The 72,089-nt window shown below is 38.7% G+C and overlaps 1 protein-coding gene across 1 annotated transcript; it reads right to left on the bottom strand.

Moving 5' to 3' along the window:
• Nucleotides 1-18,275: 18,275 nt before the first annotated feature.
• Nucleotides 18,276-53,189, bottom strand: LOC126251834 (uncharacterized). The gene is made up of 7 exons (XM_049952499.1): nt 52,670-53,189; nt 52,423-52,567; nt 51,910-52,008; nt 50,672-50,830; nt 41,248-41,528; nt 25,113-25,198; nt 18,276-19,874 (listed from the first exon to the last, which is right to left on the bottom strand). The coding sequence occupies exons 1-7, from the start codon at nt 52,984-52,986 to the stop codon at nt 18,373-18,375; spliced, it is 2,589 nt and encodes an 862-aa protein (XP_049808456.1). The 5' UTR covers nt 52,987-53,189; the 3' UTR covers nt 18,276-18,372.
• Nucleotides 53,190-72,089: the final 18,900 nt, after the last annotated feature.

The following is a 72,089-nucleotide window of genomic DNA, read 5'->3' as shown; positions in this document are numbered from 1 at the left end:
CAATTCCTGGGGTAGACTCTCTGCGTCAGAGGGAGGAGGTAGGCACTGCGTTTATCCCATATACAGGCGCACTCTCGGGAAAGATCGCCCGCATTTTGAAGAAACACCGGGTCGGAACGGTGTTTTGTCCTCCGAATAAAACTCGTGCACTCGTGGGGAGCGCCAAAGATGACCTCGGTTTGAGGAAGGCCGGCGTGTACCAGATTCCGTGTCAATGTGGCAAGTCGTATATTGGTCAGACGATGCGTACCGTCGAGGATCGATGCCGTGAACACCAGAGGCACACTCGACTGATGTATCCGAGCAAGTCGGCGGTCGCTGAACATTGTTTGTCGGAAAATCACGCTATGGAGTATGAACGCACGAGGATTCTGGTACAGACGTCGAGATACTGGGACAGCGTTGTTAGAGAGGCCATCGAAATTCGCACCAATGACGACCTCATAAATCGTGACTGTGGCTATAATCTTAGCAAGGCTTGGGAACCAGCGATTGGGTTAATCAAGAGTAAATCGAGCAAATGTATAGTTGTGACGACCACGGCGGACGGAGCCATCACACCGACGTCAGCTCAGACGCCGTCGCAATCTGTTCCACCGCGCGACCGTGGCGCGGGGCGCGGACGGCGGAGTGAGCGCGCCGCGGGCGGAGGGTATTTAAATCCGCCGCCGCCGCGACCGAACCCAGTTCCACCTGAGCAGCCATAGTGTACGGATCTCCGTGCCGGCACGTTCACAGGAGCTCAGTCCGTCAGTTCACCTGATGATGGCGACATGTATGATCGCCGAAATATTGTGCCCGTTGGACACTGTAGACCGGCAGTACACCCGTGGATATTTTGATTATCAAATACGCCGGGAGAAACTCAAGAATCACGTATTTTAATCTGTCTTGTGACTCCAAGGAAATGGGTAATTTTGTCACCAAATGTGTTTCTGTTTCATTGAAATAAAATAACATCAGTGGTCTTAATAAAACACATGCACCATTTGGCTTGCTTTCTCCATCTAAAAACAATTCATTACAAAAGATGTTGATGTTAGTACTTAAGATTTTTGCTCACATCATAAAACACCATCTGCTTGCAAGGATTTTTTTTGTTTAGATATGTCCTTGTTTGTACTATTGTTTCTTGTACCATAGCTTCAAAGACAGATTGTCAAATGGCTCTGAGCATGGGACTCAACTTCTGAGGTCATCAGTCCCCTAGAACTTAGAACCACTTAAACCTAACTAACCTAAGGACATCACACACATCCATGCCCGAAGCAGGGTTCGAACCTGCGACCGTAGCGGTCTCGTGGTTCCAGACTGTAGCTCCTAGAACCACACGGCCACTCCGGCCGGCGACAGATTGTCGACTTACATCTTAACTTACCCTTCAGATTTAAAAATTTGTCTGGGAAAATGCTAAAAGTTGTCTGGAAATCAGGGAAATATCAGGGAATTTCACTTGAGGAAACTTGTGGCAACCCTGATGATGTACTTGTTTTATTCTGTAAATCTTTAGATACTATATGTTAATTGGAAATGTGACGTGCTGTAACTGGAAGAAATTATTTTGTATTCTATTTATCATAGATTAAAGCCATTAGAGAAAGTTAGGAAATGCAATATCGTACGCAGAGCGTAAAGGCTTATGTAGGAGTGCTGTTTTTGGATATGTGTGTGACATCAGAGCATAGCACGCATGAGACTTACTTGGTTGTGAGACATAAGAGGGAACACATGCAAGTGGTGTGCACTGTGGGCCTACGTGAGGTGCAACTGTTATTTGTGAGATGCAACTGTTATTAGTGAGGCACCAAGAACACGACAGGTGTGATCAGATGTAAGAGACTCCAATAACATCAAGATCCTGCCCCAAAATTGGTCCTTGCGAATCAAGGTGTGTCCACAGCATTATATGGAGCAATTAGAGCACTGAAGATGACAATGGAGATGATGGCTTAACATCTATGACAAATTGTTTTGTAGTTTTATTTTCGTTTACATTAAAAATTTTGTGAGGCATTACTCAGTGACACTCTCATTGAATTTTATTTCAGTAATAAGTATTGTATGTAAAATCTGTAGGTACCTGATCCTGTCATTATCCTGTTATTGTCAGCTACTTAAGGCTACATTCCTTCCCAGTTATTTAATACCCAAGTGTTGTCATTTAAATAGTTAAAAAATATTATAAAAAACTATCATTGCCAGTTTTGTTTGTTTGATAAAAGAATAACTGAAAATAATTAACAATAAAGCTTCAATTACTTAACAGTGCTGTTCAATAATATTCATTGGCAAAGTCATTGTTGCTAATTGAGAGAAGATAAAGTAAAGTAACTCAGAATTAATGTCATTTGGAAATTTCAGTTCTATGACAAGAATGAATTAAGTTCATATATCAAACAATGGAAACTCCAGGCAGGAATACCAGCAATGTAGGAAGAGACAGATTGCTACTTACCGTAAAGAAGACACGTCAAGCTGCAGACAGGCACGATTAAAAGATACTCACACATAGCTTCCAGCAACAGCGTTTGTCAGTAAAGGGAGACATAGAAACATTGTTAAGTTCATATATCATTCTGTGTCTGTCTGTTGTAATATGTAATGGTATTATGTACTGGCTTGGTTCATGTTTCACCGATTTTAACCTGCTGAAAGCCAACAGTTGCTTATTCAAGCCAGTAAATTTTCATACTAGTTACAATCCATTCACAATATGTAATTTGCAATAACTAGGAATCTAGTGAATGTAAGTAAATTTTAATCTGGGGTTCCCTTATGCTCTCCCTGAAACTCCGCACAACTTCTGATTTAGTCAGTTTATCCAGGTCCCATATCCTTAAATTCCCACCTTTTTGCAGTTTCTTCAGTCTTAATCTACAGTTCATAACCAATAGATTGTGGTCAGAGTCCACCTCTGCCCCTGGAAATGTCTTACAGTTTGAAACCTGGTTCCTAAATCTCTGTCTTACCATTATATAATGTATCTGAAACCTGTCAGTATCTCCAGGTTTCTTCCATGTATACAACCTTCTTTTATGATTCTTGAACCAAGTGTTAGCTATGATTAAGTTATGCTCTGTGCAAAATTCTACCAGACGGCTTCCTCTTTCATTTCTTAGCCCCAATCCATATTCACCTACTACATTTCCTTCTCTCCCTTTTCCTACTACCGAATTCCAGTCACCCATGACTATTAAATTTTCATCTCCCTTCACTATCTGAATAATTTCTTTTATTTCATCATACATTTCTTCAATTTCTTCGTCATCTGCAGAGCTACTTGGCATATAAACGTGTACTACTGCAGTAGGCGTGGTCTTCGTGTCTATCTTGGCCACAATAAGGCATTCACTATGCTGTTTGTAGTAGCTTACCCGCACTCCTGTTTTTTTTATTCATTATTAAACCAACTCCTGCATTACCCTTATTTGATTTTGTATTTATAATTCTGTATTCGCCTGACCAAAAGTCTTGTTCCTTCTGCCACCGAACTTCGCTCATTCCTACTATATCTAACTTTAACCTGTTCATTTCCCTTTTTAAATTTTCTAACCTGTCTGCTTGATTAAGGGATCTGACATTCCATGCTCCAATCTGTAGAACGCCAGTTTTCTTTCTCCTGATAACGACGTCCTCCTGAGTAGTCCCCGCCCGGAGATCCAAATGGGGGACTATTTTACCTCCGGAATATTTTACATAAGAGGATGCCATCATCATTTAACCATACAGTAAAGCTGCATGCCCTCGGGAAAAATCATGGCTGGAGTTTCCCTTTGCTTTCAGCCGTTTGCAGTACCAGCACAGCAAGGCCGTTTTGGTTAGTGTTACAAGGCCAGATCAGTCAATCATCCAGACTGTTGCCCCTGCAACTACTGAAAAGGCTGCTGCCCCTCTTCAGGAACCACACGTGTGTCTGGCCTCTCAACAGACACCCCTCCATTATGGTTGCACCTACGGTACGGCTATCTGTATCGCTGAGGCAGGCAAGCCTCCCCACCAACGGCAAGGTCCATGGTTCTTGGGGGGGAGGCAGTGATCCTTCTCATACCTAAATATCTGTTAAAATTCACAGAGCCATGCTCCAAGACAATTCAGTTCCCCCAAGACATGTTTAATAGTCCGCTGTCGGATTTCACGTACCATTTCTCGAATTTTCTAAACATTTTTAGTGTTGATGGATATCCAGAACCCCGTTTTTGACCAATCAATATGACACCATTTTTGGAATGAGAAAAAAAGCCAAGTACTTGGGTTTTTAAGAAGTTTTAAACATCACAACAGTTCGTGGCATTTTTCCTGAGCAGCAAGCTAAACTTTACAGCTGCAAATTGTTCACTTACAGAGTGAACCACATGCATCAAAAAAATTTGCTACTGACAGACAAAGAATTTCCAGGTGACGTCTGAGGCAGTACCAAACTCACAAGGAGGTGCACAACAACCCCTAGCAAAAAAATGGGTGTTTCATAACCACTTCTACGGGCAGTGCTATACTTTTGAGTAACCACATACATGAAATGCTTGACAGTTAAAAGTTAAATACGGTCAATCAAATCTGTGTTGTCAGTAATTATGACTGTGTTTCAATATCTTGACATGAGTAATATAATTTAGATAACATAATATAACAACTGAGTTACCTGCATCGCCTTTATTTATAAGTATATTGACCATTAACCACAAACTGCTGCTTGATATTTTACTTTAAATAATCAGTATTAATACAATCTGACAAGTGGATCTGACAATTTGCTAATATTATAAAATAGTTATGCTAATAATACATAAACATGTATTACTACAAAATTACTGTACTTAATTCACTGAACTATTTGCTGCAGTCTACCTTGGCTATACTGAAAATCCATTTTTATTGATATTTTTTAACAAACATGGTCACAGCTGCGGGTGAATATTGAAACGTAGCTTCCAGCTAACAGGATGCTTTCATTGCTCTTTGTAAATTTCTTGCCTATAGGCTGTCAAGTATGGGGCATGTTAGGAAAGTAAGTGACCATACAAGGCTGTGGTGTTTTGAGGGACGGCAATTCTGAGTGGTTGAGGGGGATCCCCTTATCAGAGTGAGGTACACGGTGGTACATGTAATGTCCAGTTGTTTGAAGGGTGCTGTTGAGAAATCCCGCGAAGTGTGAACGACATGTTGTGATCTGCTTCCTACTTGCAGAAAGAATAACACCTACTGAAATTTTTTGGTGAATGAAAATGGTTTACCGTGAAGAACAAGTGTGTTTGAGTGGTGCATGGAGTTTAGTGGAAGCAGAACAAATGTTCATTTCGAACAGAGGAATTGAAAGCCTATTCTAACTGACGAGATAGTACAAAAAAATCGAGTAAACTGCCTGTGAAAACTGCCAATTGACAGTGGATGAAATTTCTGCAATATTTCCCCCACTCTTCAGAACTCTCTTACATGGGGCACTCATGGAAATGCTGTGTTACTGGAAACTGTGCAAGATGGATCCCAAAACAAATGACAGTGCAGCACAAGAAAAATTGGCTCAGTAGCACCCACGAGTTTCTTGAGTGACTTGAATTGGAAGGTGAGTATTTTCTGAGCTAAATTGTGACTGGAGATGAAATGTGGGTGGCTCATTACATGCCTGAGACCAAAAGCCAGTTGTCACAGTGGCGTTACATCAGTTTCCCATATGCCAAAAAAATTTCAAACCACAATTTTGAGCAAAAAATAAATTAATTAAATAAAAAAACATCATGGCCTCACTATTTTGGGACCAAAAAAGCATCATTTTGGTAGAATTTCTGCCTCACGGGGAGACCCTAAGAAAAGCTCACAAGGAGCATTCGAAACAGGAGGCAGGAAACGCTTGTGAGAGGAGAGTGCTTGTTGCACAACAATGCCCACCTTCAGATGATCATCTTTTCACGTCCCTGGAGCTACACATGAGTGGAATTAAATTTTCAACCAAGGAGTAGATACAGAAAGAGGTTCTGAAGTGGGGGAAGGAGCCAGCACAAGAGTTCTTCGACAAGGGCATAAAAAAGAGCTTGTGCCACAGCTCACCACATATGCTGAACGAGATGGTGATTATGTGGAGAAATAGTCAACAGCCTTATCAACAATGTGCTGTAATTCTTTTCAAATACACATTTTCTAAAAATATATATATATATATATGTATATATATATATATATATATATATATATATATATATATATATATATATATATAAAAAAAAGATCTAGTACACTTTCTTTCCGAACATGCCTCAGTTATCTGAAATTGCAGTCACAATAATCAGAAAAGAATGAACCAAAATATCGGTTAAAAATCTTGGAGTATGCATACAAAATTATTTAAAGTGCAATGACAATGTAAAAATATTTGCAGGGCGGGTCAAAAGCTGCAATGGTAGGATCCTCAGGAAGCATAGTCCTCCCATGAAAGACAGCTTACAAAACCTTTGTTCAACTACCACTTTATTAGTTTTCCCAGTCTGCAATCCTTGGCAGGTAGAGTTAATGAAGAACTTCGAGAAGGACTAAAGAGCAGCATGTTTTGTCACGAGTTCATTTAGTGAGTGCAAAAGTCAATGGAATTCACCCATTGCTATTAAACTGCTGAGAGCATATGTTTCCAGTCAAACAACAAAGTCCTCCTTCCTACATATCTCTCACAAAGAGATTATGAAAGCAAAATTGAAGAGATTGTAACTCACGCAGGCTTACCTACAGTTGTCGTTCCCAAGCAGTATAGCAAGTCGAACAGGAGAGGAAGAAGGGACATTCTACATAAAGTACCTACTGCTACGCACTGTAAGGTGACTTGTGGAAGACAGTGTAGATGTAAACTTCACAGCCCAAAAATTGGCTGCCCCTCAGAATTCTTTGGCCATCTCCATGGTTTGGCATCATTGCAGTGCCTGGAGGAAGTTTCGTCTTCTGCTTGAGCTGTTACAGAGTTATATCTGCTCAATGTTGAGTGGTAAACATCGGGAAATGTGCACACAAATTCACGAGTCCACTAAAACTGGTTTTAACATTTTCACTAAAATTATCAATAGCTCATATACGGAGGTTGAATGAAAAGTAATGCCTCCACCTTTGTTAATTGGATGGGAATATTTTAATAAATCAAATGCAGAAATAATCCTTAGAGTGCGATCTTTAATTACCAGTATTCACTTTTCCACATAATCACCAGCCAATTGGATACATTTTTGCCAACGACGAACAAGTTTTCTGAAGCCATCATGGAAGAAGTTGACATACTGTTTCTGCAACCACAGTCTCTCAGTGTCTGCATCAGAAGGATAATGATGTCCCCACAGATCGTCTTTCATTATCGGGACGGTGTTAAATGTGGACTGTATGGAGGATGCCGTACGGCAGTGAGATTCAGTCTCTGAAGTTCTGTTGTGGTGGTACGTGAAGTGTGTGGTGGCAGTCATGCTGCACGAAAACTGACATTTTGTCTCCGGGTCGTAATGGTGTACCCATGTTTCGTCTACTGTCACAATTGAATGGAGAAAGGCATCACCTTCATTCTTGTAACAAGAGAGTTCCTGGCAAATTTCAAGTCTGTACACTTTCATTTCAGGAGTCAGCATTCGGGGGACCCATCGTGCACAGGTCTTCCGATTGTCAAGCAAAGCAGTAATGTGACCCGCACGTTCTTGTGAAATGCTGATTCTGCTTGCAATTGATATGACAATCATCCTGAATCAATCTGTCAGCATTTTGCTTGTGAATGGTTTCTGTCACAGGACGTACAATTCTTTTTTTGTCACGCAGGTCAGATGTTCCCACCTCAACATCTTTAAACTTACTCGCCCAATGATGCACAGTACTCACAGCAACAAAATCACCACAAACTACTTTCATTCTCTGATGAATCTCCTTAGGGGTGACACTCTCTGCTGTCAAGAATTCAATGACTGCACGTTGCTTAAATCGCATTGACCGACTGTCTGCACAGAGTTCCAGACTTTACACTGTAACAACACAACCGTTCAATGCTAAGGCTTCCCACTAACTGCAGCTGTAGAGAAGAGGTTATGGAACAAGCCAGTACCTGCCACATACCAATGCTGCCAACTGTTGAAGAGTTATGAAGGTGGAGGCATTATTTTTCAGTCAACCCTTGTATATTTGATCATAATCACTGCTGCAATTTTATTTCATTTGTAATAAATATACTTATTCATGTTTATGACATGGGGAATGCCCACAAGGAATTATGAACTAATAATCATAGACACATATTTGCCCTGATGTCACTTTAATTGAGTTTGTATCATGCTGTCATTCATATACAGGGTGATTCAAAAAGAATACCACAACTTTAGGAATTTAAAACTCTGCAACGACAAAAGGCAGAGCTAAGCACTATCTGTCGGCGAATTAAGGGAGCTATAAAGTTTCATTTAGTTGTACATTTGTTCGCTTGAGGCGCTGTTGACTAGGCTCAAATGGAAACAGATGAATTTTCATTTCAAAGATTGTGTTTAGTGATGAAGCAACTTTCCACACTAACGGGAAAGTCAACCGTCACAATGTCTGTATATGGGGCACTGAGAATCCGTGGGAAACAACTCAGTATGAACGTGACTCGCCTAAGGTGAACGTTTTCTGTGCCATTTCAGCCAATAAAGTTTTTGGTCCCTTTTTCTTCGAAGGTGCTACTGTAACTGGACTACAGTATCTGGAGATGTTAGAGAATTGGCTGTTCCCTCAGCTCGAACAAGAAGCACAACTATTCATATTTCAGCAGGATGGAGCGCCACCACGTTGGCACTTATCTGTCCGTAACTACCTGAACGTCAACTACCCGAGGCAATGAATCGGCCGCCAGGCAGCCCGTGACAGAGCACTTCATCACTGGCCTCCAAGAAGCCCTGATCTTACCCCCTGCGATTTTTTCTTATGGGGGTATGTTAAGGATATGGTGTTTCGGCCACCTCTCCCAGCCACCATTGATGATTTGAAACGAGAAATAACAGCAGCTATCCAAACTGTTATGCCTGATATGCTACAGAGAGTGTGGAACGAGTTGGAGTATCGGGTTGATATTGCTCGAGTGTCTGGAGGGGGCCATATTGAACATCTCTGAACTTGTTTTTGAGTGAAAAAAAAACCTTTTTAAATACTCTTTGTAATGATGTATAACAGAAGGTTATATTATGTTTCTTTCATTAAATACACATTTTTAAAGTTGTGGTATTCTTTTTGAATCACCCTGTACTATAGATATGGAACCTAAGGATTACTATGGCACAATCATCTGCATATCCTTGGCAAAAGTAGTCTCCAGTATTTAACTCTTCAATGAGTTCATTGACCACTATGTGCCACAGTAGTGTGGACAAAACTCCTCCTTGCAGACATACTCTGGTGGTGTTGTCACCATTTTCTCATTCATTCATTACGATGGCTTCTATCTTTCTTTTACTTAGCATGGTCTTCATCCACCAACATATGGAGATGTCACTGCCGCACTTTTCTGTAGTTGTAACCATGGATTCAGAGATTGCATTGCTAAAAGCCCCCTCGATATCCAGGACTTTGTGAAGAACAATTTCTTCAGACTGCAGAATTTTTTTTCACCTTTCCAACATGTCGAAGTGCTGTTTCACAGGACTTGTCTGGTTGATACATGTGTTGCTTTACAAGCAGGCCAACATCAGTTATCTTCTCCCTAACATGCACATTAACCTATTTTTCTAACATCTTGAGAGGAAAGGACAGACTGATCAGTCTCATGTCCATAACATTGGTATGATCAGTTCTCCCTGGCTTTGGAATGAAAACAACTCTCACTATACTGCAGGCATTAGGAATGATCCTGCTGCGAGGCTGACCCTAAACAGCCTACATAGGAAGCTAATTAAATCCTCTCCCTCTTATTGCAGTAGAACAGTAAAGATTCCATCTAGGCCACTAGCCACTGGAATTTTTTTAATCAACATATTTGCTGGCAGATTCCCAGTTTTCCTTCTGATTACCTATAAATAAGTGCCTCTCACGGACTGACTCTTGGTATGTGCTATCTGCCAGCGTGCATTAAGGGAAGTGAGTCTTGAGGAGGACATCCAGTGTCTCTCTCACAGTACTTCAACACCCACCATGCTCTTTCCTTAGAGTACCTCATGAATTAGTTGGTATTCTAGATTCTAGTGAGGGTTTTATGAAGTCTAGTGCAAGTACCTGTACCTTCCACCTCCTCACAGAATACCTTCCAGGATGATAGTTTCTCTTGCTTGATCTTAAAGTTGTATTTGACAAGGGCCTCCTAATACTTTACCTACTGCCCTTTCTTCCTTGCAAGGTTGAACATTCTTCTTACCAGCTTTCTTTGCAATTACTGATAGTTAGTCAACCAAAGCATATTTCTGTTTGTGAACTACTTGGTGACTGGCTGTTAAATTTGAGGTTGCCATTGTCGCTGTGCCTGCCATTTCCTGAATACCAAGGGGGTTCCTTATAAAAGTTCTGACATGAGATGAGAATGCATTTGGTCTTTCCTACAGGGGCTCTATTATGTTTTTGTAGGATTTCTGTAGGCCAAATTTGTTTAACACCCACTTCAGCCTTAATATACATGTGGTCACGTAAGGATGGTTCCAACACTGCATGCCACTGTTTGACAAAACTGCCCATTAGAGTGGACCCAAAAGTTTTGGCAGTTACCTGTTCCTTTAATTCCTGAAGGTATGTTCCCTACCCCACTTCAAGATTTCCAAATTGCTATTGACTTGGTATTCAACTAGGTGCTCACCTTTGCTGATGGTATTGCTGTTCCCCACTAGGCTGTGGGCTTAGCATCACAACCGGCTATTCATTCTGCTGTTAGTAGGTGTCTACCACTCTCCTGATTTCCCAGGGAGGATGAATACTTCCACATAAGGAAGGTAAGCTGATACCTATACAATTTGCCTTGTGTCTCCTTCCTCATGTTGTTTCATCCCCTGGAACTAAGTCTGCCACTGGCATGAATAAAGTTCCATTCTTAGTGTAAATGCATGTTCTGGAGCCCTTTAGATATCTAGAGCAAATCAAATTACCTCAAGTTGCCCTGAGGCCTGAATCACCCCTTTTATATAGTTAGGGCTCCTGGATCAGGGCCACGTCCACCTCCTCCTTTCACAGAATACAACACAGGGTGGCAGTTTCCCCTTTTCTGTGTTCAATATTATCTGCAGCACTTGAAGCCTCCAACTTTCCACCATTGCCAGTTCCAATGGCTTTGATTATCCTGACAGTAACCTGCGAGAACCTTAAGTACAATTTCAGATCCTGTTCTCAGATTACTTTCAGGGATTTTCAAAGACTTTCATCACAACTGGTAAAACATTTTGGTTATTATCCTCCATTCCTCTGTTGGGGCTTTCAGGTTCTGCAACAGTATTTCCTCAAATAGTCTTTGGAGTAATATCCTTAAGAAGTTTGTTACCTGAAGAGATCAGCTGTTGTCTTGACCAGCAGCTTCACCTGCTCTCATTTAGATACTCTGGGCACCAGCTCTTTAACTCAATCCACTGTTCCCATACCCATGCAGACAAAGAGCACCCTTCACTCATCTTTCGATGGAAATGAGGAGAATGTATCAAATGAATGTAGCAGGATAACTCTGTGTCCTCTAGGAAGTAACTCCACGATCACCCAGTTGTGAAACATATTCTGTATTGTTGCTTTAGAGACTACAGCATAGTTACTAATAATATTCAGAAACACCAACTGTGAACTAAGCACCATAAATTAGTATGTGTTAGAAAATCAACAAGAAAGGTTTCTTAAGTGTACTGAAGAAACTCCATCACCAGATGTAATTCACATTTTTGGAGCACCTCGAATGGTTATACCGTAAACATTATGAATAGGCAACGTATCTTTGATCATTATGGCTGTAGAAAATGTTTTTCTTAAGGATGCTGTCTCCAAAACACAGGATCACAAATGAAAACCCAACACAGCATTGATTACAAAACGTGAACATCTACAGAGAGGCTTCATAATATACAAATAACACCAAGTTCCGTGTCCAGTAAGGTCTACTGTCCAGAAAACCACAGATCTACACAGTGAAAGAAAAAGTCATGTCCAAAAGCTACGAAGAAAATGAAATAACCAAAAGAGTAATATACGTCAATTCCAGATTCTGTCTACATGAAAGGAGTAGTAGTTATCAGGCTGTGCAAGAATGAATACAAAACACCGACAGTAATGTTCTTAAGCAAAACTGTTGTTCCGTCTATAAACACTGTAGGAAAGAAAGTATCACTGACCCAGAGTCTCCAACACAACCTCTGCTGATGCTTTGTCAATGAAAACAAAACATGCTTATGTTGAAGAGCTTCTCAACTAGCAGTAAACTTAAGGCAGAGAGAACCTAGCACAGACTGTTCGGCTCTTAGTGCACAAATGAGCTGTTTCACAGAACATTTTGCTATAACTGGTGGGTTAGAAAGTGAAGCAAATTATCTTTGAGGTTCCATCAGACTGACAACTTCAGCAGCCTCACACTTTTTTATCCTACAGTGTTGCCAGATCATGTGTACAACTGGACTTAGAATTCTGTGGGCAATTTTTGTCGCATGAAGAGTACCTTCATCGTTGCCTGTAAAATCTATGTTCCACTGCTGTTTTCTGTTAGGATACTTGCAGGTTATATGAGAATGGTTGAACCACCCCAACGTCTTTTTTTTTTTTTTGACAGTTCTCTTTTTAGTGTGGTAAACCATATGCTACTCAGTGTAATTAATCTATTTTTTTAAATGTTGTCAGTTATGATACTTGTTTTGTAATGATTCTCACAAGATGATCATTCATCATTACAAAGTTCAAAATTAAGCTACTAACAGATAAATAGAAAAGTTATCTATATTTGTTTGCGAGAATTTTTAAATACTGGAAATGAGGTTATTTGATTTCTGATATTCAATTCTGGATGCACAACTGTGGATCACCATGTGACTGTATTAGGAAAGTTTTGAAGCAAATGAAAAATGCAACTATGATATTCATCATCATATAATTTTATGGTAACATTTTAAAATTCAACATTCATAACAATTTTATTTCAAATTCCAAGCACAGATATTACTATAAAAATATTTACCGTGCACCAAAAATAGTCCTAAAATTTTTCTAACATGATTTGTCACAATTAATGATCATATGAAAGACTAACATTGTTAGGGAAACCATCCACATGAAACAATGGACTATGACTGCACACAATTTTTAAGTTAAAATAAAAGACGTAATTGCAATAATTTATAAATTCTCAATTGTGCTTCTGCACTGTAATAAACCACATTACTTGATGGAATTTAAAATTGCACATGTTGTGGCAGTAATACTTTAAGTGGCTTACATTTTATCATGTATTACAGTAACTTGCTACACTAAAAAGAAAAGTAATGTATGGTCACACTTATGACTTGTTACATAGGAGCTGAAAAAGCACATGATATATGTTAAAGGCAACTGTTGCATTTAATTTGTTTTCTCTTATTTCCAAGTAGCAGTATTACACAAAAAAGAGAAATAATATTCCGCTTTCACACTCACTTAAAAACCCTTTTCAGAAGCAAACCTATTTAATACCCACATTCTCCAACATACTATCTAAATCAATACATAAGCTAGTAAGTTCTGACAATAGTAAACCCTTAAGAAATACTTTACAATCTGAGCATTAGTGCCATCAAAAATTACAACCAAGATTTATTATGCATTATACCCCACATAGTATATACTTATTCATAAATAAAACTTCTTTCTCATCTAAAATATACAATTTATTGCACAAATGGAATATATCATATGCAAACTGGATTCTATTTTACACCTGTCTTAGAAAGTTATATAAAGGCTTTAACACTTATTAATATATATGTACCATTAAAATTTACATTTAATTTCTTTTTGTTAGACTAGTATTATCAAGCACAAGTATTAGGAATATTACTACTGCAGCAATAACAATAATTATAACAGCAATAATCACAAGATCAGTCTAAACTACTGCATCCATTGCAGTTTGTTTTTGGATAATTTTAGTCTGAGCAGGAGTAGCAATACTGTAAATGTTGTTACATTTTGGTAAATATTCAGTTTCAGTCTATAACAAAATCACCAACAAAAATAATTTTAAAATACTTTCTTGCTCTTTGTTAATATGTTACTTATTAGATACAAGCATGCGAAACAAGTAAAACCTTAAAAGTGAGGTTAAGTGTTTCTCAGTTATGAATGCACATAAAGATAGCCTGGATGATAATTTCAAATAGACTGGCTAACACAGATAGTAAATTACTTTTGTCTTAACTAAAAGCATATTCTGTATTAAAGATGCATACAAAACTTTTAAAATCTTTGCATGGACATATTTCATAAAATCTTAAAAGAATCTTTAGTGGCAAATATTCAGACAATGAAATAAAGCAACCAAATTTACTTGAAGAGCCTTGGTATATGGCATTTAAGTAATACTGTAACAAGAATTTCTGCAATGCTGATAATATGTATTTTCTCCAAAACTAACACTTGTCATTCAAGTTAAATTTTAATTAATCTAAAAACTTTTAGTTAAAGTTAATATCAGTGTTATTGTATTTTATTACATCAGTTCAAAATGACCAGAGGAAAACAATTGGAATGGAATGAAGTAAAACCACAACAAAACATAGTCAGTCACTCTACAATACATTTGTTTATTCATTGCACTCTGCACTCTTACGATGAATAATTTTAAAATATTTGGCAGTCCCTGTTTCTCTGAAACAGCTATGCACTCTACAGATTCACAAAATGGACAATTTCTAGACCAATGTCAGGTTTAAGAGTGCCATTCATGTAAGGAAACAAAAGCAATCTACGTTTACAACTGTGAACAGCTCATAAATACTGTGATTTGAATACTTCAATATGTAAAAATTATATACATCCAAAATAATTTGCTAGTAAATCAAGGACTCTAAGGTGCTTGCTCTTGAGGATTACGGTACATATAAAAAAATTTATAAATTTAGTCATTAAATGTGTCCTGGTTTTTCTTTAATATAAAGGCATAACCATAAAATACACTGCTTCATGGTCCCAGCATATATTTCATTAATATCAGACATTACATTTGGTCTTGTCACAAGCCTGCTTATGAGAGAAGCTAAGTATGCACAACTTTTACCATGATAGGATGGCCAGATAATGATGCCACACAGCTAAAAGACCATGCATGTGGACTGGCAAATTCTGATGTGAATAAAATACTGCATTTGGATGTGCCAGAGCAACACCATCACTGTACAACGATTCAAGAAATTTAAGAACTATAATCACCACAAAGCAGAAGTTGAAAAAATGTTATATCTTAAAGACACTGGATTTAAAAAAGTTATGTGCCTAGCAACACACAGATCTCTAGTGATGACTGAATGTACAAAACTACACGACTACTGCAGTGAAAACATTATGATAGTATGTAAATTAAAAATGTAGTTATGTAATGAGCAGCAGCAAGTAATATTTACGAATCTCTGAGGTCATATACCTTCCATCGTGTTTGATAATGAGGAACAAAATTAAACTGGACCAGACAGATTGAAATAATACTAGATTAGGTTGTTTGTCTAAAAACATACCACAGTGCAAATATGAAATTAATTAATTTTATTTCTCTGGAGGAGTCTAAAATTTAAATGGAAGAGAGGTTCTGAAAATGCTATTAAAGCAGTCAGCATGAACTTAAAACTGTACATCTCCTAAGACAAAGACAGGAATAGAAAAAACAGAACAGAGTATTTCGATAAATACTGTTCAGTGTTCTACAAATAATTGCAGAACTGGCTTCAGAGTGTGGTGAGAATTTAGATTCAATATGAAACAAAAAGTAATATAAATATGCAGCTTCACTTTCAAACACAGTAACCACATGCTTGCCATGTTTAACAGTGCAGCCTATATGTAAATGTTAGTCAATCACTAGAGACACAATTAAATGCTGAGAAAATTTGCACAGCTTTGATATAGAGCCACTTACTCCTTTGCTTCTATCTCCGTTTGTCTAACGACACAAAAAATAGATTTAAATGTATGTATGTATGTATGTATGAGTGTGTGTTTTGTTTGGCGGCAGCGGAGGGTGGGGCACCTGGTACTACAGTGATTACATGATGTAATGATCCTGATGTTGAAACTGCCTTAAAGGCATTTTGCAGAAAAAATATCCAAAACTTACAATATTTTCCTACTTTGTAACTTGCTACAACATTATAGAAGTCTTGAGACTAAACCAGTACTGATGCTGCAATAGCTAATGAATGTGCACAATATGCTATAAATAGGACTCAATATGCTCTTATGAGCATTTCAAAATATACTATTCTAAGCTGTTAACCCATATTAACAAAGCAGTTCAATTCATTATAAATGAACTTTGTAGCACATAAGTTTTACAAATTTTGGTATAAACTGAAACAAGTCTTCAACTACCTCATGAAAACTACTGACATTTCTCAAGCAACTGTTCTTGTTACTCTGGATGTGCCACTGGCTACAGAAAAATGTATTGCAAGAAAAATTATACCACTCTCTAAGTACCCAGAAAATATCTGCCTTACTCCACCTCACAGGCCAAAACATGATGAAAATTTCCTGAATTGGATTAATATTACCATTAAACAATATTCAACAATAAAATAATCTCTGTGGCGTCACTCCCAAAGTATGCCATTTTGTGCAGAACGTAACGAAAAAGGTAGAAAATATCTAGTGCATCTTTTATAACTACAGGAAGATTTAACTGAAGCCACTGCAATAGATTGTTGAACGAATATTTAGCAGACATAACTCTTCAGTGCATTACCACTATATATAAATGACAGAATGAGAACAAAAACTGAAAACATTTCAAGCTGACAATATCAAATCTCATCCCAAAATAACTGACTAGAAGACAAAGGTAGAATAGTAAATAACAACTGAAACAGAATTCAACAAAGCGAAGCAGGAACCGCATTCAGTGCACACAAAACAAAATCACTGAATGGAGGGAAAGATGCATGTATTGCAAAACAGGTAAGGCCATTTCCTCAAAGAGAGGCAGCTATAGGTGGTTAATGTCTATTCAATAATTTGCACATTTCTTGGATCAATAATCTGTAATAATCCACACCAAACTACTTGTTTTATGCAGTGGTATAATATAATATTAAGATATCACTATTTACCAAGTGTAAAAGCCACAGAGCAGTGGACAGGGACATTATTTTAAGCTATTTGTCATGTAAGTCTGGTAAGTAGTGATTTATTCTCATTACATATTATATTACTTATTTTGTGTGTGTGTGTGTGTGTGTGTGTGTGTGTGTGTGCGCGCGCGCGCGCGCGCCCAATTTTCCAAATGTTATTCAATTCTCTGAGAATAACAGCCGATTCTGGCTTATATCACCAAGTTTTCTTGTAAGCATAAGCTTCCATAACATGAAGTTTCAGTACATGCACGAACAGCATAAATATTATCCTATTAACAACAAACTACAAAAATAATTACTATACTGTGAGTAATTTATGAGCATATTTTCATTCTTGGGTGCAAAGTGCACCACCCGTCCACTGCAGTATCTACAGCATATCAAGATCATGCCAAGGAATTAAAAACACTTCCAGTGACAGGGGAAAACAGTAATTAATTTACAGAAGTGCACAAAAATGACACACTGCAATATTACCTGGGTTCCAATATTACTTCATGTCTTGGAGACAGATGAAGCCAGAACTGTTGTATCACAAACTACTTCAACAAAAATTTTCACTAAATAAAAAATTAAACTCTTCAGTAATTTGAAGCTGTTATTTCAAACACATCTGACAAACTGCGTTAATACTCCAATTAAGTGTGTGCAGACTGTCAATACTAATGTCCAACATTCCATTTAAATGCTGTTTTACTGTGTTGCACAATATGAACGCTTTACCTCCTCATCATATTCCTAACTGTAAACACAAAATAAAATTTTATCTAAAATATAGTGATAAAAGTACAGAGTTTATTGGAAAATATTCCAGTAAACGAAGACATTAACTGTTTTCCCTTAACTGATGCATAAATATGCATTTTACATAAAATTTCACATTGGGTATGACAATGAGTACCAGAACAGAGAGAAATTTCAATTTTATCTCTTGACTTAACAGAAGACTGAAATAGTTTGAAGAAACATATATTAATAAAATTTATCTGCAGCGAAAGAAGTTCAATTTTTCATTTTACATTAGATAATATTAATTCTCTAATACACATACATCTCAGTATAAATTTTAAGTCAATAGATTTTTCATAAATTTAAAAATGTATTGCACTTACAAATAATGTAGAACATTAGGTAATGTTTATATTTTAGTAACCAGTGAGTTACTACTGACGGGCACAAGCTGCAGAACAGAGCCAACTTTAACAGCTGTGTACAGCTCTCCAGGAACCACATGTGGGAGCACAATTTTCTCCTCACCAGCTAGGCCAGAAGTACAATCAGCAGTCTGCAAGGAACTTTTATCTCCTTGTCTATTGTAACAGTGATCATCTGAGACAACAGACATATACTGTGAAAACTGTTTTTGATTTGCATTATAATTTCCTTGTTCCCCTGAATACATTAGCGTTGTATAGTGCTTATTGTCTACACTAGATTGGCCTACTACAGTGCCAGTCTCTTTTTGAACAAAGTCACATTTTACGTCAATGTTTGGACTTAAATGTAACCTGCTATGTCCATTTATGTCATTTCCAGTTACCACACTGTAAGAACATTTGTTTTGAGTAACGAAAGAACTACGTTTGTTCACTTCACTGAAAAAATCCTTTGTCACTATGTGAGAGTCATTCTTAACATACGGTAATTTCCATTTTGGCTGGTATGGAATATAATCTGTATTTTTAGCAGCAACTGGTGGCGATTGCAGGAAAACTCTTTGCTCATTATTAATACCTTTCGGCAACAATTGCCGTTTGCTACTAAATGAATCACTCTTTCCAGGTATATTGATTAATCTTCTGCCATTCCTTAGCATTTCTTCTGTCAATATAATACGGGGCTGGTTTACTGTCGGCATCACAATGGTCGATATGACAGGGGAAGAGGTAATTTTATTCTGATCATTGGTTACAAAGGAATCATTAGATGGGCGTACAGCATCTGATGTTTTTATACAAGGATTGTCAACAATGTACAATCCATCTGTACAGCTGTTTGTTGGAGCTGCATATGGCACTAAGACTGAATGATTTAAGTTTGTAGCAGGCTGCACACAAGAGGCTTGTTGTGCCATTAATTCTGATTTCTGCGGTGCTTTAGTGAATGATTTGTGGATGCTTGCAGCATGTTCAGGAGAGTTGTGCTCCATACTGCTACTTTTATGCATACTCAGTGGTGCTACTTTAACCAATCTCCTTTTCACACATATCGATGTCTTACCAACACATGATTCTGAATGATGCCTGATCAGTTTATTTCCATGAGGCTCGGCTCCAATTTGACAACGATTTGTTACTTGAGAAATAGGATCAGTACATTGCACAATGGCCTCTTTCTCACAAGTCACTGCACCACCAACATGTGTGGCACCCACAATTGACTTAGACACACCACCTGCACCAGTAGCCATGTAAGGAGTGAATACTCTACTTGTGTTGTTCTGGTCCTCTGTCTGAACAGACTCGGCAGATGAAAATCGAGTGGCTTTATTGTCAACTAAATGCAATGTAAGGACCGCCTCACCAAAGCATTCACCATCTGCACTGTTATCAACACCCGACTCCTGAAATTCCTGACATTCACTGAATGGCAACAACACAGAATCACTGTAGGTGCGTTTCAATTTGCGTTTTCCTCCACCTGTGAAACAATATGAAGAATAAAAATTAAATTAATGAATGGGACACACCGTGTGACAATGAAAAATTAATACAAAGAAATAAAATTATACAGCTGTCTCAATATGTTACTGCAATGGTGTCAATGAATGAAAACGAGACATATCCCAAAATGACAGTCAACATCCTGGAATGTTATAGTCAGATAGCACAATAGTGGACATGTTCTGAAAGATACCTCTGCCTGTATCTCGGCACTAATGTGCAATAAAGCTTTCCAGTGTCTAGTGCAATCTAAAAACTGTTACTTGGTGCAAACTAAATGCAACTACTGTTTACAGTTCTGTGAAGTGGCAAGGAGGTGGGGGAGGAATGAGCGGGTCGCAATAAGGGATTGCACCCGTGGAAAAGACTAAACACAGATAATGCAACTGTAATTACAGTCCAATAATACACGTTTTCTCCTCAAATCACCAACATTGCTTCATTACCTGCAGGGCATCAATTTGCAGGCAATTTACGAATAAACTAACAAGTACAAAGGTCACAGCAACTGTGTGATCTCTACCTCATATTATGAATCACCTCGAAGGGAACGATCTATTGATACGTAATCAGCATGGTTTCAGAAAACATCGTTCTTGTGCAACGCAGCTAGCTCTTTATTCGCACGAAGTAATGGCGACAGGGGATCTCAGGTTGATTCCGTATTTCTGGATTTCCAGAAAGCTTTTGACACCGTTCCTCACAAGCGACTTCTAATCAAGCTGCGGGCCTAAGGGGTATCGTCTCAGTTGTGCGACTGGATTCGTGATTTCCTGTCAGGAAGTTCGTAGTAATAGACGGCAAATCATTGAGTAAAACTGAAGTGATATCAGGTGTTCCCCAGGGAAGCGTCCTGGGACCTCTGCTGTTCCTGATCTATATAAATGACCTGGGTGACAATCTGAGCAGTTCCCTTAGGTTGTTCGCAGATGATGCAGTAATTTACTGTCTAGTAAGGTCATCAGAAGACCAGTATCAGTTGCAAAGCAATTTAGAAAAGATTGCTGTATGGTGTGGCAGGTGGCAGTTGACGCTAAATAATGAAAAGTGTGAGGTGATCCACATGAGTTCCAAAAGAAATCCGCTGGAATTCGATTACTCTATAAATAGTACAATTCTCAAGGCTGTCAATTCAACTAAGTACCTGGGTGTAAAAATTACGAACAGCTTCAGTTGGAAAGACCACATAGATAATATTGTGGGGAAGGCGAGCCAAAGGTTGCGTTTCATTGGCAGGACACTTAGAAGATGCAACAAGTCCACTAAAGAGACAGCTTACACTACACTCGTTCGTCCTCTGTTAGAATATTGCTGCGCGGTGTGGGATCCTTACCAGGTGGGATTGACGAGTTGGGATGGAAGTCATTAAAGCAAAGACGTTTTTCTTCACGGCGAGATCTATTTACGAAATTTCAGTCACCAACTTTCTCTTCTGAATGCGAAAATATTTTGTTGAGCCCAACCTGCATAGGTAGGAATGATCATCAAAATAAAATAAGAGAAATCAGAACTCGAACAGAAAGGTTTAGGTGTTCGTTTTTCCCGCGCACTGTTCGGGAGTGGAATGGTAGAGAGATAGTATGTTTGTGGTTCGATGAACCCTCTGCCAAGCACTTAAATGTGAATTGCAGAGTAGTCATGTAGATGTAGATAACAAGTACATTGACAGAGCCCTTTAGGGAGACATCGTCACACGCAGGAAGGAAAACATCACAGTGTCTCCAGCATATGGCATGACAAAATGCCATGATCTCATTCCTATGGCTTCGAGCCTTCAAGAATCCACTTGAGGTGACACTGAAGTCTGTGTTTGTAGCAACTTCAATTAATCACTACCTTACTATGATATTTTTACACACAATGTTTTTGTTCCCATTGTGCGCATTAAAACCATATCATGAAAACTACAGTTCAGGCTGCATTGACACTCATGGAATGTGAACAAGAGGTGATGACTGTTTCTGCCTGTATCTGCTTGCAGAGTAATGTGGAAAGCTATAATGAATATAATACAGAGAGACCTGCTGACCCAGGTATTTATTCCTGGGCTGGTGAAACATGTCACTTGACAGCCTGTGTGTAGTTGGCTATACTGCGATTGTGAGGTTGCAATAGCTGCCATTGCACACACCCACATCTCCAAAGTATACTTTTAAAATGTCAGCAAGAATCATCATGTACAAAAGCAGTCACTTAATATATACGTAAGTACAACACAGTACATTTTTCTAACAATGGAGAGAGTGACTGAGAAAAAGTGTTTGGTGGTATATGAAACCAAGAAATAAAAACACCTGAAGTTAATGACAATGTCTATGCAAAGTCATTATGAATTGTTACCGTAATAGCTGCATATAATATGTCTTACAATAATGTAAACCTAAGCACACATCATAAAACACGCTATCCACAGTCCTAAAACGAAATAAAGCAAAAGATGCCTAGCCCACTCAGTTGCAGAGAGAAAGAATTAATTCTGCAAATACTTACACTCACCAATTTACGACATCAGTGTCACAATTCCACCCAGATCTCCTTCACTATCATTGGAATTAGCACCTAAACCACCACCATCATCAAGAGAAATCATTAATTGTTCTTTCACACTCTTATTTCCGTGTATAATCTGTGCTTCTCTTATGAGTTTACCAACATGGTCTACTTTTTTCCTCCATGAGGTGGTGTCTACACTAGCAAAACCACATAGCAGCCTGTCCACTTCTGTCATTGTAAAAGTCTTGTTATTCCTAATGTATGCCTTGACATCATTCCAGATCAGTTCAATTGGGTTTAAATGGCAGTGGAAAGGCAGTAGCCTAATTACCATATGAATGGTAAGATGCATTGTCCAACACAAACACTGTCAGAACACTGAACTGGAGTAACAAAATTTTAAACCATGGCAGAAATCTTGGGTGGTCCATATCCTCATGATTGTCGTAGGTTTTTCTAAGTCGAAAAACCGAAAGTTCTTCATCCACATAACAGTTTGCAGAACCTGCATGGGCCACAATTAATTGGGATCCTCCTCCTGTTGGCCGATGACCGCTGCTATTCTGAGTATCGAGTCCACCAGCACTTATCAACTGATTCTCCAATGTTGATACCAGTTTCATCTAACCATATAATTGTGTGTATATCCTTTACTACAATATTGCGTAAAAAAAAAAAAAAATGCTATGAGCTGCAAAGACATGAGCTTTTCTGATTAACAGTTTTCGTCCGTCTTACATTTTAAAGCAAATGACAATACTTTCTAACATCGTTTGAAGTGGTGTTTTCTCCCCTGAGAAAAGCTCACATTTTTTTTAAAGAAATTAGCAACTTCGCTATTGTGGAGTGTTCTTCCCTGCTATAACATCTGTAAATGTGCTGACGAACTGCATTGGTGTGGAAAGAATCAAGATCAATTACTGGATGAGGCTGCTTTTTTTCCTTTTCCGGAATACTTAAAACCACACTGTTTTCTCCATAGGGACTTAGTTAAACACTCTTTACTTCAGTATCACAAATTTTGAAATAGCAACCCTTTCCTTATAACTGTTCTTTGACCAAGTCATAGAGTTTTTTGAGAAACGCTGTAAAATTTATCAGCAGGAATTGACATGTTGATGAACAGATAGAAATTCTTTTTCTTGCTCATAAAATTCTTGCACCCAAAGTCTGATTAACAGCACTCCACAGTGCAACGGATTTTCACTTTGTGAATAACCATTTTGGTGACAGTGCCTTGTGTTCCTTACTTGTTTGTCAGTTATATCGCCAACTTTACGGTGCTTGGGTAGTGACATGTTTCAGTGGCCTGAGTATATTTACCAGACCAAGCAATTCTTACACCGAGATCAAAGGACACAGACCTGATTTCCTCATAATACCATGCTCTTGGTTATACATTCTAGTTATTTCAATTGTTCACACTGGTTGCATTTGTGATTTCTCCATGCCAGTCTCTATACGATGTTCCTACACTCTGCTGCTCATAGACTGGCCGCACAATGAGTCTTCCCTCTTCTGGCATTCAGCTTCCCCGGTTTCCTGCCCCAGAACCATTCATTGGTCGGAATATGTTCATTTGTGCTGACATGACAGTTTAGTGGCACTGCCATGCCTGTGCAGATACAAAAACAATAATAATAAGTTTTGGAAGACTGACTTCATTATTTCAGCCTTCTCTGTCTTCTTCGGTTTTGGTGGCAGTATGGTCACTGAGGGAATGAATAGGCAATTTGGATCTGCTTACTGACATTATGTAAGAGCATACAATCTTAAGACTTTTTGGTATGATTAGTTAGCAAAATCTTACTCTTACATTCATAGAACATTTCTCGCATTCTCCTCTTGATGTTTGTTTTCACTACGTTTATCTTATGCTTCTCTGATAGGCTTAAATCTGTGATGCTGCTCTCTTTGCTTTTGTAGTAACTTTCTACCATGGCTACTGAAATACAATGCTTATTTTCTATGCCTTGCAGCCTTGCTTGGCACATAGTTGTCTTAAGCTGCATTATACTACGCTTTTCTGTTTTATTCATCTATGCTAAACATATTTATCCTCCAAGCTGACCACCACTGGCCAGCCACAGCTTGGGAATAACTGATTTATCATGTTCCAAGCCCATCAGTTGCTCACTGTACTCTAAAGTACTCTCTCCACAAAACCCCAACCTGACAAAGGACCGCAACTTCGTTTCATCAACTGATTTACCTGAAAATTCCAGGTTAATCCAAGCTGAAATTATAAATTTCTTGAAAATTTTTGTACATGAGAGTAAGTTTTGCTTTACTAGTTTTCATGGAAAGTTCGAAAAGCACTAGAGGCCTAAATATTCAATGATGAGCTGCAAAATGTGTTTTTAAATGTGAATCCATATTTATATTTCAAAAATGAGAAACTAATCTGTTTTTCATGGATAACCTACTCAAAGCTATGCAACGAATTCTCTCTCTCTCTCTCTCTCTCTCTCTCTCTCTCTCTCACGCACACACATTGTTTCTGAAGCAGAATAAGTGTCATTTGTAACAGAATTCAATTATTTCCAATACAAGTAGCCACTCTTAGGCAGCACGTGTAATTAAGTCAACACAACAGACACATCCAATAAGCAGATGAATAAGTAATGATAAATCGCTTATATAATCCTCAAAGCACTGTTCAGCAACAGAGTAGTGCTTGTTTAGTTATTAGAAATGACACCTCAAAGGCATCAGTCATTACCTATCATGATTTTAGCTCTCTCCTCTATACTAGGCACCACACGTTGTGATCGGAGAAGAGAATGTCGAGTTGGGTACAGTGGATTTCTATCTGTAAAGAAAACCATATTTATAACATTAAAAGAACTGTGTAAACTGTAGCATCTGGTGAGCAGTGGAAATAGTAAATATTATTACAGAAATATTTCAGCGAGTGCCAAATATCAAAGAAAAACATCAACACTACACTTTTAAACTGCACATTTACATAGAAAAAATAATTAAAAGTGACACACACAAAAATAAAGAATGTGCACTAACACCTGAATGTTGACACTTCATATACGTTCTTTGGTAAAGACAATAACCTACGGGGAATAGGCAAAATAACGTGAACATTGGTCACAATGGGATGTGTGGATGGCAAGTAAGGCACGTGTTGTGCTGGACTGTGCATGTTCAGTATGGACAAGGCATCAGTGCAGGTGCTTACAAGTATTGCACATTTAGTGTTTGCATTCAGAGGCCAAGGTTGATGTGCAATGAAAGACCTAACAGAGTTCCAAAGAGAGCAGATTGTGGGGGCATCAGTAATCAACACAGCCAACTTACTGAATATTTCAAGAGAAATTTTTTCAACACTCATGACAGCCTACACAAAACATGGAAAGACATCATTGAGTAAACATAATAGTGGGCACAAATCGCAACTAAATGATAGCGATCGCTGTACGCTAACACGATTTGCATCAAAATATTACAAAACTATGGCATCTTAAGTGACTGCAGAGCTCAGCAGCCATCTCCGAGACCCCCATATCTATCGACACTGTCCACCAAAAACTCCATAAAGTAAATATCCATGGACGAGATGCTATACCGAAATCATTAGCGAGGACAACCAACGCAAAGAAGTGTAAAACATGGTGTTAGGAGCATAAATCCTGGACGGCTGATCAGTGGAAACACGTCATATGACCTGACGAGTCAACATTTTTGTTATTTCAAACTTCAGGCCGGGTTTATGTCTGGAGAATGCCAAAAGAAGCCTATGATCCTGATTGCTTGATTCCAACAGTTAAGCATGGAGGTGGAAGTGTGAGTGTGCCGGCAGCCATACCATGGTATTCTGATGGTCCCATCATTATCAATGGCAGTGTTACAGCCAATGATTGTGTGAACATTTTAGGTGACCTAGTGCAGCCCATGATTCGGATGTTTTTCCTCCAAAAATGCCATATTTCAGGACTATAATGCACCCATTCACACAGCCAGGACAGTACAATTGTGGTATGAGGAGCATGCAACTGAACAGAATTGTCTTCCCTGGTCACCACAGTCCCCTGACTTTAACATAATTGAACCCTTGTGGGTAGAATTGGAGTTAACATTTACGAAGAGTCAATGATGTGTACAAGAATAAAACAAAATGTCTACAACAAATGTGGATTAATCCTCAAGCAGGTGTGCTGTTGTAAAAAGTACAACAGCAGCAGTTTTTATGCCTAATCAATGCCTAAATCTTGAGCTATTGCACCACTGCTGACATGTATTCCATTGCTGAGGTTTTCTCGGCAGTGTTAAAGTGGCTTCATTTCATTTGGTTAGCTTTGTCAGTTTGTTTTCTGAATTGAAAACAATGAGTTGCAGGCTTTGTTCCAGCAGTCAATGTCCAGAGGAAAGTGAACAAAAAAATTAACTATACTTGTTCGTTGTTTATAGATACACATTAAACATTACTTTGGTTACACCGACATATGAATATATTTATTCATTTCATTTCTTTGATGTTTTGTTCCAATTCAAAGGGTGTATCAGACAAAGAAATTGGCAAACTGCTCAGAGAAGGTGATGGTAAAGTCTATCCAGACTTTTCAGGCTTGGAGGAAAATAAAGTAGATTTGAGTGATGAAAACACTGAATAGGACCACGGCAGTGAATTCGAACTTGAAGGTGAGGATGGTGATAATCTCTAAGGGAGAGCAGATGTGCGAGTGTTCTTTATTGAAAAGAAAGTTTCTCTTTGGTGTACAAGCGAGTGTGCTAAAACATCAAACCCAAGAAAAAAACATAGTACAAACTCCACCAGATCCGAAGAGAAAGGTGAGGAGTATAACTGACGAAGTTAGTGCTTTTTCGAAAGTAAGCGACCTTGAAATTATCAATAAATCGTAAACTATACAAATATCTATATAAATAAACAGCGAGACACACATCAATTCTTGTGCAAAAGAGGTAATAAAGTGACGAAATAATGGCTGTGTTTGTGATTTTTTTTTTTAAGACGAAGAAGAAAATCCCATCATGCTAATGCATTGAAACTCTGGGCAGCTGGTGGAACAGAATTGCTACTGCTTAGGACTGCAATGAGTTACAATAGGTTTCTATTTTTTCCAAGCTGTATGCGGTTTGGACAACATCGGGTATCTAATGCTCCTCAGGAGCAAGATATGTGGTGCCCACAGAAAATTCTAACAGGAACCTTACAACTGACAACTGGTACACAAGCTATCTCCTTTCTGAATATTTTCTGCAGAATACTATCACTTGCATTGGTATAATGACAAAGAACAGACCTGAAATTCTTCCAGAATCCATCCCAAACAAAACAAAAAATTGGAAGTGCAATGTTTGGATTTCAGTAGGATAGTATCTTAATTTCATATGTTCCTTGTAAAAACTGTGCTATCATACTTTAGTCTGCTGTGCATGACATGGCGACAGTGGATGAAGAAACACACAAACCTACAATCGTAATTGAGTACAACATGACAAAAGGTGGGGTTGACGTTATAGCTAAAATCTGTGCCTGATATTCCATTTCAAGGAATTACAAGACGGCCATTGCCTACTTTTTCACTTTTCTGAACACTGCTGGAATTAAACTGCAAACAAATTGTCTGTGAAAGGTGTTATGAAATCGAACATATGTTAGAAAAACTGGCTAAATTGTTATTTAAAGAACTAAAAGAGCATAACCTTTAGTTATAAATGTTGAAGATAGTGAATATGAACTGCTTTCTTCAATAAATATAATAGTTTAAAACAAGTTTGTTTTTACTGACAAATGACCATGTTGTAAATTTTACAACGCGCCTGCCGGAGGGTTAAATATCAAATATTGTGACACAAAGAAAGTTTGAAACCATTTATTTTCAGTTACTTGAGTTAAATTTAAGTTGTTAATATTCTTACTATAGGGCATAACTATCAGAAATATTTTTATTAACGTTGAAACAGATTTGTTGCACCAAAACAAAGGAAGCAGGTGACAAATTTAAAAATCCTCCATTTTCTGGTTATTAATGAAAGTTTGTTCCAAAAACTGAAATCTGTCAACCATAATTAAGATTCACTTTATCTAAATAGTCCTAGCTATTAGCATATAACATGCTGCCAAAGCATTTAATACACTTTTTAATAGCACATGAAAGAAACTTTGTGTAAAAGTTCACATATCCATAGGAGGTTTCTGTAACTTTTTGACATGTTTTACTGACAGTGGCTAAAAAGTTTGGGTTGCTAGTTGGCAGTGAGTACTTTTAACACAAACCTAGTGCGAAATACGTGAATATAACTGTGTTTTTCCAGTATTTACCAAAACAGACCACTGCCTGCAATTTATTCCAGTTTTTTTTTTAATTATTATTTTGATAAGAGAGACAGAGGGATATGTTTTGTATGGGAATAATAATAAAACCAGGTGAGTACCTCCTCCATCATGACCAGTGACTGTTAATGCTCAACTTATAAATAAGTGAAACGATTTTGCCAAAACTAACCTCTTATGTAAATTTTATACTGGGATATTACAGAGACAGATTTTGTAATGGTCTGAAATACAACTCTGGTTAATCCAGGTAAGCTTTATTCTAATACAATTTATGGGTAGACTCCAGTTTTAAGCATCTTATGACAACCCATGTACTTGACTAAAAGTTGTAAGTGAGGAGTATCATCTTGTTCAAATAATGTGTTAACCCTCTGACAGCTACGAATATGCTTGCTGCTTTCTGCGTGGCTTTGTTAGCCCCATACACTGCTACCTGTGCTGAGAGACAATGTTCCAACTGCTACCTGTACCAGTTTTGCTGCACTGTGCATGATAATTTTGGTGGCCACTCTGGGTTTTGCCAACTCTGATTCAAGATACAGTTACTCTGACACCTTAAGTTTTTCACTCTGAGGTTCCTACAAAACGAATTACTGCACAGACAAAATAGAAAAACAGAAAATCCAGGAGGGAATAATGAATTACTGCATAGACAAACACACAGGTGTGTCAATATGGTTTCAGACCAAAGAAGTACGTCTTCAATGTAGCTTTTAGTAGGATTGCAGAAGCTTATGACAAAAGCGGTGTGTCACTTTGGGTTCACCTCAGTAACTTAGTGTTCTTTCACAGTTACTATTCCATAATACCTCTTCTTCTCAATTAATTCATAACTATAACAACTCAAGGAACGGATGAATCTATCTGTGACATCATCACTAATGCATCAGCAGCTGCTGAGGGCCACAGTAATTTCTTTTTTGCTCCATGTTCATAGATTCTGTTTAATTAGACGCCTTCAATAATTTCATGTACAATAGCAAACTGAACACTTTATCACAGGAGGAGGACACATTGACAAGTGATCCATCGAGAAGCAGTGTGATGCAATTTCTCTGTCTGATGTGCGCACCACAACCATGTTACAAAAGTTGTCAGTGAAGCACCTGAGCAGAAATGCCAGCTGCTATGAAATACTTCTCATCCGATTTTAAGAAAATTATTTGGTTAAGAAATTTAATTCTTGAACAACTTACTGCCTGATATCTTTGCTCAATCAAGGACTGTATTTCATTTTGTTATTCATCTTAGTTACTTTGTCACATAAAATTAGGTAAAGCATTGCACATTTTTTAGAATTTTTCAGAGGCAAAAACACACTGCATGGACTCTGCATATATTTCATTTCAGATCATTCACTGCTGTGTATGAAATGTAGCTAACACGTCGAAATTGTAATTAAAGCTGACAGCAGTGCATGTGTGTCACCATTCTCGAGATTTGATTTTTATATATACAGTAGGGGTGCATGCAGTGCTCCTTCCATGTGCAATGTGGATGATGAGGTCTTGAAGCCCACCATATTTCATAAAAGATTCAAGATACCTAAACAAGTTTTTTCTCAAAATAATAGCACACGAAAGAGATGCATATTTTGCCATATGATTGATACTCTAAACTTTGTTATCTATCAATGTACGAAAGTAAATTTAGTTTTTCTCAATGAAACAATTTACCTCTCAACTGCATTTAATATCTAGTCAAAGCAAGAATACTTTGGCATTTAACTCATTAATATTTATTTTCTTTAAATGTCATCTTTCTTTCAACTGTTAGAATTTTATTTTTCCAATTGCAATTTCGGCATTAAGCCACTTTCAAGCATATGATTTCAACTTATAGGTTTAATGCCAAAACTGCAGTCCTAAAGTAAGGTTCTAACAGCTGAAAGCAAGATGATGACATTTAAAAATTAATAGAAGCTGTGGTCTCAGGTTACAAGAAAGTAATTAATATTTATGATATTCTATGTGGGCTAATCAGTTTTAATCACATCCCGTTTTTTTGGTACATCACAAGATGTAATCACTAAGTAAGCATACATTTTAATTATTTCAGTTTGAATCAAGATCCTTTGATTAATTACTGTCTATAGAAGGCTTTATACCTACATGTAATGATATTCGCATGTCAACTAGTCTCTCCATCAACACTTTTGAAATGGTCTTTATATGGAATTGTCTGATTCTCTGCTTGTTGTTATTGTTGTGGTATTCAGTCCTGAGACTGGTTTGATGCAGCTCTCCATGCTACTCTATCCTGTGCAAGCTTCTTGATCCCAGTACTTACTGCAACCTACATCCTTCTGAATCTGCTTAGTGTATTCATCTCTTGGTCTCCCCCTACGATTTTTACCCTCCACGTTGCCCTCCAATGCTAAATTTGTGATCCCTTGATGCCTCAGAACATGTCCTAACAACCAGTCCCTTCTTCTTCTCCTCAAGTTGTGCCACAAACTCCTCTTCTCCCCAAACAAATACTTTCAGAAAAGACTTCCTGACACTTAAATCAATACTCAATGTTAACAAATTTCTCTTCTTAAGAAACGCTTTCCTTGCCATTGCCAGTCTACATTTTATATCCTCTCTACTTCGACCACCATCATCAGTTATTTTGCTCCCCAAATAGCAAAACTCATTTACTACTTTAAGTCTCTCATTTCCTAATCTAATTCCCTCAGCATCACCCGATTTAATTCGACTACATTCCATTATCCTCGTTTTGCTTTTGTTGATGTTCAACTTATATACTCCTTTCAAGACACTGTACATTCCATTCAACTGCTCTTCCAAGTCCTTTGCTGTCTCTGACAGAATTACAATGTCATCGACGAACCTTGAAGTTTTTATTTCTTCTCCATGGATTTTAATACCTACTCCGAATTTTTCTTTTGTTTCCTTTACTGCTTGCTCAATATACAGATTGAACGACATCGGAGAGAGTCTACAACCCTGTCTCACTCCCTTCCCAACCACTGCTTCCCTTTCATGCCCCTCAACTCTTATAACTGCCATCTGGTTTCTGTACAAATTGTACATAGCCTTTCGCTCCCTGTATTTTACCCCTCCCACCTTTAGAATTTGAAAGAGAGTATTCCAGTCAACATTGTCAAAAGCTTTCTATAAGTCTACAAATGCTAGAAATGTAGGTTTGGTTTTGCCTTAATCTATTTTCTAAGATAAGTCGTAGGGTCAGTATTGCCTCACGTGTTCCAACATTTCTACGGAATCCAAACTGATCTTCCCCGAGGTCGGCTTCTACCAGTTTTTCCATTCGTCTGTAAAGAATTCGCGTTAGTATTTTGCAGCTGTGACTTATTAAACTGATAGTTCAGTAATTTTCACATCTGTCAACACCTGCTTTCTTTGGGATTGGAACTGTTATATTCTTCTTGAAGTCTGAGGGTATTTCACCTCTCTCATACATCTTGCTCACCAGATGGTAGAATTTTGTCAGGACTGGCTCTCCGAAGTCCATCAGTAGTTCCAATGGAATGTTGTCTACTCCCGGGGCCTTGTTTCGACTCAGGTCTTTCAGCGCTCTGCCGAACTCCTCACGCAGTATCGGATCTCCCATTTCATCTTCATCTACTTCCTCTTCCATTTCCATAATATTGTCCTCAAGTATATCGCCCTTGTATAGACCATCTACATACTCATCCAACTTTCTGCTTTCGCTTCTTTGCTGAGAACTGGGTTTCCATCTGAGCTCTTGATATTCTTACAAGTGGCTCTCATTTCTCGAAAGGTCTCTTTAATTTTCCTGTAGGCAGTATCTATCTCACCCTTAGTGAGGTAAGCCTCTACATCCTTACATTTGTCCTTTAGCAATCCCTGCTTAGCCATTTTGCACTTCCTGTCGATCTCGTTTTTGAGACGTTTGTGTTCCTTTTTGCCTGCTTCATTTACTGTGTTTTTATATTTTCTCCTTTCATCAATTAAATTCAATATTTCTTCTGTTAACCAAGGATTTCTACTAGCCCTCGTCTTTACCTACCTGAACGTCTGCTGCCTTCACTACTTCATCCCTCAGAGCTACCCATTCTTCATCTACTGTATTTACTTCCCCCATTCCTGTCAATCGTTCCCTTATGCTCTCCCCGAAAAGGCTGTACAACCTCTGGTTTAGTCAGTTAATCCAGGTCTCATCTCCTTACCTTCCCACTTTTTTTCAGTTTCTTCAGTTTTAATCTACAGTTCATAACCAATAGATTGTGGCCAGAGTCCACATCTGCCCCTGGAAATGTCTTTCAATTTAAAACCTGATGATTTTCATGGGTTTGCAGCCGGGTTCCATCGTCCTGACGACAACACGATATTTCGGCGGACCATCTGGCCGCCATCTTCAGGTGAGATTGAGTGCACAATCACACCGGAACTGAAGAGACCTCAGATTCGGGGCTCCTTTATACCGCAGGTACTGGCCGTTGCGGGTGCGTGAGCAACAGAAGAGCTGCCCTCTGTGAGGCAAAGAATTGCAGCGGTGCCAGCAGTGAAAACTGTCAAAAGCGTGGAATCGCAAAATTAAAACGCAGCCGGTCGGAAACCAGACTGTTTTTGTTTTTTGTTTTCCGACCGGCTGCATTTTAATTTTGCGATTCCTCGCTTTTGACAGTTTTCACCGCAGGCGCCGCTGCAATTCTTCGCCTCACAGAGGACAGCTCTTCCATTGCTCGCGCACGCGCAACGGCTAGTACCCGCAGTATAAAGGAGCCGCCGAATCTGAGGACTCTTCAGTTCCGGCGTGATTGTGCACTCAATCTCACCTGAAGATGGCGGCCAGATGGTCCGCCGAAATATCGCGTAGTCGTCAGGACGATGGAACCCGGCTGCAAACCCGTGAAAATAATCAGTATTTGATACGCCCGAAAAATGTACGCTATCACAATTTAAAACCTGGTTCCTAAATCTCTGTCTTACCATTATATAATCTAGCTGATACCTTCTAGTATCTCCAGGATTCTTCCATGTATACAACCTTCTTTTATGATTCTTGAACTAAGTGTTAGCTATGATTAAGTTGTGCTCTGTGCAAAATTCTACCAGGCGGCTTCCTCTTTCATTTCTTGCCCCCAATCCATATTCACCTACTACGTTTCCTTCTCTCCCTTTTCCTACTCTCGAATTCCAGTCACCCACGACTATTAAATTTTCGTCACCCTTCACTACCTGAATAATTTCTTTTATCTCATCATACATTTCATCAATTTCTTCCTCATGTGCAGAACTAGTTGGCATATAAACTTTTGCTACAGTAGTAGGCATGGGCTTCGTGTATCTTGGCCACAATAATGCATTCACTATGCTGTTTGTAATAGCTTACCCGCACTCCTATTTTTTTAATTCATTATTAAACCTACTCCTGCATATTCTCTGCTTAAGTTCCTTTATCTTGTGATGTAAAGTAGTATCAGAGATAATTGCCTGTCACCATTTTCTTCCTCTGTACAAAAACAATGGCATGCTGTTTTCTCAGTCAAAAACAATGGTGTAAACAGCAACCCAAACAATAGCACAGCAGCAAATGTACATAAGATGAACATTAGAAAACTACTGAGGACTTTGAGGCAAACTGCATATTAATGCCCTTGCTGACAATATTAATAATAACCTCAGACTTTTTGCACATGATGCAGTTATGTATAATGAGCACTTTCTCAAAGAAGTTGCATCTTGATAAGATTTCAAAGTGGTGCAATGATTGGCAACTTGCTTTAAATGTTCAGAAATGTAAAATTGTGCACTTCACAAAATGAAAAAACTTGGTACCCTATAATTATAATATCAATGAGTCACAGTTGGACTTGGAAAACTTGTACAAGTAACTGAACATAACTCTTTGTAGGGATATGAAATGGTCATTATGATCATTCAGTTTATTGACAGAATACTGGGTAAGTGTAGTCAGTCTACAAAGGAGACTGTTTTCAAATCACTTGTGCAACCCATGCTAGAATATTGCTGTATGGGACCCATATCAAATGGGTGTAATAGGGGATATTGAACATATACAAAGAACGGCAGTGTGAATGGTCACAGGTTTGTTTTACCTGTGAGTGTGTCACAGAGATGCTGAAGAAACTAAACTGACAGGCTCATGAAGATGGATGTAAACTATCTCGGGAAAGTCTACTAACAAAGTCCCAACAATCGGCTTTAAATTATAGCTCTAGGAAAAAACAACAACCCCCTACAAATCGCTCACACAGGGATTCTGAGGACAAGTTTAGAATAATTACATCATGCACAGTCATTCAATCTATCATTCTTACAGCACCCAACATGGAGCAGGAAGAAATCCAGTAACTGGTACAATGGGATGTACCCTCAGCCACACATTTCCCGGTGGTTTGCAGAGTATAGATGTATATGTAGATATTTGGCTACTTTGACACTCTTTCTGCCTTGTGCGTTAACACGTCCGAAGTATACAGAGACATGAGTGGTCATCCATCTGATCGTGTTGGGAGCACAAAGATGTTAGCAAGTGGGCACACATATACACATCTACAGCACCTGATGGAACGAAAAATAGCATGCACAGATGTGTACGAATCACCTGGGAATGGTAGCAGCAGTGCAATGAAATCACCAGCCTACTGCAATTTTGAGGTATTTATTCTTTTCGAGGTATTTGTTATACATCTGATGTGTACTGCTTTGTGTAGCTCAACATTGATTTACCCATTCCTCTTTGACATCCTGTGAGTCTTCTAACGAACTCATGGCATATCCATGTTTCACAGCCATAAGTTATTACCGGTAGTAAAAACTGGTCAAATTTTTCAGCTCAGTCAACAACTTAAGACTTGAAACCTGAAAGTATCTTCTGCAAGCTTGTCAGCCCAATTTAATAGGTCAAAATATTTCTGGTTTTAAGTCTCCTTTCCTATTTACAAGTTGACTCAAATAAAACTGACAGATTCTTCAAACATAACTTCATGTCTACCGTATTTACTCTAATCTAAGCTGCACTTTTTTCCGGTTTTTGTAATCCAAAAAACCGCCTGCAGCTCAGAATCGAGTGCAAAGTAAGCGGAAGTTCTGAAAAATGTTGGTAGGTGCCACCACAACTAACTTCTGCGGTCGAACGTATGTAGCGCTACACAGGCATGCTTTGCAGGCACAAAGATAAATAATGGCGCCAAAACCTTTGCGTCAGTAAAAAAAACTGTGAGAAGAGATGGTTGCTAATAGGAACTTTATGAATTGTGAATCACATGCAGTATTCTCTTCACCATTAGAATAATACGAATATAAACATTTTGCCATGTATTCTTTCGTGTTTGCTGCTATCTCATTTAAATCCTGTCTGCCTAAGAAACTATGAAACTAGAGTGAGACAACAGCAAACAAGGAAGAATATACATATCCTGTCATGTTTATATTCGTACTATTCTTTTGCCTAATAGTGATACAGTCAGAAACGAAGCACAGCAATTGACAAAATTTTTAAATCTAAGATGACTAGTTTCTGTGCAGAATGTAATGTATTAAAGAGGTGTCTGCAAAGATTTTCAAACGGAGAAAAATTTTCGTTAAACTCTCATTCAGAACATCATCTATCATACGCAGTCTATTATTTGGTTCTTGTTGATCAATATCAAAGAAAGCTGCAATGTAAGTAACAACATATAGCAGTCTCTTGCCATTGTTTTGTTTACAAGACAATTCCTTTTTTTAATAGTAAGCGGCGGTAGCGCGCACAAAAGCAAGCCATGCCGCGAGTGGCGACAGGCAATAAACACTCATTATCAGAATGCGACAAACAATGCATGACAGTACAGTAATGCATTTTCAGCTTAGAGTGACGTAAACACCTATAACAAAGAGAACGGCACTTCTCAGATCAAAGAAAAATAAGCAATCAATTCAATTCAAACCAGATGAAGCACGTGAAAAAGGAAGGGTACCCGTATAACTACGGACGGAGTGCCTGACACATAGCAATGGCTACCTGGTAAAGCTGAACTGCTAAGCTTACGACTGGAACCAAAGTACTGTAGCTGTATCATCATTCATTCGACCTAAATTGTGTCTCATATTACAATGGACCAACTTCGTTTCGATTTGGAGGTGCGGCCTAAAACTTTTCTCTCCCCTTGAATTTCGAGTCTCAAATTTCAGGTGCGGCTTAGATTCGAGTAAATACGGAATCCTTCATCGAGGTTATACTGACCAACGGACTTACGTATCAATGTAGGCTAGTGCTACTGTATGGCAAATATTGACAATATTCTCTGCTGTTGAATGGGGATCCTAATGGAACACAACAGAACATGTGCAAACACAATATTACATATCAGTAGATGGCTTCTTGAGAGCTAGGTTTTCATCGCAGTTGTGAAATTTTGAACACATCAACAAACTGAAAAAGTGAAAATCTTGTACAAATCACGTTAGTACCAATAATGCAATAATGGGAAAAAATTGCTGCAAAAGTTTGTATAATATACAATTGTTACTCACAATTTACTACAAATTATGTTATACACAACACTAGTAGACTTCCTAAAATTATCAATGTTAAACCATTCAACACCTAAATACTGAATGAAATTAGGAGGAACCTATTCTGTATGGGGATATTCTTTTCAAAAGTCCTAAGAAGAATGATCAAAGTAAGAATTTTTTGTGGCTCACACAAACATTCAAATACACTATAGAAGGGTTGTTTGTAAGTGTGGTAAATTTCCATTAAAGAGGGGAACATTTTTTTTTTTTTGGCACCTTCATGGTTGATAAACTTGATTATTCTAAGGATTATATAAAGAATTTTAACAATGGGCAGCATACAGTTAATTGCTAACAGCTGTCTGAATCTGCCAATGTGTTGACTGTGACTGAAAATGGAGGAAACCAAGTATTGTGCTATTATTAAACATTTTCATTTGACAGGTTGGACTGCTGCACACATCAAAACAAATTTGGATGAAATTCACGTGGACTCTGCACCATCATTGAAGACCATTTACTTTTGGATGAATAAATTTAAATGTGGTCAGACAATCACTGAAGACTAAGCACGCTCTGGCTGCCAACAGAGGTCACCACAAAGGAGACCACAGACTATGATATGGTAATGCAAGACCATTGAGTAAAAATTCATGAGAATGCTGAGACTGGAGGCATCTCTAGTGAGTGAGTGCATAATAAGCTGCACAGAGAATAGGCTAAGAAGCTGCGTGTAAGGTGAATGCTGCAATTTCTCACTGTTGACAAAATGCGCATCCAGCACAACATTTCCACGCAATGTCTGGTGATGTTTAATCATAATACAGAAGACTTTTTGTGATCATTTGTAACTGTTGATGAAACCTGTATTCAACATTACACACCGGAGTCAATACAGCACTCAAAACAATGGACAAAGACTGTTGAAAGTGCACCAGATAAGACAAAGACCATTTTGGCAGCTGGTAAGGTGATGGCCACTGATTTTTTTGGGGTTCCCAAGGAATAACCTCCACAGATCACTTGGGAAAAGCAGAACCATAACTGGACCCTATTATGCTTCACTGTTCGATCTTTTAAACTTGAGTAAAAAAAAAAAGGACGAATGTACTCTTTCATCTGGATAATGCACAATCCCACACATCATAGATAACAATGGGCAAAATGCATAAACTGAGCTTTGAATTGGTACCTCATCCACCCTAATTGTTAGACATAGCCCTAAGTGACTTCTTCATGTTCTGTAACTTGAAACTTTGGCTTGCTAAGAAGAAATTTTCATCAAATGAGGACGTGGTAGTGGCACTCAACGAGTATTTGAAATAACACGTTTTTCCAATGGAACGAGAAAGCTGAATGATCACTAGTATATATGTATATATGCTTCAAAGGACACTACGTCGAGGAGTAAGACTAGTTGTTTATGGAACAGACTTTCTTTTACCGGACTTATCAGGTCAACGCAGGCATCTGATCCCACCCACAGGCATTGACCCGGGGTCTTGTGGTGTGTGACATCATAATGGCACGGAGTTCAGTTTATGAGTGAGTTGTGTTTGTAGATGTCATCTTGTTGCGGTTGGTGGTGTCCTCTAGTGATGTGTGTATGGCCGCATGTTATGTGGTGTATTGGGTTCATTTGGGTGTCGGTGCTTGAGGTGTGCATTTATCGGTTGTGACTGTTACAGAAGAAAGGAAACTGGTTTCATTGAGTTAAGAATGAAGTTTATGTTATTGTGGTGTCGTTTGCTGTTATTAGTTTGCTGTTTGTCACACGGTAAGTCATTTAATTCAATTTTAGGCTTCTTTTGTGAGGTATGGATATGACTTCCAAGTTTAATAGTGCATGTCTGCGGGCTGAAATGGGGGACAACATGTTGTCCGTCATTCAGTTTCTGCATCTTTTTGGGCTTGGGGCAAGACAGTGAAATGCGGTGTATGCAAGTAAAATAAAATATGCGGTTGGCCCGAGTTTCTGCATCTCGGACCAGGCTCTGTTGGTGGATTTTTTTTTTTTTTGGTGGTGTGTGTGTGTGTGGGGGGGGGGGGGGGGTGAAGGTTGGGTGGGCAGGGGTGTTGGTAGGTTGTGAGTTTGTTCTGGTTGTGTGTGTGTGTGTGTGTGTGTGTGTGTGTGTGTGTGTGTGTTTTATGATGTTCAGTGTGGTTTAAATGTGTTGTTGGGTCAGTGTTATTTACTGCATGTGTTGGTGGTTGATGTTTTGGTATCAGCACTTGTGGCTGATTTATGTATCTTAGGGGAAGTACTCGGTCTGGATTTTATTGGTACTGTCAACTGTATTTGAGCTATATAGGTCATAAGAAGTGTGATTCCAATGTGTCATTGTAGCTGTGTGTGTTTTGGCATCAAGAGCTGTTGTTGAACTATATAGATCAAGGGAAGTGTACAATTCTAATTTTTTATTGTTTTAGATGTTGGTTTTTGTGATACCGATAGTTACAGTGCGATTATAATTTTTGGAGCAGTTGGTTTTTATTTTGTGGTATCGACAATTGCAGTTGAGCTATGTAAGTAAAGGGAAGTGATCAATTCATGTCGATATTGTGAGTGTAGCAGAATTTGGGATTTTGTGGTGTTTTAAGTTGTCGTCTTGTGTGGTTTGGGATCATGGTGTGTGTCCGTATGTGTTTATATTTCCACCCAAAGACCCCCAATTTCCTGCACTGATCCCATTAGTTTATATTCTTGGAGGGAGGTGTGTTTGTTGTTTTTATATGTATTTTCATGTTTGTTGTCGTGATCATGTATTGACGCCATATTGGAGACATTGAGAATGGTCGTTTCCGCCACATTGGTGACGTCATGGGTCAAAGCAGACAGTTGGAATAGGATGCTTCGGTAATACAGACTTATCAAACCACCCTCGTACATCAAGATACATATCAGCCTTATCCAGTCAATGAAAGAAGATGGCACAAACAATAAAAAATCACTGGGTAGAACTTATAATTGGAACTTTCTGGCAAATGTGACCTCCAACAAAGGGAAAACAAGAAATCTGCTTACATATGTTAATAAATATGAAAAAAAAGTTTGTTCATTTAGTCAAATTTTTCAATACTTCCTACACTAGCATTCCAAAGATTAACCCTGTGGCACCTCCAACTCAAACCAGGAAATCAGAGTACTCACAAGGCTCAACTTCCATTTGTGGCAGCTAACAATGCAAATTTTACTTGCTGAGTGATGTACAGTACTGTGCATCAGACATTGACATTAATGACAAATACAAATCATTTAACAATATGGCTGAAAATTTAATGATTTGAACCAAAGATGGTATTTTTATAGAAGGACACTTTGAAAAAATGTGCCTCATTAACTTACTTATTGACCTACCAATCTGTAATCGAAAACACTGCCATTGTTTTCCTATTCTACTCCTGAGATCAGATAATGTCTACTATCTTCAGAAAGTACTACAAGAAAAAGCAAAGACCCATTAATTTAGTCGCTCTCATGCGATACCAAAGAAACTGAAAATTAAACACCAAGGAAAAGCTTTTCAAATGAGTTGAAAAAAAAATGATGTCCTGCTGCAGTAAACACATTTTTTTATGTGTCGATCTTCCACTTACAGAAAAGAAAATTCCCTGTTATAGCTGATCCGCCCAATGATGGTACAAATTCTGTACATTTTAAAAGGCATACATAATGTTTAGACCATATTTTGCCCCCAATATGGTCCACAAATGGTTGACAGATTGATTGGGAGAAAACCATTTGAAGTCCAGAAATGCCCTCCAACATATTTCCGAATACTCAATGTTCTCAGGTGTATGGACAGCTGGACTTATTCCAGCTCATTTATGTACAAAGTTATTAAACAGTGTTTGCACTGATTAAGCATTCCCAAAATCATCCCTACTAGTTAAAAATCGACTTATGTATATAAATTAATGGTTGCATTTCACTGGTTGCTATAATAATATTCAACAGGTAAATTTGTTATGCACTGGCAATGTAAACTGAAAGAACATTATAAAAATGTGTACTTTTAATATTAACAGAAAATTCGAATCAGTCAACACGTAACACCCATACAACACATATTTTAAGAGAGTGTAATAACTTGCCTAACGATGTTAGATGCTTCAAGGGCTCAACTTTAGGCCCACAGTAGGTGAAAGCTGGCTTCCGTACAGAATCTGAACAATGCACTTTCTGGATAAGTTTCAGGGAACTTAAAACATTTGCAATATCATATAAACGTCGCGCTTTTGCTTTTAGCTGCGTGCTCCCCATTCCCATTCCCACATGTAATGGAATAACATCCTCCATGTCACTTGCAGTTTCAGATTCCGATCCAGCCAACACAACTCTAGCAGCCACTTCCAAATTCACAAGGTCACCCTGCAGAATACATTACATATAATTTTAGATATACAAGAGACATCTGACCAATTTACCAAATAAAAACTGTATGTAACACATTATTGGTTAGCAATGGTTGCACAGTCAGCACTAATTGACGATATGCAAGACAAAATAAAACCCGCTATATTCTTATATAAACCTTATAATCAGTAGTTCCCGATCCAAGTATTTTTTACAGAATTCCACAATACATTTTAATTGTCTGTACAATGTCAGGTTTAATTTAAAGTGGACAGCAATGGATTTCTTTATGAATTTTTTGTGCATAAAAAGACAACAGCAAAAATGACACACATAAATAAGCAACGTAATGCAATAAATAGGTTACGTTAAAAGCAAAACAAAGTTTATCTTCATTCCTGCTTACTTCCACAAAGGATCCATTGTTTTCTTCCCAACATAATATTACTGATACCTTTAAGATATTAGCCCTACAGTTTGAAAAATCTTTTATATGAAACTGTCATTTTTGCACATCTAAATCTCATTCCAAATTTAAATTACTTCAATGAAAGCTGCTATGTATCTTATTAAGTCAAAGAAACTGCTACATATACTTCCATGTAATTCACATTTCAGTTAGAAACTAAATGACTAATACTAACCACTAGTGCAGAAACACACGCAGTTCAAGTGTTACTCAGACATTTCTCGCACATTGTAATTTATGTTTAACACATCTGATTCTCTTTGACAAAGTTTCTCTTATTAAATCAACAACTCCTGATATGCTTGGAACAGTGGTTAGATTGTGGTGTCTATTTGACACTGAAGTAAGTAAGAAACTTAGCAACATCTCAGCTACACAAAGATACAGAAGAAAATCGGCTGTAGGCCCACCACGGAAATTATTCTTGCCCTTCCCTGAAGTGATCAAGGTAAACTAGAAAATCCTCAACCAGAATGGCCTGAAAGGGATTTGAACCACCTCTCCCTGCCCCCTCTTCCACAAATTAAAGAACGGTGTATCAGTTCATCACCTCGCTAGATACAAATACCAAATATAAATTACAAACATTTCAATTAATACAGTGATACAGTACATTACTGCAACACATTTAGAAGAGGAGCAGGACTAAAAAGCCAAGAAGGAATGCAACTTTTGAAATGCATGCTATTTCTGTTACAGTACAGTATGCTGGCAGCACTGAAATAGCACACTTTTCATCCGTTTTCTTTGTTGAAAGAAATGGAGCACTTCATTATGGAACAGCGCGTTGGCATAGAGAAAGCTTACCAATGTAGGAAATGTATTCGCAATTGCGAATATGGACAACCATTAGCTGTATAATAGAATGACAACAATGAAAATTTGTGCCGGACCACGACTTTAACCCAGACTTCCCACTAATTGCAAATGGTCGCCTTAACATTAGACTTTCGAGCACATTTGACGACCAAACCCAAACTTCCACATGTCAACCATATGTCTACAAAGCTTCACTTGTTCATTCATTATTATGTACATTCCTGTGCAGGGGAGACATTAATTGAAAGTCACTTGCCCAGTGTCAGCGAATAAATACAATACTGCTGTACCCGTGTTGTTCAGAATTACAATGCAGTGTTCCTTCGGACATGTCTTTCATAAGAGCTGTAGTTGCCACATTGCCTGTTCCTTTGAACATGCCTGCATGTGCGAAAGAGCATTGCATCGAAATTCTGTACAACACAGGCACTACAATACTGCATTACAAATGTGGTGAATGTTGTACAGAGGCTGTTCACACACTCTGTGGAATGTTTGGTCAACATAAAGCACCAAATAAGTTGACTGTGTTGAGACCACTTGCTAAATTTCAGAAAACTGCTTTGGTTGTGGGCATTACACTCTTGAAGCATATTCGTTAATCATTGTTCTTCAGAAAACATTGTCATTGTGAATAAGTCCAATGAAATCTATTCAATGGCATTCACAGTAATTGGAGATTCCCAGAACCAGCATGCAAAGAATTGTGAAAGAAGAACTGGATCTTTGAAACTATAAAAATTTAGCTTACAGAAGAATGGAAGTTAAAGAATGACAAAAGTGCTGAGCATTTGTCCAATGGGTGCCTGTAAAATAAAGAGCAGACAACAATTATATCAAAAAGAATAATATTCACTGATGAGGACACTTTCTGTTGAATTGCTTAGTGACAAGCAAAATGGAGGATTTTGGGCACAGAAAACTGGCAATTAATTATCGAAAAGCCATTACTTGTTAAAAGCAAGCGGTTTCCTGGCCTGGTATTTCTTGCAACAGTAACATGACTAGGCCATCCAGATCTTACAATGTGATTTCTTTCTGTGGAAGTATTTGAAATCTTGGGTGTATTCCAACAAACCAAGATTACTTCTACAGGTCAAGGCTGAGATTCGACACATGATTTCAGAGCTTGAGGTGCTAGTATACCGCAATATACTGTAAAGTTATAGAAAATTTCATCAAAATAACAAAAGTGTGCCTGCAGTCATGGAGGCCATTTGATTAAGATCATATTGCATACATAATTGCAAGTAGAATACCGTGCAATAATATATAAATTACTTAATGTCACGAATAAAATTTTATGTTATTAGGCACTCAAGAGTTTTTTTCTTTGCAAGAGAAGTTTGTATGTAATCAAAAACTAGCTTAAATTTATTGAGAAAACGGTGGCAAAGCCTAGTACCTCTAAAAAGGAAATCACAAGGGCCTCGTACAAAGTATCTGTGACTACTTCTTGGAAGTTTGGGTTGCTACTAAGCTGATGATACAGGGCAAGCTCAAAGGAAACAACAAGAACAGTTCAAGAGTTGTAATGGACAGCTAAGCCCACTTGAACTTAGTAGCTGAAAGAACTTTCTTCCGAAAATCACATAAGAATATTTAGACAGGTACTACTGAAGTAAGTTTGGAAAACCTTACTTTCATCTCTGTTGTGTATTGTACATACAAGCCGCAAAACAAGAGGGATTATGTTCCATAGGCGGGAACAGGAAGATTAAAGTTTAAAGGATTCATAGAGATCCTAGAAAGCTTTGGTCAAATCTCAGTGTGCAACCGTCTTTTCATTGTGCCTGTCCAACTCTATATGTTGTCATCTGTAAGGTGATTAGCTTTGTATCCTTTTCATAACTGTTGATATTCCAACCTGGATTTTCCATTGTTTTACTTTAAAATATTGGTACATAGTCTGCATGAACTCCAGTTGTTGCCCAAGTAGCTGTACAAACTTCAATACAAATTTTGTTGACAGAGTACATAACTTCCCTCCAACTTCTTTGCTCTCGTGTGCCACTGTCCAATTCAGAAGGCCAACACTTGAAGTGTATGTCACAAGCCGGCAAGGAATTTTACTGGGGAATGGTGGGTTGGGCAAACTAGGGACAGAATGGGACAATATTCCAGGGTGCAATTACCTTGCTCCTTGTCTCTGTCCAAAATGCACATTGCAGTTGTTCTCCAGCATCTAGAACAATGTGTGCAAACATCCCGTGCAGCCATAGTACTTAGTTCTCTTGAAACGTTTTTATACACAGAACACTATTGTTTGTTACCATTATGTTCATGGTGTATACTTTATGTCATTTATAATGAACATCAGAGAAACCAAAAGGTTGTTAATAAATGTGGACTAACATAAAAATCAACACCATCTGCACACTCCAAAGTGCACACTACAGAAGCAGGTGGGAGAATGACACTACTGACTGGTGCATCATAAAGCAGGGTACACACGTTTTGTTACTGTGCAACTCACCACCAACTGCCAACTAACATGCACACTACTGAACAAACGCATTACTACATCTGGAACAAACTTTCAGGAAGTGTAACAAAAATCATACTTGCTGACAATGATAAAACTTCCTCCCCTTTTGCATAAATTTACAACACAAGTAGCATTTGCTTACGTGACAATTCTTACTGTCACTTCAAGCCCATCTGGGCAGACATATTTTTATGTACTTACAGTGTAATGTCCATGGATACAGTGAGGTAAATTTCTTGTGGTCATATTGAAAGAAGTAAATAAATAAAATATGTGGTTGCTAAAGAGACAGGACCACAAAAATTATTTCAAATTTGTGCTCTTCTATCACCATGCAGTGACATGTAATAAAACAGTCACGAGAAATGAATTTCTCTATTGTGACTGCAATTCACCCATCACTCTCCTGAAAGATATTTCCAATTCTGCAGAAAAACAAAAGATCAAACCCTACACAGCAGCCAATGGAAGCTCCAAACAGCAAACTCTCCATTAAGTTTGCAGACAGACATAGGCAATGGTAATGAACCTGACATCCCATTCACATGTTTCTTCAGAAAGCTAGGATGGAGAGTTAATTTTTCCACTGGCATGGTTTAGTGTTTGTGATGTTGAATGCAGATAAAGTACACATATTTCTAGAATGCCATGGGATAGCATGATAATGAATGAAAGTTGACAAACTGCTTTCCATGCATGACTGGGCAGAACGCTGGGACAGCCCTAAAGAGGAACATGGACAATCGATTATCAGATTCATATGGTGATGAAAGGTAACAAAGGCAACTGTGTGGAGCAGAAACAAAATGAACACAATGAAGAGACAAAAAGGAGAAAAAGAAGGGAGATAATGTTTAACATCCCATTGTTAATTAGTTTATATATGAGACTGGAGAAGAGTAGATGGAAAATAAGGCCATGTCCTTTTACAAGGAAATATCATGGGATTTGTTTTCAAACTCTGAGTATGAGTGGTTTCTGCCTGACACCACCATTTTATTAATTATTTTTGAAGTACCAGTGGCTTTGGCATGATACCATTGATGCTACTGCAAGACAGAGACATCTAGTGATACACTGTGGTAGTTCTAAGAAAATGTAATACATTGAAGCAGTCACAGCATTCAAAGCAATAGGTTGAGCAGAGATTGTGCCACAAGACCGTAAGAGATGGTGACATTTTTTTCCTTTTTTAGTGATCATGCTGAGGAGATCAGTGACAGTGTAAGTGTATCTCAAGTTAGTGTAACAAGTGCGAGTTTCGAAATAAATCCACTGGAGCTGTATGTACTTCTAACATAAATGCACTACATTTCAGCCCACTTTTGCCTGTTATTTAGGACTATAATTTGTTTTAGGCATTATGACTTCCTGGAAGTCTCAAGATGTGGGATTGTGCCTAGGAAAAATGCGAAATTGCTTGCAAACATATCTCATGAAATGATGGGTGATTGAAAACTGTATTCCCTGTGGTTCCAAATTGGAACTAATACTTCAAAAAATTATTGTTTACTTTTTGTCAATTTTTTCCTTGTATATTTATTTCCTACTACAATAATTAATGACAATTTTGTGAATAATTTTAGAATTATATGTTTTTATACATTTTTGGAATTCAAACGGTTAAGCTGTTTAGAGAAACCAGTGGAAACCTAAATTCGAATAACTGGACAGGAAACTGAACCATCATCCTCTAGAAAACGGGTCACACACAAGCATTGCAGTGCCTTGCTTGGTCAGGACAGCAACATTAAACACTATAATAAACTGACATAAGGAGTACTGAAAGTGAAAAGCTAAGAAGCATGAAATAGATGTGGGTACAGATACTGAGAAGGTCGCTTTAAAACACAAGAACTGTGAAAAGGAAATAGGTATCTATAGAAGTGGATAAAATATACAGTGATGAACCTGTACATTATGATCATTGCACACGCCAAGACTGATTGTTACATGATGGCATTATTGGCACATGATGAAGGAAAGTATACAAATGGGTAATCATTCTCGTGATGATACAAACCACAATATGGAAATTCACTGACATAAGTATCTGATAGGGACAGGTGACTGGCAATGAGCATCACAAAAATGGCAAAGTTAGGTGACTGTTCACATGCCTCTGCTGTGAGTGTCTATAGAAAGTGGTTGAAGGGTACTGAAATCACGAGCAGGCCACAAGGTGGTGGATGTCCGTGCCTCAACACAGCACGTAGCAGAGGCTGGGCTGCTCTATAAAGCAGGATAGGCACCTATCTGTGGCAGAACCGAGTACACCGCTGGTGCAGGCACAAGTGGTAGAGAGGAAAACCTTTCAGCACGCATTTCTGAACAGGCAGATTCATCAGACATCATCATCATTAAGACTGCAGTGAGCATGGGATCATCGATGTTTTAGTCTGGATCAAGGGAAACATGTCGCCTGGTTGAATGATTCATGATTCTTATTACACTGGATGGATGGCTTACACACATCAAAAAAAGTTTTGCAGCACCCCAGTTCCCAGAACTCCTGTAGATACATGTTGACTGTGGGTATTGTATCACAGACACAGTCCCTTTGACTGTTCAAAGATGTTACTAAACCCACCCAAAGATGTAAACAACCATGCATGGGCAGCGCCTATTAGAAAGAGGGGGTCCAACAGCTCATCAGTTCCAGTCATACCACCAGGAAGGAGGTACACGGCTCGTGTTGTCTGTACTTCAACCACGCCTAGACAGTCAGTACCGCAGTTCGATCACGCCCGCATTGTTACTTTGTGCCAGGAATGGCTCTCAACAAGGACAGTGTCCAGGTGTCTTTGAGTGAACAAAAATGTTGTCGTTCGGACATGGAGAAGATACAGAGAGACAGGAACTGTCAATGACATGCCTCGCTCAGGATACCCAACGTCTACTACTGCATTAGATGACCGCTATCTATGGATTATGGCTCAGAGAAACCCTGACAGCAACACTTCTATGTTGAATAATGCTTTTCGTACAGCCACAGAACGTCATGTTACAAATCAAACTGTGTGCAATAGGCTGCATGATGCACAACTTCACTCCCAACATCCATGGTGAGGTCGATCTTTGCAACCACAACACCAAGCAGCGCAGTATACATGGGCCCAACAACATGCCAAATGGATCGCTCAGGATTGGCATCATGTTCTCTTCACCAATGAATGTCGCATACGCCTTCAACCAGACAATTTAAGACATGTCTGGAGGCAACCCCGTAAGGCTGAATGCCTTAGACACACTGTCCAGCAAGTGAAGCAAGATGGAGGTTTCCTGCTGTTTTGGGGGTTGCATTATGTGGGGCTGACGTACGCCACCGGTGGTCATGGAACACACCATAACAGCTGTACAATACACGAATGCCATCCTCCGACCGATTGCAGCATATTGGCGAGGCTTTTGTCTTTATGGACAATTCACTCCCCCACTTTGCACATCTTATGAATGACATCACTCGACTAGAGTGGCCAGCATGTTCTCCAGACAGGAATCCTATCGAACATGCCTGAGATACATTGAAAAGGGCTGTTTATGGACGACGTGACCCACCAACCACTCTGAGGGATCCACACCGAATCGCCGTTGAGGAGTGGGACTATCTAGACCAACAGTGCCTTGATGAACTTGTGGATAGTATGCCACGACGAATACAGGCATGCATCAATGCAAGAGGACATGCTACTGGCTATTAGAGGTACTGGTGTGTACAGCAATCTGGATCACCACCTGTGAAAGTCTCACTGTCTTGTGATACGACATGCAATGTGTAATTTTCATGAGCAATAAAAAGGGAAGAAATGATGTATATGTTGACTCTATTCCAATTTTCTGTACAGGTTCCGGAACTCTCGGAACCAGGGTGATGCAAAACTTTTTTTGATGTGTGTATGTGGATAAACCGTCTTCTAGGTGAACAGCTGCTTGAAACGTGCACTGTGCCCCAAATGGCAGTTGGTGGGAGCAGTATTATGCTCTGGGGGAAATTCACCTGGGCCCCCATGGAACCTGTGGCAGCAGGCCTGATCGAAGGCACCAAGACAGCTATGGATTATGGACATTATTATGAACCACCTGCACCCTTCATGTATGATGTACTCTTCCAGTAGTGTACTATGACTGTCACAAGACCATATTCATGCTGCAGTGACCTTAGGAGCATGATAGTGGAATCACAATGTGTTGGCCAGTGAATTTGCCTGATCCAAACGTGAGTAAAACACATCTGGGGTGCTGATGCACAAATCATCAGCCCATGGTTTACAGAAATTTTGTGATCTTTGCATGCATGTCTGGTGCCATATACATATGGAAACCTACCAAGAACTTAATGAATTGTTGGTGCACCAAAATCAATGCTTTATTGCATTCCAAAGATGGACCAGCATGCTATTAAGCAGGTGTTCATGATGGTATGGCTAACGGGAGTATGTGTTTTGTGACTGTGTCCCGCCCAACAATGATAATGTGGACTTGTGCTCTATGATAAATAGCTGCATTCAACAAGGAAACATTGAGATATTACTCATTTTGATCACAGTTCCTCAGTCTGAAAACTTTGGTGATGTGCAAAATTAACACTTATAAATAAACGAGAATGTTATTTTTGTTTTCATTCCTTCAGATCCTGTGGCTACTACCAAGGTCTGGTCAAATGTCAACTGTATACAGATTTCAAGAAGTTATCCTCCACAATAAACATTCAATGCATTTAGAAGCTGACAGCAAAATAGTCAATCATATGTTCATGGTAATTTCAGTATGTTTATGCGCTTTTACCCACCTCTACTTCTACAATGTAGGGTATTTAATGAACATACCGATGGGATTGAGAGAGAGGACACACAATTTGAATGAGGATTACAATTTAATGTCCTGTTGATGAGGACACAGAGAGAGTGGCTATATTATTCAGTGTACATGATTGGTCAAAATAAAGATAATCAATAAATCTAAATCTGGGACAATGATATACAAATCTTAACCAAACTTCCATCATAAATGTTTGTACTTCATCAACATAGCATCCCTGCTCTTATCACAAATCAAAAGAATAGAAGAGTATTTATTGCACTGGTCCTTTCAAATATTTAACAAAAAATGGTAGAACTGCTGTTATTCCTTCTGTAATATCCCCTATTCTCAACCTAACTCCAGGCAGTCACTACAGCATTTTGTCTCAACATACTTACAGAAACACCCACAGCCTCTTACGTAATTCTGCAGTAATGGAAAAAATTAAGCAATCATCACACAAATTGTATGGGATAATGATAAATGCCTATTATAATGGAACTGCTGCATAGTCTCAGTTATAAGTATGAAAATTCAAAATGCCATGGGAATGTATTACCATGTAACACCTGTCATGTTTACCTCATCTGACACTAGAAACAGCATCAGAAATTTCTGACACAAAACACCAAGCGAACGCTCATCACGGTTACCATCTGCCTGTTGACTATTTGGAGTAAGAGGGAGTTCCTTCTCTTGATATCTCGGTGAGCAGTAACACAACTTTTGCATTGCTTTCACCTGCAAATTAATAAAAGTGAATGTATAATAACTTTATAAAATTACAGAAAGACAGAACAAAATTTTGGCTGCATATGATTCAGTAATCAATAACAATTATGAGTACAGAGACCCACAAGTAAGTCAACTAAAACTAGTTATGCAACTCTTAACAAGTCAACCACATGAGAGCGAACTTAACTGTTGAGACGACAATTTTAGATACAGGTATGTCCTTCATGTGAGAAGTCAGAATGACCTTTAAGAACAGTTTTGTCTGTAAGTCTTTACAGGCTTACAATCTACATTATGAGCTGTAAAACAACCCAAAATTTGTTAAAAACATGTGCAATGATATACAACAATGATTTCAAATAAAAATATTTTAAGTTAAATTAAAATATTTAAAACAATGACAACACAACTTGTTACTGATGCCTTTCCCTTATCCAGTACTTCTGTAGATACAAACACCATTCTGTTTTAGACAGATAAACATCACATGTACATTCAGTATACTATGTAAAAGTTTTAGGTGGAGGTGGGAGGTTATTTTGAACTATGGTTACACAAGACACTTTTAGAAATATCATTTAACTACTTTGTGGTTACCAAAAGCTTTGTGTACGAGCTTTCCTTTGGATTGTGTATTCATCATCTTTTCTCTTATTTTGAAATGAGTATAAAGACTAATCCTGGACCATCATGGGGTTCGAGTACAAGCCCCATGACACCACAGGGATCAGTGATCCTTATGATTATGTGTCAGTTCTGACGAAGAAGCACAAATCATGGTTATGGACTGTAAGCCCTTTGAGAGAGGTGTGGCTTGTCCCCTTGGGCAGTCCAAGTTCCTGTTTGCATCTACTTCTGACTGCTGTGTCACAGTGTCTGCACTATACTTTACATCACAGAATTTATTTTACAAATTTAGAATTTACTGAAGAATGTAACAACATATTTTGAACTAAAGTTGTCTTATGCAGATTCTATGCTACTGGCCATTTCTTTAAACGATATCTCTAGTCCGTGAACTGTTAATCCACTAATAAAACTACTTGTTCATTTTTACTACTTTTACAGAGCACAAAAGGGATTACCTTCTTCTGATAACCCATTTCTTCTGCCATTCCTTTCAGTTCAGCAAGTGTTGTTAGGAGCTGCTGATTTCCAAACCACTGATAGCTATTCTTACCAATCTGAAAAACATATATTATTAACACAATCCACACTGAAATAGTACTAAATTGTAAGTGGTGGTGTACACACCCAAAGGCAGAAGCAGTGAGATGGGGGAGGAAAGAGAGTCAAGGAAATATCTGGCAAAGAAACTAGGTCTTCTCAACACACCCTGTGTTGATATCATTAAACTTCATAGCCATAATTTAACATAATAAGGCACTAGAAAGGGGTACACTATATTGGGACACTGTAAATATATACCCTTCACATCCCCACTTATGTAATAAAAAGTTCAAGTAAAATGAGCAACTTTGAGTATAATGTAAGAAAGTTGAATCTTTCCCAGTATTACTTGCTTCAAAAGCTTTTCCCACAGGCCATTTACAGAACAATATGTCATGGGCTCATGAACGAGCAGAACATTCAAATACCTTTGATGCCATCTGAAGGCTCTCTAGAACGTTGATTATGTCATATAATCGTCTCCTTTCAGTATGAAGCTGAGCAGCAGCTTGGTCCAAGGATATAAACAGATTACTATCAGGGGGTACCTCCAGCGGGAAAAGTTCCAAAAACCTGAAAAACGAGTAACATTCGACGCAATTCAGATACATGTAGCTGTGTAGCATACAAAACATTGCTTCTCTGCAGATAAATAACCTTAAATCTACCACTTACTTGTCACATAGAAGACTTAAAGACTTTTCTTTGCGAGATTTGATTGCGGCTGATACTTTTTTCCGGTATTCACTCAATGAATCAACGTTCTCATCGTAGTCATTTGAATCAACTTTCTGCTCGAGTAATCCTGCACAGTCTTCACCGAAATCTCTTTTTCTGAAATGACTTGCAACTCTCGTTAACAATTTCAAATTAGCTGTTGGTGAAACTGGACTTGGAGGGTCCTCATTTACGTTCTTTATATCACCTAAAATCTTCCTGGCAGGAGATTTCATAATATCCTGCTGACCTGAATCTAAATTTCTATTTTCCATGCCTATGATATAAAGGTAAGCAGTTTACCATCAAAATTAAAACTAGCTAACACTGTGGCGTTTCAGAAAATCCATTGGCGTCCTTCGATATCTCAGTAGTAAGCGCATTTCACATACCACAAGAACTTTCCACCCTGTAAAATGTAAAACATACTTGTTCCTCTACGCATTCATTTTCTTCCGCCTGTGCTTACACACTGTATTCAAACATTTCCCTCCCACCCTAAACATCCAGCCCATCATTGGCGGAAATTTCTTTGCTCTTTGGACTACGAGGGAAAACATCACACACTTTTGGCGCGATTTTATACAGAGGTCAAGGGAAATTAAACCTCTTTGATAATAAATTCGTCAAAGTTCAAATGTGCCTTAAAATGCGTTTATATTAGCTATATGACGGCAATAAACTACTGCCAGTTGTTACAAAACGGCTTTATAGGCAGTTACAACTACAAAGAACAATTTAATAACAGAGATTACTTCATTTTCCACAGGAGTCGTGGCGTTCTTCAACTCAAATCCACTGAGACAGGAATTGAAGCTTCATGTGGAAATGTTTAGGCAAGACTCGGTATCACAAGTGGGCATAAAATTGTAACTGGATCCTTTCCTCGATCACTAAACTCACGTCCTGATGTAGGCCCTAACCGAAAACCTCAGAGGAAAACGTCAGTTCACTTGTACGTAAGGTCCCTAATCATACTACTCTCAATGAAGGAGACTTTAATATCCAACAATAAATTGGGATAATTATAGTTTTCTTAACGGTGTGTATAACCTAACATCCTGTGAAACATTACTATCCACTTTTTTAAAGGATTTCACTTTGCTTTCGGCTGTTAGAATTTTGACAATCGCAAAGTAAAATTCTGATATCTGAAATCAAGATGATATCCTTAAAAATTGTAGAAGCTGAGGACACATGCTCCTAGAAATAATTTCCAAATGTTATCTCTGAAAACTAGACAAAGAATCAGTAGTACCTTATCTCAGTGACGAACTTGGAAGACTTTCTGGTCAGCACAGGAGCAGGTAGGGGAACTAGGGCTTAAGTTTAAAAGGATAGTTGGCCAAACGATATGTACCCATCAGAACAGTTCATGATGAGAGAGTTCCTCAATGGTTATAGTTATTGCAAACAAACTTCTGAAGAACTATTGCATAAGAGGTGTAAAAGAAAGCATAGGTCTATAGACAGATGCTGAATGAAACGCATTTGACAATTAAGAGAGCAATGTGTAAAGCGTTCAGTGACTACCATACGAGAATATTGTCGAAAAATCTATCACAAAACCCACAGAAATTCTGGTAATTTGTAAAGGTTGTAAGTGGCAAAAAATTAAGCGGTGACAATACACGCAACTAATGTGGTGCCACAGCTCGTGGCTTTCTCTAATGGCTTCGTGAGCTACCATTCACACAGGACGTCACAAACTCTACCTAGTTGCACAGCTTTCAATATGGTGTCAGGTGAAATCATAAGGGTGGATATGGTTGGTTACACCATTAGGGCTGCGACAAGAGTTAAATACAAGGGAAATGAAACCCAAATGTTCGATGCAAAAATAGATTTCATACAGGGAGAAAATAGGGGCGACAAACACATTTATAAAACAAATAACATTCTCAGATGAAAATGCTGCCTGCAGTGGCAAACTAGCCAACAGCTGGCATGTAAATGTAACATGCAGACACGCCAGTCTTCCAAGAATTTAGAATCTTATTTTATTCTAAATAAACTGGAATCACCCTTGATCGCTTAACTTTTTTAATGGTGAGCTGTTTCGATCTTTTTATCAGATCATCTTTGGACCATGAATGTCTGCCGGAGGCAGTGGCGCATGGCAATCCTCATGTTTGTGGCTGGTGCAGCAGTACACCACCAGCGCCAGTAAATCACCAGCCACAAACAAGAGGATGCCATGCGCCGCCGCCTGCAGCAGACATTCATGCTCTGAAGATGATCTGATAAAAAGATCGAAACAGGTCACCACTAAAAAGTTAAGTGTTCAAGACTGCTTCCAGTTTATTAATAATAATAATTACAGATCGCTGTTTTCCTATATAAGAGCTATATAATTTAATATCTTATTTTATTCATTGATATAGGCGTTTTGAATAATTATTTTTTTGTATAACAGCTGCTACATTACTCTTGGAAGCTATTTCCTGCGCATAATACGTAATTTGCACAATTCTTGGTCTCACATATCATGACATTTGTATGACTCCCCATTTTGGTTACATATATTAAGTTTATTTATTTATTCGTTGAAAATCTTTTAATGTTTTGGGATTCATCACACAGACACACACACGCACACACACACACACACACACACACACACACACACACACACACACACACTCACACTCACACACACACACACAATGTTGCAGAAAATCAAAAATAGGTAGCTGTTCTTGTAATTCCAGAAGCTGCGAAAGTGTATCTGCTGACCACTGTTTCCACTTTTTCCAGTAATAAAACATAAACACACTGAAATCGAATGGAATACAGCAGTAATACTCCCAATAACCGTAACAGAATGCTCATGTTTTGAAATATTGTCACCAAGGAGCAGTAGTGGAAGGAAAGTGGCGCAACAAAGTACGACCAGGCTAAAGTTTTTGTGGCATGACAAAAGTTGGGTCCCTTAAATTGCGTCACTAAAAACTAGTAGTTCACACATGCAACTGCAGTATGCCACTGCCTGCGGCGACACTTTCGTTGTGTGTGTGAACCTGGTTTTAGCGTCCAGTCGTTCATAGACAGTACAGGAACTGAAACTGAGAGTAACAAAGTAAAAGCAAAATGTTGAACTCTGTTTTCTAATGTGTCTTTACAAAGAAAAACCCAGATGTATTGCCCAATTGAAAGCGTGTACCAATGAAAAGATGAGTGAAATATTAGTGTCAGTAACAACAAGAAACAGCTGAAATCGTTAAAACTGAATGAAGCCCCAGAGCCTGATGAAATCCCTACTAGATTCTACATCCAATTTGTGGCTGAGTTAGCCCCTCTATTAACTATAATCTGTCAGAGATCCCTCGAACAAAAAACTGTGCCAAGAAGCTGGAAGAAAGCATAGACCACACCCATCTACAGGAAAGGTAGCAGAAGTGACCCACAAACTGTCCAATGTCCTTGATATCCATTTGTTGTAGAATCTTAGAACATGTTCTGGGTTCGCATGTATTGAGGTATCTAACAGAATGACACCCTCCACGCCAAACACTGAAAGCCACACATCAAGACAGTCAGGTAGATACAGCATTTCTCGATGTACAAAAACCATGTCACTCAGTACCATATCTGCCCTCAATATCAGTAGTACAGTCATATTGCGATATCAGGCGAAATACGTATCTGAACAGAGGATTTCTTGGGAGGAAGGATGCAGTGTGTTACCTTGTGTGGAGAGTCATAAGAAAATGTTGAAGTAACTTTGGATGCACCCCAAGAAATGTGTTGGGGCCCTTCTATTCATATTGCATGAGAGGCGATCCAGCACATTTTTTCCTGAAAGCAGGTTGGTTTTATTCAAGATTCCAGTACGCCAAATAATTCGGCACTCTTTTCGCTACAAAAGCCTATTTTTCAATATAATCTCCATTCAATGCAGCGGCCTTATGCTGCCTTTCTTGGAGGGCCTGTACACCCACATGATACCACTCTACTGGTTGACATCAGTCAATGTCTTGTTGCATCAATTACCTTCCCATCATCCATTTACTGTTTCCCATGGAGTGCATTCTGCATTAGGCCAAACAGGTGGAAGCCAGATAGGGTGGATGAGGAAGAACAGCCAAATGAAGTTTTGTGAGCCCTCCTCCGGTGCTCAGACTTGTATGAGGGCTAGTATTGTCATGGAGTAGCTCGACTGTGATCTGTCGATCATCTTGAATGAGAGTCTCTGCATGTTGTTCCAACGCTGCAAGGCCCACAGCTGTATGCAGCCAGTGGGCACAGGGAGATCAGACAGGTTTGCATGCCCTTGTTCTGATGATGAGAGGCACTTTGCTGACTGCCAGTTCTCCATTGACATTCTGTAAGCACCTATGAATATCTGTGATGCTCTGATTTTCCACCAACAGGAACCCAATGATAGCTCTCTGCTTGGAACACACCTTCGTTACAGACGCCATTTTGAAGGCTATTTATAGTGCTGCCACCTATTAGAACTTCGTGAAATTAGAGAGGCTGAAGCGGGAATAATCTATGATGTCTCCAACAAATTCGGCATGTTTTTCAAGTGATACTGACCAAGGAAAAAATGTGTTACATTACTTGTTGTGACGGTCCTCATAGTAATGACCTGCTGGACAATATTAACTGTAACTTTAGTCTTTCTGAAGATGACGCAGTTACCTACTCTGAAGTATAGTCTGAAAAAATCTGCACAAATATTCTGTCAAATCTTCATAAGTTTTCAAAGTGATGCAAAGACTGGGAACTTCCTTTAAATGTTCAGAAACGTAAAACTGTGCACTTCACAAAACGAAAAAAATTGTATAGTATGAATATAATATCACTGAGCTACAGCTGGGGTAAGTGAACTCATACAAATATCCAGGTGTAACAGTTAATATGGACATGAAATGGACCAGTCATATACACTCAGTTAGCAAGTAACAGATTTCAGTGTACTGGTAGAATACTAGGAAAATGCAATTAGTTAACAAAGGAAATGTTTACAAATTACTAGGCAACCTATTTTAGAATATTGCTGCAGTATGTAAGACTCATACCACGTATGACTAGCAGGGGATATTGAACACTTGCATAGAAGGGAAATGCAAATGGTCATAGATTTGAAACTTCCTGGCAGATTAAAACTGTGTGCCCGACCGAGACTCGAACTCGGGACCTTTGCCTTTCGCGGGCAAGTGCTCTACCATCTGAGCTACCGAAGCATGACTCATGCCCGGTACTCACAGCTTTACTTCTGCCAGTATCTCGTCTCCTGCCTTCCAAACTTTACAGAAGCTCTCCTGCGAAACTTGCAGAACTAGCACTCCTGAAAGAAAGGATATTGCGGAGACATGGCTTAGCCACAGCCAGGGGGATGTTGCCAGAATGAGATTTTCACTCTGCAGCGGAGTGTGCGCTGATATGAAACTTCCTGGCAGATTAAAACTGTGTGCCCAACCGAGACTCGAACTCGGGACCTTTGCCTTTCGCGGGCAAGTGCTCTACCATCTGAGCTACCGAAGCACGACTCATGCCCGGTACTCACAGCTTTACTTCTGCCAGTATCTCGTCTCCTACCTTCCAAACTTCACAGAAGCTCTCCTGCGAAACTTGCAGAACTAGCATTCCTGAAAGAAAGGAAATTGCGGAGACATGGCTTAGCCACAGCCTGGGGGATGTTTCCATAATGAGATTTTCACTCTGCAGTGGAGTGTGCGCTGATATGAAACTTCCTGGCAGATTAAAACTATGTGCCATAGGTTTGTTTGACCTGTAGGAGTGAAGTGGCAGATCTTTGAAGAAAGAAAAAAACTATCCCAAAAAATACTACTCATGACGTTTCATGAACCACCTTTAAGTGACGACTCTAGGAATATATTCAGCACCCCCGGATATCACTCCCACAGGGATTGTAAGGAACAGAGTAGATTAATTACAGCTTTCATAGGAGCATTAAGAAAACATTCTTTCTGCCCTCCCTATGCGAATTAAATAGAAAAAAGCCCTAATAATTGCACAGTGGGACATCCACTTAACAGGTGTTCACACATGATAGATGTAGATGTAGCTGTGGATGTATTTCTAATGTTGTACATTTAATGAACTCACATAGCATGATTGCTGTCATAGCTTTACTCACAAGGGTTACTTACAAGTGTAAGTCCCTACATACATTGAGACAGAATACATGCTCAGGTATAATAAAACACCCTGATATTGTAGCGATCAGCACTTGGAAGTACGTGCTTGTGATTAAATAATCGAAAATAGTACACTTGCAATTGTAACTGTGTGTAAATCTCCAGACGGATTATAGGTCTGTTGATAAGGCATATGAACACATTACTATGCTTTCTGTCAGACAGCAACAAACAATTAATGATATGCGGTTTTTTCAATGTAGATTTTGTAAAAAAAATTGGATAGGGAACATTATTTGAAACGTGATTTGAATGTTACAATTTGATTTTAGTAATTAACATTACAACACAGTTGGCTAAAGAAATAATAAATATACCTAGATGGCAATGCTCTCTCTGATTATGATGCACAGTTGATTAGGATAAAGATGATAGTACCTTCATAGTGCTGACATAAAATTTCATAAGCTCCATGATAAAGTGATATCATTTTTTGAAATCAGGAAGGACATTAAATAGTTGTGTCAAAAACCATGGATCACTAAAAGGAGCTTGTCGAAGGGAAAGGAAAATGTATCTGTTGGCAAGACATATGTAGTTCTTGTATTAGTTGCACAATGCAAACACTGTTCAAAATTAGTAAGAAACGTTTATTAAAAAATCAAGAAACATGCTCTTTACACCAAATAATAGTAATTTCAACGACAGACTTCAGCCTATTTGTAACACAGTGAACCGAGAGACAGGACAATGGGTCACTGAACAGGTTGAGATCGTTACTGATTTACATGGATGGGATATAAATGATAAGTGACTGGTAGCAGGTATGTTTAACAATCGATTTTTAAATGTAGTACAAAATAAACGGACAAGTATTTCAGGAGAAAAATCAAAGCAGTAAGTTGAAAAAGCAACTGATAACAGATTCAGTCATATAGATGCCTATCCACTTTTCCTTCTGAAATTATTCTCTCAAAAATGAAAGCTTATCTTGATTTATGATGTTTCCAACACAGTGCAAAAAACTTGTTCCCACATAATAAGAGCTGTTGTTCTGAAATATGCATTTTTTGAGAAGGTGATGTATTCTAGAATAGTGTCCCACCAGGGCAGCAATTATATTCACAATAAATCACAGTTTGAATTTTGGAAGAATTGTTCAACTGGGAATGCCATTTCCATCTTCACTCACCAGGTTTTGCAGGCATTAAATAACAAAATAGCGCCATTTGGTATTTTCTGCGACCTATCCAAGTCATTTAACTGTCTGAATCACAATAGTCTCCTAGGTAAATTGAGGTCCAATGGGATTGATAGTGTAGCCAACCAGTAGATAATGTCAAACTCATTTAAAAGAAAGCAGACAGTTACAGTTAGTAATTCATCAACTGCCATTAGGGGAGTTTCTCCTGACTGGGGAGAAATCACATATGGGGTTCCCCAAGACGCAATCTTAGGTCCACTGTCCTTGTTCCTCACATATGTAAAAGATCTTCAGCCCAATATACAACATGTAAAGTTAAAAAAATATTGCGAAAGATACTAGTATTGTAATCAATCCAAAAATACAAAGAGCGACAGAATAAAGGATAAATTATGTTTTAGAAGTACTGTTAAGCCGTTTTCTGCAGACTGTCTGGCTCTCTGTTTCAAAAAGAGACAACATTTTCAGTTTAGCATAGCTAGAGGTGCTACACCAATGACAAGTACAGGGCGTGATGAGGAAACAATAACTAACACAGAAACTTGAAAAATTTTAGGTATCTGAATGGATGAGAATTTAAATTGGAAAAAGCACATTTGGAATTTCTAAAACAACTTAGTTTAGTCACATTTCTCATTCCAGTCATTTTAAATCTGACAGACAGACAAATCAGTAAGTTAATATTTTTCATTCAGCTATGTAGTATGTAATAATGTCATGGAGCAACTCATTTTGAATAAAGAAAGTCTTCATTGCTCAAAAACAGGCTCATCTTGTAGATATCTGTTTAAGGTGTTAGGCAGCTTGGCTACTGCTTCATGGTACATTTATTCCTTCATGAAGTTTGTTATAAGTAAATCATTACAATTCAAAAAGAACAATAATGCATATAATTATAATAACACAAGAAAAAGTTTCATTCATTATTCCACGTATATGTTGACTGTAACAGAAAATGGGGTGCACAATGCTGCTATCAAAGTTTTTGATCACTTACATCTACATACACACTCCGCAATCCACCATACGGTGCTTGGCGGAGGGTACCTCATACCACAACTAGCATCTCCTCTCCCTGTTCCACTCCCAAACAGAACGAGGGAAAAATGACTGCCTATATGCCTCTGTATGAACCCTAAACTCTCTTATCTTATCTTTGTGGTCTTTCCGCGAAACATAAGTTTGCAGCAGTACAATTGTACTGCAGTCAACTTCAAATGCTGGTTCTCTAAATTTCCTCAGTAGCGATTCACGTAAAGAACGCCTCCTTTCCTCCAGAGACTCCCACCTGAGTTCCTGAAGCATTTCCGGAACACTCGTGTGATGATCAAACCTACCAGTAACAAATCTAGCTGCCCACCTCTGAACTGCTTCTATGTCCTTCCTCAACCCGACCTGATAGGGATCCCAAACGCTCGAGCAGTACTCAAGAATAGGTCGTATTAGTGTTTTATAAGCGGTCTCCTTTACAGATGAACCACATATTCCCAAAATTCTACCGATGAACCAAAGACGATTATCCGCCTTCCCAACAACTGCCATTACATGTTTGACCCACTTCATGTAGCTCTGCAATGTTATGCCCAAATATTTAACCGATGTGACTGTGTCAAGCGCTACACTACTAATGGAGTATTCAAACATTACAGGATTCTTTTTCCTATTCATCTGCATTAATTTACATTTATCTATATTTAGAGTTAGCTGCCATTCTTTACACCAATCACAAATCCTGTCCAAGTCATTTTGTATCCTCCTACAGTCACTCAACGACGACACCTTCCCGTATTCCACAGCATCGTCAGCAGACAGCCGCACATTGCTATCCACCCTATCCAAAAGATCATTTATGTAGGTAGAAAACAATAGCGGACCTACCACACTTCTCTGGGTCACTCCAGATGATACCCTCACCTCCGATGAACGCTTACCATCGAGGACAACATACTGGGTCCTATTACTTAAGAAGTCTTCGAGCCACTAACATACTTGGAAACCAATCCCATAAGCTCGTACCTTAGTTAGGAGTCTGCAGTGGGGCACAGAGTCAAACGCTTTCCAGAAGTCAAGGAATATGGCATCCGTCTGATACCCTTCATCCATGCTTCGCAAGATATCATGTGAAAAAAGGGCGAGTTGCGTTTCGCAGCAGCGATGCTTTCTAAAGCCGTGCTGATGCATGGACAGCAACTTCTCTGTCTCAAGGAAATTCATTATATTCGAAGTGAGAATATGTTCGAGAATCCTGCAACAAACCGATGTTAAGGATATTGGTCTCTAATTTTGAAGATCCGTCCTTCTACTTTTCTTATATACATGCGTCACCTGCGCTTTTTTCCAGTCGCTCGGGACTTTACGTTGGGCAAGAGATTCGCGATAAATGCAAGCTAAGTAAGGAGCCAGTGAAGTAGAGTACTCTCTGTAAAACAGAATTGGAATCCCATCAGGACCTGGCGATTTATTTATTTTCAACCCATTCAGCTGCTTCACAACCCCAGGGATGTCTATCACTATGTCCTCCATACAGGAATCTGTATGAGACTCAACGGCGGTAAGTCTGTACGATCCTCCTGCATGAAAGATTTCTCAAACGCTAAATTTAAAATTTCAGCTTTCGTTTTGCTGTCTTCCGTTGCCAGGTCAGACTGATCAGTGAGTGACTGGATGGAAGCCTTCAACCCACTTACCGATTTTATGTAAGACCAGAGTTTCCTCAGGTTTTCTGCAAGATCTTTTGCTAAGGTATGACGGTGTTAGCGGTTGAATGCTTCGCGCATCGCTCTTTTTACAGCAGCATGATTCTCTACTAACTTTTGCCTGTCCTAATTCTACCGATCTTTCATGTACCGCGAGTGCAACTGTCTTTGCTTCCTGAGCATTCCGTCTGTAACCCACTTTTTCGGCACATACTTGTCCAATGCGTGATTTACAATGTGTTTAAAATTTGCCCGTAATTCTTCCACGTCCATCGTATCAGAATTATATGAAGTCGACTCATTTACTAAATGGGATGCTAACAACTGCTTATCTGCTCTTTCTAGTAAGAATACTCTCCTAACCTACTTGACCGACTTTTTAACTTTCGTCACCGTAGTCGTAATGACAACATCATGATTACTAATCCCTGTCTCAACACTGACACCGTCGATGACGTCTGGTCCTTTTGTGGCCACCAGATTTAAAATATTTCCATTATGCGTTGGCTGTCGATTTAGCTGCTTAAGACAGTTTTCGGATAATGTGTTCAAAAGTAATTCACACGACGGCTTGTCTCTAATGAATCCACAGACATCCCAGTGTATACTAGATACGTTGAAGTCGCCTCCGACTAATATAGTGTAGTGTAGACTCCCTTTGAATGATTCTAGAACTGTCACGGTGGAACCTGGTGGTCGGTAATAACACCCAACAATTAACTTCATTTCTCCTAGCCCTGTTAAACGTGCCCAGATAACTTCACAATCACACTCTACTTCGACCTCAGTACACACAATATTTTTGTCAACTGCAATGAAGACACTACCTCCTACAGTGTCTAATCTTTCTTTCCGATACACGTTCCAACCCTCATTAAATATTTCAGAACTTCCTATCTCAGGGTTCAGCCAGGTCTCAGTCCCAAGAATAATTTGCGCGCCACACGCTTCCTGGAGGACAGTAAATTCAGGAACTTTATTCCGAACACTCCGAAAATTTACTGCTAATATCTTGATAGCTTAAGTGTCTTTACACTGAGCGCGTCCTGATTTCCCTGTCTGCACGTGAGTGTTCATCAGGACACTTTGCAGTACTGCCTAGCCTAAAAAAACCCTCATGTTTACGCCACAAGTACTCTGCTACACTAGTAGCCGCTTTCTTTGTGTAGTGCACCCCTGACCTATCTGGGACGTCCTACAATTCCCCAACCAATAGAGCAAGTCTAGAAATCTGCAGCCAAGACCGCACAGAGTCAACGAAGCCTCTGGTTGAGACCGTCCACTCGGCTCCCAACCAAAGGACCCCGATCCACTCTAGGATTGATGCTGTTAGTAGAGAGCTCTTCTTGCACTCCGCATGCAAGGCCAGTGGCCTTCACCAAATACGCCAGCCATCCGTACGGACTGAGGATCACCTCAGAACCCAAGTGACAGGCATCATTGGTGCCGACGTGAGCAACTACTTGCAGACGACTGCACCGCATATGCTCGATAGCCGCAGACAAGGCCGCCTCCACATCTTGGATGAGGCCCCCCAGCAGACAAAGCGAGTGCACGTTGGAATTCTTTCCAGCCCTGTATGCTATTTCCATAAGGGGCTCCATCACCTGCCTAACTTTGGAGCTCCCAGTAACCAGCAAGCCTTTGCCCCTGTGTGCCTGCTCGGGCCCTGCTGAAGGAGTGGCCACCTGTCCACTGACAGGATGAACGGGCGAGGCCAGCCGACCAGCCTCCACATTGACCCTCTGCCTCGAGCGAAACGAACGCGTTGCAGTCCGCCACTCACCCTGAGGTGAGGGCGGCCCCAACGCGCCGGGTACACTAGACGCACCAGACCCTCCGCCGGCGTTGCACCTCGAAGCAGCAGCGTGAAGGCGGGTGACAGTGGCCAACAGCATGCTCAACTGCTCGCGAACTGCGGCCAGTTCCTCCTACATCCGCACACAGCATGCACACACCCGATCCATCCTACTGCTAATATCTGGACGTATAGAGTTGTGAAAAATAAAACAGCAAAATGCGGCTGCACAGTTGCATCACCAGCGCCAGATTGAGCTGCGATATATGAACAATTACTTACGAAATAAGCAATCAAATGACCACAACTACGCCACTATACAGATATTACAATGCGATCCTACCCCTGTCTTAGTACAAATAACAACCGCCTATGCGATGTTACACTCTACCATTATTAAAATTTGATACTACCCATTTCTAATTCGAAAATACGCAAAGATCCGAAAAATTTCACCACGCAAGCACACAAAAATACAAAGTAATTTGAATTAAACCTGCGGAACCAATACGAAAAAATGAATATACGACTAGTTTCTGCTACCACTGCTCGCACACGTCACTCTGCAAGCACAGATGAAACTGCACTGGCCTCTGTCTGCTGCTACCTGACTCTACGAAATAAACAGAAAGCACTGTCTGTCCAAAACAACTGACTAACGACTCCGCGAATTTATACTTTACAGGTATCAATAAATAATATAACTCCTCTCAAATACGAGTATACGCAAAGATTTTATGTAATTAAATATGTAAGCACACAGACACTCGGAAAGAAATTAAGAATCAAACTACAAAACAAATATGAAAGCTAAATATGCGACTCCCAACTGCACTGCTGCTGGACTTACCCCGTGATGTAAAATATCTGACACAACAGCAAAGTTAAATTTAAAAGCAAATGGAAGTTTTTTCTTGACAAATCCTTCTATTCTGTAGTAGGATTCCTATTTTTGTAATGTGCAAAAGGAGGTGGGTAGGAGTTAGTAGTTCACATCTGTGTTAAAAAAAATTGTATGAATGTCACCATATGTAATTATCAGTATTCACAATGAATGTAAAATGACTCATCAGACATCATCATGATTAATGTTGCAAACACGCCAGCGAGCATGAAACTAAATAATGGACAAACTAGAGGTTGATTCACACTTGATGGAATGGAGCACAATGGAATAATCCAGGTGAAATCTCAAATCATTCGACAATGCCATTCAAATTGTGACTGGAAGGAATGGGAAATAAATGACAATATTTTCTGGGAAGCAAATATTGACACTGTTGTTCGTGGGAGGACAGTGACTTCATCTACTAACATCAGAAGATAGCCTATGCAAGCTACACTCACGTGAGTTCAGTGTTGTATCCACTTAAAAACATTCTTGTATACTGTTTGTGTTTACATATCTTCACTGTACTGCGTCGACAAAGTCCGTATCATCAGCAGATGATCCCTTGATGAATGAACGAATAAATATAACTGATACAAAATTTCATGCTTTTGTGTCTTCTTATTTTCTCTCCTTTTCTTTTTTTAGTTTGCTTTGTTTTTGTGCATGTAGCTAATGTTACGTGATAGATATTTTTTACACGAGAGTTCTTCCAATAAAGAGATCAGATAGCTGAAAATCGTAAATGATTTAGCTTTATTAATATATAGATTAACACAATATGCATGCTGTGCATAAATAAGAAAATTAAACCGTTTTCTGTAAATAACGATATTAACCGCAAAAAGTCTAGAGAAGGAGAGAAACACAGACATTTTGACGTTATTTGATACTTAGAAAGATGATACCACAACAGATAGGGTAAAAAATGCTGTGAGCACTATGGGACTCAACTGCTGAGGTCATAAGTCCCCTAGAACTCAGAACTACTTAAACCTAACTAACCTAAGGACATCACACACATCCATGCCTGAGGGAGGATTCGAACCTGCGACCGTAGCGGTTGCGCGGTTCCAAATTGTAGCGCTTAGAACCGCTTGGCCACTTCAGCTGGCCAAAATGTTCCATACATCGCCTTCAAAATATTTTTAATGCATATGCATATATACACTACCTTTTCTACATAAATATCAATTTTTTAAACGTTTGGACCAAAATTATCTTATTTTACTTCTCAACAGCTTAGCATAAAAACTAGTGAAGGACATCCGTTTTGACGAATTTATCATGTGTAGTTTCTAAATTATTTTACTATCTCCTAATTTTATACCACTAATTTTGTCTCATAACATCATTACAACCTTTTGGTATTGGGCTAAGCAAAATGTCATCTTGTTAATGTTGCATCTAGTATAAACACACCACAATTTGATGGTGATATCACCTTCTGTTCTGTTCCAGTATGTTGATGTCTACTGTGAATTGGCTTTAACAACATTTTCATTAACAAAATTAAATGTCCCAGTATAACAATGACCATGTGTTAAATTGAGCTTTCTGCGCATATTGACCAGTTAATTACACTTCAGTTCATTTATGTTGCAAAACTTTGTGACTTATTGTTAATGTACCTCTTATCAGTTTCAGCAGTTCACTACAGTGCAAAAAACTATCTAGATAAACTACAGTGCCCTTAAAAAATTATCCAGTAATATAAAAGATCAAAAACTTGCACGTAAAAAAGAGAACTGATTGTCTCATTTACGCAACACACTGTATCTTAAAGAGGAGCAATCTACAATTTATATTTTATTATAAAAGAAAGGTTTAAAAGAAAGACAAGGAGCACCTGTATTAAGAAAACGAAAACTAGTGGAAAGTATCCTTTGATGGCAAATAACGCAATAACCATTCTTTTTATAATGTGTATGGTAACTGGTGTTAATCTTCAGGTCATCTGATTGATTTTGTTGGCTACACAATGACAGAATAACAGACTCTAACCTCCTTATAGCTACATTTCACTTGTAATTCATATCCCTTTGTTTGCTTCTGTTTTGGGAGCTCAGTGAAGGATTTTTTGCAGGAAACAAAACTAATACTTCTGTTGAGAAACATTTGAAATGGTGCACTGTTAATTGTTTTCCTAAAAGGCAGGTATTAATAACTACTGTATGGGCTGCACTGATGGAATCTGTAGTGAAAAATTGGCTGCACTATTACTTTGGAAACAACAATATATTCCTTGGTGCACAGCATGGATTTAGCAAAGACAGGTCCACTACTAGAGCAGCGTCTGTTGTTGTTGGAAAAATGGTGAAGGCATATGAAGAGAAGGAATTCACAGCATTAATACTCTTTGACCGTAGTAAAGGATCTGAATGCATATCACACAATGCTGCAAACTGAAGTGCTTCTATGTTACTGGAATTGTCCAGAGAATGTTACTGACCTACTTGGAAAACAAGTGACAGATCCTATTTACCTAAGGAGAAATGTTATGAGCAGAAGCTAGAATATGGGTTATCTCAGGGAGCCTTGTGTAGGCCTTTCTTGTCCCTAACATTTATAAATTACTTGGTCTGAAAGGTTAGGCCTTAGAATTCACAGATAATATGGTTTTATTATCTAGTAGGAAAGACCATAACGAGGCAGTTAAATAAGCAGATGAAATATTCAATCTGGTCAAAGTCTGAATTACAGTACAGAAGATGAAAACAAAGGTAAAATGCAGCAGAAGTTATGAAGCCTTTGTGACACTACCTTCTTCAATAACGTTGTTGATGGAAAACTTCTTGATTTCATGATTAACAGAAAACTACATGGACCGAAAACATTGCACATGTTTCTGGAAAATCTTCAAATTTCGTTTGCTTCATAGAAGAATTAAAAGTGTCATTAAAAAACATGCTATTTAATCAGCACTTTACCAATCAATGTTTCACAGCCATATTGATTGAGTATTAGAGTTGTGAGGCCTCTCAGCAGATTACAGCACTGTCTTACTCCACCAGAGTAGGATTACAGTGTCAAGCAAGAAATTGGACCACAGCAGACCTATCTTCATTCAGATAAGAATAATGACAGTCTTCAGTCAACATGTCTTCAGTTGCCTCAATCGTGTAAAGTAAAATCAGGAAATGTATTCAAAAAAGGACAATACAGACATCCTGAGTTGTCTATTATCTAAAGCATATGACAGATATTTAGTGTTGTCACTGAAATTGTATAATGAGTTACCATCTGACAAACAACCACTTCCAATGGAAAAGTTCAGCATAAGAATACAGAATACTCTAAGACTGCAACCTGTGTATTCAGATGATGAATTTTTGTACACTGATGTTGCAGAATTGACAGTTGGAATGGCTAGAACATGAAGCCAAACCATACGGTTTTTTAGAGTACAGATTTCACTGGTTTCTACTATCAGAGTCTGCCCACATTACTACATTCTGTAGCACAATGTGTCTTTTCCTAAAACAGTTTCATGACGTGAACCTTCATCATGCATCGACACATCCAGCTGAGGGAGTATAAATATGCCTGGCTTAGCCAGTGGAATCATCTTGCTTGCTGCATTCAGCTGGTGCAGCCCACTACCAAGTCGTCAGTAGACTGTAGGTGTAGAACAAACCCATCTTCACCAAGTAGCAATGGCTATGGGCTAGAGCCAATGGCTGGCATGATGGATCAGGGCTTTGAACTGCATCCTCTGGGGTGATGCTGCTTAGTGGCTGCCATTACTTGCCACAGCAGCTAGTAACCAAGGATCCTGAGTTAACTCCAAGAGCGTGAATGCTTTTCATCAATCATTAGCGGTGCAGGTGCTGCATACCAACCTGCCCCTGGCCTTGCATTGACTGAGCTGACAGACAAGAGATCTGCAAGGATGCTAAAACTGCTAATCAGTTTTGCTGCATCAGCATTCCACCAAAGGTGACAAAACACACTGCTTGTCAGGTATAGGCAACTGTAACATGTCAATATATTTGTTAAACAGTGGTGTAACATACATGACATAGAAGTTAGATATGATAATGCTCCAGCTCAAATATGTCAAACACTAACAATAAACATTGAAGGGACAGTTGTATGAAATGGAAACAGTTTTTGCTATATGTGGCAATCGGTGGGTGTCGGGGCTTTTAATCCATAACAGGGAATAACTCGTGATGAAGATAAGACATAGAAATATATTTTGGATAAAAATTGTAGGTGGACAAGAGGGTCATGCATTGCTACTAATGGCCTTGAACTTGAACGTAATTTGCAAGGTCATTTGGAGGTTAAAGTGATTTTTTAAAATGAGATCCCTATTGTTTGAGTCAAGATTTTAAAAGAGTGGCAAGTTTTATGTTTAAAATGATATATTATTCAAGGTCATGGCTAGTTCAATAAAGGTCAAGCTAGTAAATATGATTTTAGTTCTGATAGGAATTAATTTGAATAGAAGAGGTATACAGCAAAATACAGCCTTACATACAAACTGGAAGACGTATCCTGTGGAATGAGAGGTGACGGGCTTCATTCAACGATAATCTACATTTTACTTATTATGTATTTATTTGTTCTCTCTTGCAACTGCCACAGTAACACTTATAATCTATCATGTATTTATTTTTGCCAATAAACACGTTAATTAACATTCAAAATTCCAATCTGTGTTTTCTCTTTCCAAATCTGACACCACAAATAGTGGTTTCCATGAAACAAAACTTTCGACAATTATCCCTTACACCCCTTCTAACCTGCATCTAATATTGTATTTTGCTGTATCCCTACTCTACTACCACTTAATCCCTACTAGAACTAAAAACATATTTGCTTATTTGATCTTGATTTAACATTACCATGACATTGAGAAATGCATCATTTTATACTTAAAATTTGCCACTCCTTTCAAATCAAAAAGCAAATATTAGGGTTCCCCTTTTAAAAAATCATCTTGAAAATCAGTTCAAGGTCATGACCATTAGTAGCAATGTTTGACCCTCTTTGCCATTTCTAGCTTTCATGTAAAACATATTGCTGTATCGTATCTTGATCACAATTTATTTCCCATTAGAACCACTTGTATGAATATCAAGAGCTCAGATGGAAACCCAGTTCAAAGCACAGAAGGGGAAGCAGAAAGGTGGAAGGGGTATATAGAGAGTCTATACAAGGGCGATGTACTTGAGGACAATATTATGGAAATGGAAGAGGAGGTAGATGAAGAGCACTGAAAGACCTAAGTCGAAACAAGGCTCCGGGAGTAGATAACATTCCATTAGAACTACTGACAGCCTTGGGAGAGCCAGTCCTGACAAAACTCTACCATCTGGTGAGCAAGATGTATGAGACAGGCGAAATACCCTCAGACTTCAAGAAGAATATAATAATTCCAATCCCAAAGAAAGCAGGTGTTGACAGATGTGAAAATTACCGAACAATCAATTTAATAAGCCACAGATGCAAAATACTAACGCGAATTCTTTACAGACAAATGGAAAAACTGCTAGAAGCCGACCTCGGGGAAAATCAGTTTAGATTCCGTAGCTTTCTCAATTCGTTCGAACAATCAATCATTAATGATAGGAAACACAGTCATAGCTCAGTCACTCAAAATGATTCTGAAATTTTACTTGTTAGAATGAAATCAGGCGATGATTCTTCTTCTCTGCAGGCTCGTGCTTTGCGGCAGTCTGCTAATCTGTGCAAATAAAATGCCTCGTAATTTTGGGAGCGTTGTATAATCAGTCGGGAAACCTCATATCAAGCGGCTTATTTGGCTTTGATGAAGTTTAACCTTCCGAAGAAGTAATGGAGCTCTTGGATTATTAAATGCAGGTTCGTATCCAGTCTTTCGGAAGTTCCCTTCTGATTAACAACTACGCAATATATCGATAAATATCATTAATTCTCAAATTTCAAATACACACCTTTTATTTGAAGGAGCAATCTATATATATTTCCTTTTTAATCATACAGTTCGTATCAGTTATCTTCTGTGATAAATCTCAATAATCAGATTACAGTTCTTCCAAACCAAGCTCAGTCTAATCGGCACGAAGACAATCTCGGAAGCACCCTTTCCTTTTTTTTTTTTAACAACGACCAGAGAGAGTACTACATAGAATACTTATGCGCTCATGGCATAGCTATTGTATGATCTACTTTTCGCATGGATTCTGCGAGTATGAAGATAGAAAATTAGTAAACGTCATTCAAGGGTAGAATTGTATCTGAATAATTCATCGAATATAAAGAGATATTACAACATGAGGCAATACTGACCCTACGACTTATCTTAGAACCTAGATTAAAAAGGCAAACCTACATTTCTAGCATTTGTAGACTTATAGAAAGCTTTTGACAATGTTGACTGGAATACTCTCTTTCAAATTCTAAAGGTGGCAGGGGTAAAATACAGGGAGCGAAAGGCTATGTACAATTTGTACAGAAACCAGATGGCAGTTATAAGAGTTGAGGGGCATGAAAGGGAAGCAGTGGTTGGGAAGGGAGTGAGACAGGGTTGTAGACTCTCTCCGATGTTGTTCAATCTGTATATTGAGCAAGCAGTAAAGGAAACAAAAGAAAAATTCGGAGTAGGTATTAAAATCCATGGAGAAGAAATAAAAACTTCAAGGTTCGTCGATGACATTGTAATTCTGTCAGAGACAGCAAAGGACTTGGAAG

This window comes from Schistocerca nitens, chromosome 4 (genome assembly GCF_023898315.1).
Source record: "Schistocerca nitens isolate TAMUIC-IGC-003100 chromosome 4, iqSchNite1.1, whole genome shotgun sequence".
Taxonomy (NCBI): Eukaryota; Metazoa; Arthropoda; class Insecta; order Orthoptera; family Acrididae; genus Schistocerca; species Schistocerca nitens.
Note: the sequence above shows the minus strand (reverse complement) of the source record. Positions and strands in the feature narration are given on the sequence as shown.

Bases quoted from the DNA above. Each gene is read 5' to 3' on its own strand.
- LOC126251834 (XM_049952499.1), bottom strand. From the start codon at position 52,986: ATGGAAAATAGAAATTTAGATTCAGGTCAGCAGGATATTATGAAATCT. The intron at 52,568-52,669 runs GTAAGTGGTAGA...CTCGTTTTTCAG, and splicing joins TTAAGTCTTCTATGTGACAA to GTTTTTGGAACTTTTCCCGC. The intron at 19,875-25,112 runs GTAATGACTGAT...ATTGTTTCACAG, and splicing joins GAGAGCTAAAATCATGATAG to GTGGAGGAAAACGCAAATTG.